The sequence below is a fragment of the Haliotis cracherodii genome, unplaced genomic scaffold, assembly GCF_022045235.1.
Source record: "Haliotis cracherodii isolate W230 unplaced genomic scaffold, xgHalCrac1.p SCAF_18, whole genome shotgun sequence".
In the NCBI taxonomy this organism is placed as follows: domain Eukaryota; kingdom Metazoa; phylum Mollusca; class Gastropoda; order Lepetellida; family Haliotidae; genus Haliotis; species Haliotis cracherodii.
In genome coordinates this window covers 4,353,097-4,415,274 of record NW_027266273.1, presented here as the reverse complement: position 1 = coordinate 4,415,274, position 62,178 = coordinate 4,353,097, and the positions used below count along the sequence as shown (strand labels likewise).

At 40.7% G+C, this 62,178-nt stretch overlaps 1 protein-coding gene across 1 annotated transcript; it reads left to right on the top strand.

Moving 5' to 3' along the window:
• The first annotated feature begins 12,188 nt into the window (after positions 1-12,188).
• On the top strand, positions 12,189-31,546 carry LOC139465622 (fibrinogen-like protein 1). Its single transcript, XM_071247324.1, has 5 exons — positions 12,189-12,500; positions 13,691-13,790; positions 22,944-23,032; positions 29,960-30,226; positions 31,223-31,546. Exons 1-5 carry the CDS (start codon positions 12,189-12,191, stop codon positions 31,544-31,546), a joined length of 1,092 nt encoding a protein of 363 aa, XP_071103425.1.
• The last annotated feature ends 30,632 nt before the right edge of the window (positions 31,547-62,178 follow it).

Sequence of the window (62,178 nt, the reverse complement as noted above, 5' to 3'; positions counted from 1 at the left end):
TCGCACAGCTATGTCTTTCACACAATAAAACAGTGGAAGTCGAGGTATCAGTTCACTTTTGAAAAATGGCAGACACGGAATTTAGCCTGACAAACATTTCGCCTGTTTTTGTCGTTGTTCCTATTTTCGAGCGACAGAAATATCATTCTCACACGGTGCAACCAGTGTCTTCCCTTTTAATGTAAAACTTAACGTCAAATTGGGGTTTTGTGGTCTTTTAGGTCCATTAAAGTATTCAACCAAAGACGGTAAATTTGTCAAAAAGTGTGCCTTGAATGAATGTCAACCAATTTGATCACAATACGTTTCCTAATTCTGACATTGTGGCGTAATCTCGAAAGCTACATGATGACACTTCAGCATATATTATTTAAGAGTATTATAAAAAATAATTTTAAAAAGAGTCCATTCAGAGGCGGGGATAAGTTGTACCAACTGGGGAACCTGGGTCTTCGGCATTACTACCCAACGCTTTAACCACAAGGCTACCCCCACCACTCTTAATTCTAACAGGAAATTAAAAGAACATATATAGACATGTTCATTGAATGTTCAGCGCTGTTGAATTTCATATGAATGTTTATCATTAAAATAACTAGTGGGGTTCGTCATGCTGCAATATGTATTTACCGAATAACCTACCTACCTCAGTAGCCTATGGGAATACGAATCTAATATGTAAAAACAAAGGCTGTCGTCGCCGGGATATCTTCCTGTAGGACTTCAGTCAATCAATCTTTTTTTCTTGATACTGAGGTCATAGGCCTATTGTACATGTACGCAAGGTAGGTCAGGGTACAATTTATACAATGGAATACACATCAATAAACCATGAAAACTGTTGTCATAGCATGACAAATGAACATATTTTCTTTTAACTGTGACCGTATTCTTAGTCTACATTAGTAAGTCAACTTTATACAAGTGGGGATGCTTGCAAAATTATTCACTTAGGAATTGTCTTTTTACATTGCAATGACATGGTGGAACAAGTAAGAGGTGATATTTATATCGATATGATTAAACTACACAGTTGACATATTCTGTCCTCTCTTTGGATTCCACAATTTCTACTAGATTCACTGAGACCTGCATCTAAATCAGGGTCGGAATTACATATATGTCAAACAAATAGTGCCCTCTATTTGTATTTGTGTAATAACCGAATAGAGAAGTATAGGTAATGGGGGTTCTGTCGCAACTCCACTGGAGCCAGATTTATATACCTATACTGCTACTACAGGGGGAATTTTTTATGCCAAAATGCTGATGCGATTTAACGATCGTCATAAGATTTAAATTAACCCCTATTGGAAGTACATGCCTTTTAAAGTCATTGCAAAATCAGTTATTTATTCTCCCTGGAATATCTGGATTTTGTTCAGTCCAAACATAACCGCACCCAGATTAATTAAGTTATTGTTACAACGCACGATGTTAGCTTTACCCTGACGATCGTTGAGTAATTTTGTTTGTTTGTTGTTTAACGCCGCAATAAGCAATATTCCAGGTATATGACGGCGGTCTGTGAGTAATGAGTCTGGACCAGAAAATCCAGTGATTGACATCATGAGCATCGATCCACGCAATTGGGATCGATGACATGCATCAACCAAGTCAGCGAGCCTGACCACCCGATCCCGTTTGTCGCCTCTTACGACAGGCATAGTCGCCACTTACGGCAAGCATGGGTTGTTGAAGACCAATTCTACCCCGGATCTTCACGGGACTCTTGAATTTATCACCCTTAGTAATTTTTGTGCGACTTTTTTTGAGACAATGTCAATCATACACAACGAAATGGATCAAGATAGTTCAGCCATGACACAAAATTAATCACGATTGGGTTTGAATTTTTAAGACTAATTACACTAGACATTTTAGTATATGTGGCCGTTCTGCATATTTCTGAGAACCCCATTACATGAGTAAAATATTATGTATAAAAAGGACACGGACATTTGAGAGGGTTTAGCACACGTGTGTCGTGCCTAGACCAATAAGAGATGCCATGCGACGCATTATAACGGGGATGCATGGAATGTAGCGGGCGAATGTTGTCGCTATGCGTCGAAAATTACTCACACCCATGACATAATCCCAGTTCGTGTTCGCGCGCAGAAGGATCCCCATCAACACCCATCACTCACCTGACAACGTTTTGTCCACCGAAAATGATATTTCTGTATTTCACACTGTGCATGCATTTCCATAAACGTGATTCATGTCACCATGGACGGTAATGAATGTGGCATAAAAAACAATATATTAACAGCAGGTTGAATAAAATTTAAAAAAAGTACATGTAACGACCAAGTTTCAAGGAGGACAAAATTTGTTAATACACCGTGTACTGATAAAATAAAACATAAAATATAGGTTTATTTCTGACACTCAAAATGCAGGTCACGCTTTCAACTACGATTAATATAAACAGTGATTCTTCAAACATTAAACAATATGCTTGGATTTCTGTTTTAAACACATTGTCACTGCTTTCCTTTCTCTAAAAGAAGACGCCGAACAACTGTTATTGGTGTTCTTTTAGATTTTTTTTTACTGTATTTCTGTTACAAATAATTTTTTTTGCAAAAAATCCCACCCAGCCTCAACTGAGAATATCAGATTGTCGGTCCGTTATTCAAAGAAACTGCAGCATTCTAGAAACCCGTTTAAGTCACGCAACTTTGACGTAACAAGCCAATGTCACATGATCCATGGGGCTTGGCCATCAAGTTAACGTACCCCAGGGTGTTAGTTTTAACTTGCGTCACGGGATTATTCAAGAGCTGCAAGATTATCACTCACTCAGACTCTTCTGAATATTTGCAGACCTCTGGAAACCGGTTTCTGCTTTGTGACCAAAATAATAAAAACACAAAAAAAACATTGAGAAAACGCTTCCGGGTAAACCCAGCTGGGAAAATGACAGACGAGAAAGCATATATTTCGAATGAGATCATGTTCATGTACTGAACAATTTATATCAGTGATAAAAGTGCAGACCATAAGTTAAGAATTGGCATCTAACGCAACCCACTCACTTACAATATAAAATGCCGGAGAAAAAAACGTATACCCTTGAAAACTGGCTCTGACCCAAAAATTACAAACGTTATGAAAACGTTTCTAGGATGAAACAGTCGACGAAACACGGCAAACTTAAGGTTCAAAACACCTATATGTTACCCTATCAAAGACCAAGTCTCTATTACTGTCGAATAACCTTTCAATTTTCAGAAAAAATATTTTCTCATCTATGAAAAAATGCCTCGTATAAATATGAGTAAACGATTTACGGGAAAACTATAATTTTAATTAAAAATTTTCAAAATGAAAAACAAGTTTTTCGCACAATACATTTACAGGTATCTTTTTTTGTAAAAATTAATAAAAAAAATTGGCGCAAATTTTCCAAATTTCAAACAAGGGAGGGGTCATGTTGCAAATACGTTTCCTCTGGCAGAAATTAGTGATGATTAAATAGACGTAATCTTATTGAACAAAAACTCTTTCAATTTTCAGTTACGTAAAACACAAACTCGGTATACTTTATTTTGCCCCAATGTTTATTAGTAGAAGAACGCTGCCATGAATTAATGATGAGTTTCTTCACATGAGCAAGCATCGTTATAGTTGATGAGCCTGACTGCACATGGCTCACATGTGCATAGGCATTAATATTGTAGGTGTTTACACAGAGATTAATCGGATTAAATGACCGATAAGCAGTAAATGCAATAATTTATATTGCCGTCTCCTCAAAGGTTCATAATCGAGGCGAATATAACATTCTTGCCAACGACAATCGAATCTTGTAAAGGCTCTGCGAATAGAACTGCTGAATGTGCGATCACCGAGTTTCATATGTTTATGTGAGTGAGTGAGTTGGATTTAACGCCGCTTTTAACAGTATTCCAGTTATATCACGGCGTGTCAGCTTGGAGGAAAGCTCGAAGTGATGCAGGTCTAAGACGTTTACCACTTCAGTAAAACCTTCCAGCACGGGTATGGTGCTGACGAACCTTGAAACATAATCGGGGCGAACCGGGATTCGAACCCACAATCATAGGTTTCTTTCATGCCCAAGGGACGAAACTCTGCACAGCGAATCGCGGCGCCTTAGACGACTGGGCCACCCGTGCCCCCTTATATGTTTGTGAGGGTACGACATGCACCCACAGCTTTGCTTCATCGCCTACATGTACACACAACCTTGATAAAATCCGGATTTTAATAAAAAAATATATGTAAGAAACAAAATTGGTTTGGTGTATATATTTTTGTTTGGCATTCCGTTATAGATTAGGTAAAAAATTCCGAGAGAGAATTGACTGACTTCAATCTAACACCTTACGCTTGCCCAGCGTAAATGATAAGTGGAGGAACGTCAGTACCGACTGAAAAATAAATTCTCAAAAAAACCCAGAAAAAACAACAACTATCTCTTTGAGCTAGTTTAATTAATTATGACAAGGCTGTTTTTAGTTATATTGTATTTCATCGTGTGTTTTTTTAAACTTTTTGCGGACGGGTTGAAAGGACTTTTTCGAACTCGTTAGACAAGGGTCAGTGGCATATTTTACGTACGCATCAGGTAAATGATTTTCTCAACACTGTAGTTGGTTAGTTCGTTGTTTAACGCCACACTCAGCAATATTCCAGCTACATTGTATATGACGGCGGTCTGTAAATAATCGAGTCTGGACCAGACAATCCAGTGATTATTATCATGAGCATCGATCCACGCAATTGGGATCGATGACATGCATCAACCAAGTCAGCGAGCCTCAACACTGTAAGGTATCACGTCTTCTCTACAACCAACTCCTGAAAAAAGAAAGAAGGGTTTACTTGGGCTAAAAACCGTTTGTACCGGTTATATCAAGGTAGTCCACGTTTATTTTGGTGGAATGCAAGAAATGGTTCAGATGTTATATATTTCTACAGCTCCCCTACACTACACGGACACATCAGCCTGCTGTGCATATACGCTTGTTTGAGTTCGGAGTCTCACATAGATGGAGTTGTGTAATAGTTTGATCTATTGTTATGGACATTACACGGTGTCACGGAGGTAGGGTAACACAGAACCTTGAGCAAATAATTTCTCACAGCTTTGAAAAAGCTGGATAAGTTTATACATTGATGAATGGACAGTAGAACTACAATGGCTTGGAATTAAAAATAAAAATTACATTCAGTGCATTTCCTATCGACTAAGTGTATATTGTTCCATCTTCTACATCCGGTAGATAATGACAAGATGTTCTAAACAACTTATTACGTTTCCTATACAATGTTATCCGTTATGACTTTATAGAATCTGCTTTGCTTGAAATTAACATATAAGGACTTGCTCTTTTTTAAGCATTGGTCACGCCGAAGTCCCGGGTTCGATTCCTGACATGGGTACAATGTGTGAAACCCATTTCTGGTGTCCCCCGCCGTGATATAGTGCTAAAAGCGGCGTTAAATCACATTCACTCACTTTAAGCTTTGGTAGCAAGACGTGATCTGATCAGATGTTTAAGCCAACTTGTAGACAGCCTAGATGTTCATATTACCAGTCATAGTTTCACAAACATTAACCACCTTTGGAGCACTTTATTCACAGTGAAATTATTATAAAACAATATAATAAACCGAAAGTGACATATAAAGGGGTACTTTTTACAGGACTTCTGTTGTAATACACGGTAAATGAAAATGTTCATTCATAGAAAGATTTCCGTAGCCCCATAACTCGCGACCATATATATATTAAAATAGGTAATACAATTGCGACAACCCGTGAAGATTCCGGGGTAGAAAAGGTCTTCAGCAACCCATGCTTTCCGTAAAAGGCGACTATGCTTGTCGTAAGAGGCGACTAACGGGATCGGGTGGTCAGGCTCACTGACTTGGTTGATCCTTGTCATCGATCCCAGTTGCGTGATCGATGCTCATGATGTCAATCTCTGGATTGTCTGGTCCAGACTCAATTATTTACAGACCGCCGTCATATAGCTGGAATATTGTTGAGTGCGGTTTTACAACAACAAAAACAAAACACGTGACTTTAAAAACAAATATATACTTCTAATAATGTCATATTTCGGAGATTTTGATGTTTTCCACACTATGAATTAATCTTTCTAGTGTATTTCATCTATCACCATTTGTCTTTAATAAATTTAAAAACAGTACGAGTATTGGCATACGTACATCAAATTTGTATTCTTCGTGAGTGGTAATTTCAACTTCGTGTTTTGCATTTTTGATCTAATGTCTAGTCCCCGATATTACAAACAACCTCCTGGGCCACTTAATGACAACAATAGCTGTTGACAAACAGCTAATATCCGTGTGTAATAAACATATAAAAACAAGAATAAGCCTTCAACACAAATAATAGCTTTTTGCATACAACGCAGTGTCCATGTGTAATACTCAATTTTCTGCACGCTTAAAACCCCTTAAAACCGTATTAAAACCACTGGCGGTGATACCAAAGAATACACAAAGAAGTAATCAGTAGAGATGGTTATTGACAGGAAGTCAATTCTCTCATTCGCTACGCAACACGCGTTAACCCCTTTATTACAATTGATAGCTAATGACAGAATTGATTGTGATTACTATTGGTTATTGGAAGCTGGTTCGGACGAATGAATTTCCAATGTACCCTTTATAACATATTGCTGCTTGCATACATAATTTTACCTTGGAATAAGAATGCAAAATACCACGTATGCAAGAATGCAAAATACCATGTATGCAAGAATGCAAAATACCACGTGTGCAAGAATGCAAAATATCATGTATGCAAGAATGCAAAAGATAACGTGTGCAAGAATGCAAATTACCATGTATGCAAAATTGCAAAATACCATGTATTGCAAAATACCATGTGTGCAAGAATGAAAAATCCCATGTATGCAAGAATGCAAAATACCACATGTGCAAGAATGCAAAATACCATGTATTCAAGATTGCAAAATACCATGTGTGCAATAATGCAAAATACCATGTGTGCAATAATGCAAAATACCATTTTTGCAAGAATGCAAAATACCACGCATACAAGAATGAAAAATACCATGTATGCCAAGAATGCAATCTCAATGTAAGATTTTGGAATGTGTTGCTTCCATGTTGTTCTGCCAGGGTTACTTTCCGTCTGACTGAGATACGCTCTGGAGTGAGTGAGTGGGTGAGTTATTAACGCCCACTGAACATAATGTCACTTATATGACTGTGTCAGATGGATGTGGGTGGAAAGTGTGAAGTGCTCCAGGTCGCTATTTGTGTAACCCATGTGCACGGCTATGGTGCTGACAGATCTAGAAACATTAATAGGGCTAACCGGGAATAGAACCCACGATCATAGGTTCTGGGCGCCAGTCTGGGCACCTCGTGGTCCCTGTAATATACTACTCAAAAGAAGATAAAGCACACACGAGTGTCCCTGTAGGTTTAGGCTCCGCAGTGCGCTGTGCAGGGTTGCGAACCCAAACCTCGGTCGTGGGTTTGACAAAAGGGATCAAAGTTGACGCGCCATGACATAACTGCCAAACGGTTGGAACCTAACTCACTCACTACTGAAGCTCAGTATCGTTATTGTCCAGTTTTCGTTCAACACAGATTTTAGTACGACCTCCGATGCTTCTTCAATCCATGTGTTGACAGGATCCGCTGCATCCGGGTTCCAGTTCCGGATTTCACGGATTGCCAGATTTGTGGTCCTTCAGAACCATAACAGTAATCAGGGGTTCAGTAAGACTGACATTTAGTCCCAGAAATAAAATTATCTTATCAAAAAAAAGATATATCTACAAAATGAAACAAATAAAATCCAAATGGTGCCCAGAACAATCCTTAATTTCAGAGATGAAGTAATCTAGACTTGCCAAATCATTCTAGACTTGAGTTGGACCCCTTGTTTAATCTATTCTCTAGGGTCTGGGAGACGACTAGGGCTCAGTGATAGACACCCACGGCCTGCTGTCTTGGATTTCATAATCAAGACATTCGTGTTTGTTACAGATTCGTAAGTCCTGTCAAAAGTCATTTTTTTTAATAAATACTAAACACTGGTCACTCCTTTCGCAAAATCAGTATGGTCCCAGCAATCATGTAAATATGTCCAAATATGAAACATATTTAATTACCTATACCGGAAATAACTACTTCTTAAAACTTTTCCAAAAAGTATTGATGTCAACATGTGACTTAGGTATAGGTATTGGAACATACATGCATACATCCACAATCCAAGATATTAGCACATAGTCCAACAAGTTTTAGTCACGGACCATTTTAAAACAAAATGAGACAAATCAAAAAGTTTATTCCTAAAATGGACAATTTTCGTCTTTTTTAATATTTACTGATAAGTTCCATTTTGCAAACCAAATGGCGGCGCAATCAAATTTACCGCCATGGTTGTTCATCTGGTGCAATTAATGCAATACCATAAGGGTATGACAACAAACTAAACATTTCCTCTTCAATCTGTATACCACATAAACCATTAATAACACTGGCTAAAACATTGGTAAAAAACGAAAAAGGAGAAGGCGATAACGCACAACCTTGTTTTACACCAGTATTAACATTAAAGCTGCTGGCTGACTTGTGATATACCAGGAAGCTGTCAATCTTAAAGTGTTGCTGTTTCTGTCAATCCTACAAAAATAACATGGCATACATTGCTGAGTGTGTGAAACCACATTGTGAATAATTAAAATAATAATTAATGTCTCTACCGAGCTTTTAAAAACTAACATCCCGTTTGGGTAACGGTAAATGGTGACTTCCTCCTTGTCCAGTAGCTAGCAAGGGACACACCCAGCGAGTTTGTTTAAGCAATATGCACCGCGCACCCAGCATTCGTTTACTTTAATATCTAAAAATAAACAATTGTCAAATAGAATGGACAGAATATGAAATATTGTCTTATTTGTCCAATTTCACATTTCACATATCCATTTACATAATTTGCAGTCCAGATGTGAAACAGCATTGTGATAATCGTTCACTGGTTTCTGGTTGGCAAACAGTTGTCTCTTCTCCCTCACAACGGCATAGTCTAGGTTTTGATACTTCTCTTTCTTGTGTGGCTTCAAACTACCTGGATTGTGATCGCAGTATTACCCTGCTCAACGAATTTGTACTACGTATTTATCCCTATTGTCTTACCCACTACGCAGGGGGCGAATTTGACAACAATAAGTTAATAACAATAGATATGAATAAGTATGAAGACCCCTAATAAACCACTTGCACGATTGTTGAAAGTGCGCGTCAAACACCGTTAACTCGTTTTAACACCACTACAGGGATTCCCCGCACTGGCGGAATATTTCGTTTGGGGAACGATTTTGCCTGTCGTTTCTTATCGTCCGTTTTCCCCTTTTCCCCTTTTCAAACTTAATTTTGGTCAACCATTTGTGATTAGGTCTCCCCTAAAGTATTAAAATATGCACTGGATATGTTGACTTTACTTGCCCTATAAAGATGATTCATCAGTTCTACAACCTCTGTGAGTTGATTGATTGATGCCTGCAATGACACATAATATTTTATTGAACGCGATGAAATTGCCCCCGAAGCGTCACTAATGAAGAAAAGGAATAGGTAGATTACACACATAACATAGCTGTATCCGTATTCCTTACTTAAGTGGAACCAATGGTGTGGAGCCATGAAACGTTTCAAGCACCAAGAGTTAATCAATCAATCACCGAACCAATAGCGACAAAACGGAGAGGATGCGTCACTGTAAACGGCAGAAGTCGGCTAACCATTGAACCTTAAAGGCGTTCAGGAGATTCAGCATCAGTATAAGTTAAGGGCAACTTCGTATTCACTTCACAATAGTTGTGTGTCGGTAATTCTGTTCTACAGGAAGAAACACCGGGAACTATTCGTTTCTACTATACGAAACAAGTGCAACATTTGTCTTCTACTAGACGAAACACGGGAAACTATTCTGTTCTACTAGACGAAACAAGTGCAATATTTGTGTTCTACTAGATGAAACACGGGCAATTATTCTTTTCTACAAGAAGAAACACGGGCATCATTTATGTTCTACTAGACGTTACCAAGCCAACATTTGTGTTCTACTAGACGAAACACGGGCAACTATTCTGTTCTACTAGACGAAACAAGGGCAGCTATTCTGTTCTACTAGACAAAACCAAGCCAACATTTGTGTTCTACTAGACGAAACACGGGCAACTATTCTGTTCTACTAGACGAAACAAGGGCAACTATTCTGTTCTACTCGACGAAACAAGGGCAACATTTGTGTTCTACTAGACGAAACAAAGACAACTATTCTGTTCTACTAGACGAAACCAAGCCAACATTTGTGTTCTACTAGACCAAACACGGGCAACTATTCTGTTCTACTCGACGAAACAAGGGCAACATTTGTGTTCTACTAGACGAAGCAAAGACAACTATTCTGTTCTACTAGACGAAACCAAGCCAACATTTGTGTTCTACTAGACGAAACACGGGCAACTATTTTGTTCTACTAGACGAAACACGGGCAACTATTCTGTTCTACTCGACGAAACAAGGGCAACATTTGTGTTCTACTAGACGAAACACGGGCAACTATTCTGTTCTACTAGACGAAACCAAGCCAACATTTGTGTTCTACTAGACGAAACACGGGCAACTATTCTGTTCTACTAGACGAAACAAGGGCAACTATTCTGTTCTACTCGACGAAACAAGGGCAACATTTGTGTTCTACTAGACGGAACAAAGACAACTATTCTGTTCTACTAGACGAAACCAAGCCAACATTTGTGTTCTACTAGACGAAACACGGGCAACTATTCTGTTCTACTCGACGAAACAAGGGCAACTATTCTGTTCTACTCGACGAAACAAGGGCAACATTTGTGTTCTACTAGACGAAACACGGGCAACTATTCTGTTCTACTAGACGAAACAAGGGCAACTATTCTGTTCTACTCGACGAAACAAGGGCAACATTTGTGTTCTACTAGACGAAACAAAGACAACTATTCTGTTCTACTAGACGAAACCAAGCCAACATTTGTGTTCTACTAGACGAAACACGGGCAACTATTCTGTTCTACTAGACGAAACCAAGCCAACATTTGTGTTCTACTAGACGAAACAAGGGCAACTATTCTGTTCTACTCGACGAAACAAGGGCAACTATTCTGTTCTACTCGACGAAACAAGGGCAACATTTGTGTTCTACTAGACGAAACACGGGCAACTATTCTTTTCTACTAGACGAAACCAAGCCAACATTTGTGTTCTACTAGACGAAACACGGGCAACTATTCTGTTCTACTCGACGAAACAAGGGCAACATTTGTGTTCTACTAGACGAGACAAAGACAACTATTCTGTTCTACTAGACGAAACCAAGCCAACATTTGTGTTCTACTAGACGAAACACGGGCAACTATTCTGTTCTACTAGACGAAACCAAGCCAACATTTGTGTTCTACTAGACGAAACACGGGCAACTATTCTGTTCTACTAGACGAAACAAGGGCAACTATTCTGTTCTACTCGACGAAACAAGGGCAACATTTGTGTTCTACTAGACGAAACACGGGCAACTATTCTGTTCTACTAGACGAAACCAAGCCAACATTTGTGTTCTACTAGACGAAACACGGGCAACTATTCTGTTCTACAAGACGAAACAAGGGCAACATTTGTGTTCTACTAGACGAAACAAAGACAACTATTCTGTTCTACTAGACGAAACCAAGCCAACATTTGTGTTCTACTAGACGAAACACGGGCAACTATTCTGTTCTACTAGACGAAACCAAGCCAACATTTGTGTTCTACTAGACGAAACACGGGCAACTATTCTGTTCTACTAGACGAAACCAAGCCAACATTTGTGTTCTACTAGACGAAACAAGTGAAACGATTCTGTTCTACTAGACGAAACAAAGGCACCTCTCTCTTCTACAAGAACAAACGAGGGCAACTATTCTGTTCTAATAGACGAAACCAAGGATACGTTTGTGTTATTCTAGACGAAACAGGGGTAACTTTTCTGTTCTGGGCGAAACAAGAGCAACATTTGTGTTATATTAGACGAAACAAGGGCAACTATTCTGTTCTACTAGACGAAATAAAAGCCAACTATTGCCTTGGACCACTTCTGTGTTCTAAACCTCACAACTACAATGGGATTAGAACCAATATTGACGGTCATCATCTTTCTGGCTGCGGAGTGGATAACCGGCATCTTTTCAGTATCGACAGGCTCCTTTGCAAAAGTTAATGCCTGTTTCGACCCAGTGGGAACTACTGCCATTGCCCTCAGTTTGCCGCATTTCCACAGGAGCATAAGACTATTCTGTGCATCCAAGTGTCTTCAAGACGAAGGGTGTAAGTCATTTAGTGTCCACCCGTCCACGCGGACATGCTACATAAATGATGTGGTTCTCCTTGACGCTGAGTGTATGGACTCTTACCTTCATTTCAATTCTGACCAGGTAAGATGCAGCGCTTACTTCTTCATCTATTTGAATGCGACTGTAGGCTTGTTTATATGTGTCAAAGTTGGTAAGTCTTGTTGGTATTGGGTAGGTTTGGGTTAAAATTAGGTGTAATATATAGAACGTTGGGGTGTTATAATCACAATTGTTGTTCGCTGGTGATATTTTATGAATGTGCTTCAAGAGTATTCATTATGTGTCCTGTATCGAAACAACGTCTGTATTCGGGAAGGAAGCTACATGACATTGTTGATGTCAGGCCAAGAGCTAAAGGTCAAATCAAATCCAAAATACAGAATGCGTATCGCCTAAAACAGATGCGGGGCGTCTCAAAAGTGATCGTTTAAAAAAATTTTTTTATTCGAACACTATTTACTCGATGTTCGACATATTGCTGGTGTACCTTTCTGGTCTCGTCAGAAACCTGTGATGGACTAATATAGATACCATGTTTGCCTTTTACTGCCGATAAATTCGATATATACCCATGGACATTTATAAAGCACCACTAACTTTTTCGGATATGTGCTACATTATGACATAACTAGTGTGATTCATAGTTGGAAACACGACAATAGAGTACAGGACTGACAAACAGAACACCTGTCTCTACTATCACACAGATAATGAAGCTGACACTATTAATAGGTGCCGGTTTATTGGCAACTGTTTGATTGGCATTTCCATGACGCCCTCCACATATTCTGGGCCATACCATGCATTGATGTCTGTGTCAAAACCACAAGCATGGCGAAGAAGGCAATTACAGCTATCATGTTGCTTAAGATACTGTGTTTGTGACAAAGCTGGGCATAATCTACATTTCATATTTACATTTTGATGCAAAATCATCATCATCATCATCATCATCATCATCATCATCATCATCATCATCGTCGTCGTTATTATTATTATTATTATTATTATTATTATTATACGCTCTTATACAGGTACTAGAATCTGCTTAAATGCGGTTTATATTTGGTCCCCGGCCAGTGGAGCCGTTTTTATTCCAGTATACAGTTGGAATATTGCAGAGTATGGCGTTAAACAACAAACAAACACAAAACAAACATAATTTGGTTAAAGATGTTTCCCTGTATTACAGGAGAAAAATGTAATATAAATTAATAATATGAATATCTGCGTTATAAGTTCTAACATTAATACTATTGTATAATCTCCAGGAACCGCCATGTCTCAATGGAGGAGTGTACAACCAGGTTTCCAACTCTTGTCGATGTTACAACAGCTACGTGGGTGTCAAGTGTGAACGCCTCATGCAAGGTAGGTATACTTCATATTGAACGCGACCGCCTCCGTGGTCGAGTGGTACAGCGTCCACCCGGAGAGTTCGATTCCCGGCCGCGTCAAACCAAAAGACGTTAAAAGATAGTACTTGTTGTTACCCTGCCTGGTGCTCGGCATTAAGGAGCGAAAACAAGGACTTGTCGGCTCGGAGTCAGTATACTGTGTCTGAGTGGGATATTCATGTTAAACTACTACTAAAAACATCTCCAACTGCTGTCACAAGTGTGTTTGCACATAGAGGTCGCACACCGTTTCATGTTTCCAATCGCGAACGTATGGGATGTTTCACACGCTTCGGCGAGTCCTTAATATTTCGGCTAGTTTCCGGATGTCTTTGATCTGCGGCTACATAATGATTTTAACAGATCTATTTGATTCTTTACGCGGCCTATCCCGTATATCTTCAGGTCATTTGGTCTCATAGGATCACTTTTCCATTAACGAGACATAAAATTAGACACCTAGCATATTTGAAAATATCATTTCTTACATCTTACATCAAAATGTACACAAGAAAGGTCTAAAATCTATGAACTGAAGAAGCTTAGAAGAAATCAATTTTTAAACACTTGCAAATAAGCTGATGCATAGCCCAAAATGAAATGCCCATCTTCAGCATACTTATACATCCTCAGCCTCAGAAGTGTTTAATTATGTTATAACAATACACACTGAAGATGCAAGGGATGGTACTTTAATCAGCAAATTGCAAATCATTACCACGTCATTGAACATAACCATGATGTATCTGTTGTCATACCACTTGATCTAATATTTATTCCCAAGGTACTCAAAATCAGTTAGAGCTTGTGGGAATGGGTTGTTTAGTTGGCTCAGTCTTTCATTCTCATCTGAGTGGACATCCGGTTCAAAATCAATTCAAAGAGCAAATTTACATGTTTGAAGACAATACCAAGCTTTATTGGATATTTTATTACACGATATATATACACCTCCTCATAAATATTGCACCACCCACTTTTTTTCACTTAGTAAAACTGGATCTTCAACCTCATAAAAATGGTGCTTAGAAAAGCACATTAAACTGTTTATATGGCCTCGTGTGAGCGTGCAGTCAGAAAATTGACAACACAAGACCGAATTTGAGCACTAATTGAGGGTTTAATTGTAGCAAACTAAAGTTCACTAAAATCACCGTGAAATAAGATGAAATAGGTATGGCTGCCGTAGTCGTTACAACAGACACACAACACAGTTCACATTTCATTAATGTCGAACATACTAGTAAGGTCCACAATGACTGGCTAACTCAGTATCTGGTGTAACCGCCTCGCACTTGGATAACATGTTCTACACGCGGTCTCATGCTGGTCACCAGACGTCTGAATCTCTGTCGGGGGATCTGCTGCCACTCATCGTGCAATGAAGGTTCTGAACTGGAGGATCCCTTGATCTCACCCTACGTCCCAAAATGTCCCACAAATGCTCAATAGGATTTATGTTTGCGAGAGCATGGTTATCGAAATGAGGCACAATAGCACCGTCCAGGATCAAGTTCTGGTACCTCTGTCCATTCAATGTTCCGGGAACTGTGATGAGGTCAAGTTTACAATCGTAGGAAGAACACCCCCACACCATGACGGATCCATCCCCAAATGGAACATCAGCTTAAATGTTCCTCTGATCATATGCTGTGCCTCTCTGCCTCCAAACTCGTGCCCTCCCGTCTGTATGCTGCAGCAAAAATCTGCTTTCATTGGACCAGTAGATCCTTCTCCATATCCTCAGGTTCCAGCGAGCACGTGCTTGGCACCAGGCTAAACGGGCATGGCGGTGCTGATTTGTGAAGACTGGACGTTTGATTGATCGTCTTGCTCTCAATCCTACAGAATTGAGGCTTCGTCTGATGGTGCTGACGGACACTCTGTTGTATGGATGCCATCTATGTCGTAACTGTGTACAAGTAGACTTTGGGCTTCGTCTGGCTTGGCGTACGGGAGCACGATCTTCCCTGTCATTGGTTTTTCTGGGACGTCCAGACCTCGGTGCATCCTTCACTACACCGGAAGCAGTATACTTACGTATTAGCCTGCTGATGACAGCGTGATTAATGTTCAGTTGTGCTCCAATAGCACGACATGACATACCCGTCTGGTGCATACCAATAATTTGAATCTTTGGTTCAGAGGCACTGGACGCTTGGGCATTTCACTGGTTGGTCAAAATAAAGCTTAATTTATGCCTAAAACCTGGTACAAGCATGCTCAACGCAAACATGCACGATATTTATGACGAGGTGTATACATGTACAGCAATAACTACATGTATATCAGTTCAAAGACATAAATATATAAACATAAACGATAAATATCAATGTGACCACTTCTATGACTAAGTTTATCCCCATATACTTGTACGTCAATAAACACAGACTGTGTTTAATGCTAACACAGATCATAGTCTCCTTGCCTCTCACTTTTAAAGGCTAATCTTCTTCCATTACACCCAACAATCAAGCAGTTTTGTCAGTTTAGTTTTGTAACACTATTCGGGGTTTGGACCCAACGTTTCCAACTTTCCTTTTGGAAACGTTTTTTTTTCAGTCAGTTGACATCAAAGGTTATGCTACTTATGTCCATCATCCACATCATCTCAGTAATTGAAAGGTACATTCCTCCAGTAGATGCGAGTACAAACATGCCAAGTTGACTGGGTTTTGCTACACATGGGATTGTAAAAAATGGTCTTTTATATATACTGAACCAAATTGAAAACGTAACAACCCTAAAAATTTAACATTTTGACCAGTTATCATTGTGGGCCCTTATTGTGTATTTAAACAGTAATGGTCACGTACTGTCTTCAGACAACAACCGTTTTTGTGCAGGTGAATCGATCAAAATCATGTGCACAGTACTATAGAGGCAAATGTTGTTTTTCACGTGCAACTGGTCACGTGGCCATAATAATACCGCACGTGTTGTCAGCCATACTTGTTAGCAGTCATTAACAAAAAAAGAAAAACACAAGAAAACAAAAGTCTTTACGGCCATTTGTCATGCCACGCCTTTCAAATGTGCAACGTGAACGTGCCATCGGCATGTTGCAGACGGGAACGTCCGTAGCTGAAGTCGCAAGGACGATGGGTTGTAGTCGACGGACTGTTTGTGATTTACAGACGCATCTACAGCAAACGGGTACAACCGCTGATCGCCCTCGGCCAGGTCGACCACGTGTGACGTCACATGCAGAGGATCGTCAGATTGTCTTACGTCACTCAATTACACAGACGTCAACAGCAATTGTGGGCACAGCGACACTTACGATGGACTCAGAGGAATTGGAATCAAGTCGTCTTCAGTGATGAATCCCGATTTAATCTTCGATTTGCTGATGGTAGGGCGAGGGTGTGGCGGCGCCGTCATGTTGTGTACAGGAAGTTGACAGATTACGAGGCGGAAGTGTCATGGTGTGGGGTGCTTTCTGTGTCAATGCACGTTCCAGGCTTCTTGTCATCCGTGGCAACCTCAACGCTGCTGGTTGGTGCCTCAACTGGCACCAGAACTTTTGCCTTGTATGGCAGCACATGGACCCAGTTTGATCTTCCAACACGACAATGCCAGACCCCACACAGCAATTTTGACAAGGAATTTCCTTCAGAATGCTGGAGTCAACGTCATGGACTGGCCGTCAAGGTCCCATCGACCTCAATCCCATCGAACACGCCTGGGAAGCACTTGGCAGAACCAACCACAGAATTTGCAAGATCTTGGCACCATTTTGCAGCAACAATGGCGTCGTCTTCCCAATCATGTGTTCACAAGCATCACAAGGTCCATGCGGAGGCGTTGTGTGGCAGTTGTCAACGCACATGGTGGCCATACACGCTACTAAACTTGTGTGCCATCAGATTCTCGTGCTTGGGACTTATGATTTAAACTGTTGATATTATAACCGAATACCGTAGGTGCTTGGAACAAATTAAGGTTACCACCGTTAATTAAAATCCTTCTTTGGACATAATGATTAAAAATTACCTTCTCTGATACATTTGTCCGTTGTATATCATACATGGGATTACTTTTTAAAATGTGAAGTTTTTAATTTGACTCGGTATATTTAAAAAATGCCATATTACACTGCTTTTTTCATTGTTTTGTTTCAAAATTCCCTACATCCAAAATTGTTACAGTCTTTCAAGAATGAATTTGAAATTTGCCGTAAAAACAAAATCTCAGCTTTGTTTTTAGAAAATTAAAATCTCAGCCCCTGATGGCTCGCTTCTGAGATCTCTTTGTGGAACAGGGTCCTGGATGCCGTTGTATAAAACAAGTTTAGCCTACGATGTATGTCTATGTTAAGGTATGGGAATTACGATCACCTTAGCGCTAAGATCGCTTAGTACAACGGCATCATGATCAATAAGTAATGCAAGGTCTTGCAAGTAATAAGCTGTGGCCGATTTCAATATAAAAACAAAACTGAAGTCACTGGGTACATCGGACGGACACTGTGGATGTATTTTGTTGGTATAACAATCAACTCCTCGAACCGTTCTTATATTATCTTATCTTGGGTTTTTCCTTTGTTATCGTTGTGCGTGTGTGTAAACAGTGCTCCCCAGTTTCACTGCATGAACCCCAGTTGCGTGTCCGAGGTTTTGTTTGACTTGTTTGTTGTTCAAAGACAAGTGTTTAATGCAGTTATCTCTGAACATCGTTGTTTTGTTATGATGGGGTAGTTGCTGAAATCAAGAGCTTGATTACAATTCAGATTGGTATTAATGTGCCACATAAGGAATGTCGGGCTATAGGTAAAGAAGATGGAAGCTTTCCTCTCACATTCCCTTCCACAATACTTGGTTTCAGAGAGTATGTTCAGATAGTGAAAAGATGAGTCTGGTTTAACGCCCCACTGAACACTGTTTCAGCTATATCGATATCACGGCGTGGGATTGAATTGAAGAAAAAACCTTTATCCATGAAATAAACTTCATTTCCTATAGGAAATGCTTTCCTTTGAGATCCCCTTTTGTTACCAGCTTTCTGGAATCGTGTTGTTCAATGCTCACCTTGTGAGTCTGTTATTACAGCGCATGTTTCGGAACGTCAAGTAACGATTGCGGTAGCTGGAGCATGTCCCCCTTTTTCAACCATATTGACGATATGACAAAACCCGATACATAATTCAACTAACACGTTCGTGTGTAAAACAATTATATCTTATTTCCTGTGTGTTTGTTACTCAATTCTATTTGTTTTTATTAAAAACACAAGTAGTAAAATTGTTTTAATGGACCTTTACAAGAAAATAATCCTCGGTAACAATTAATTTCCGCCAGGCGATTTCCCTTGTTAATTCAGAGACGGTCGTATCAAGACAGCGGTCGCGGATGCACGAACGTTTATCGACAATATCAACAAAATCTGCGTTGGTTGTTTTCTTGTTTTAAGACACGATGGGGGCAGACAGCTTGAGGCTACGTGGAGAAATGGGACGTGGGTGGCCCAGCGGCCTCAGACCAGACTCAACTGGTCCCGGGTTCAAATCTCAGAGTGGCTTCAGCGTCGTGTATAACTTTGGCTCCAACATTGAGCTTACATCAACATCATTTGCGTCATCAATATCTAATGTATGACCCCATCTAATAGACTATAAGTACATGGGCCACTTTGTGGCGTTGTCGCTATTTTTACCAACGAATCACGCGACGGACTGGCGCCAGCGAGTTCTGTGACCAGTGAACACTCTGTTTACATCGAACAAATGGCTGCGCTTCTCGCTCGACATACTGTGCACCATGAGCCATAGCATTGTTGTATCTGTTCTATACATTGCTTCAGTGTCAGACAATGCTTGCTTGTTAATTGTTTAATGCCGCAATCAGCAATATTCCAGCTTCATGACGGCGGTCTGTAAATAATCAAGTCTGGACGAGACAATCCAGTAATTGACGTCATGAGCATTGATGCACGCAAGTGGGGTAAGACGAAAACCCAACATCCACGTCAGCGACCCTGGGCATCCGATACATCCTCTTAAGCAGTGCTTCTGCTCGGACAAAGATCGTGCACGGATCAGGGTGGCTTTCACGTAGGCGACAATGTCCCTTCTGGTATTCCATAGTCATACATGGACTCATTTCATAAGCTTTGACACGCGTTACCACTACACCATATATCGAACAAATGTATTCAGACATATTGTGTATACATACCCTTGAAGAATTGACGATACCCCTTTTGTCATAATTTACATGTATTTAAGACCCGTGAAGATCCGGGGAAGAATAGGTCTTCAAGAACACATTTATGGTGTAAAAAGCAACTATGCTTGTCGTAAGAGGCTTGGTTGATGCATGTCATCGTATCCCAGTGCGTGGATCGATGCTCATGATGTCAATCACTGGATTGTCTGTTCAAGACTCGATTATTTACAGACCGCCGTCATATAGCTTGAATATTGCGGAGTGCGGCGTTAAACAACAAACAAAACGCGTTTTCAAGTTACTTTAACATATTACACTGACATTTAATAATCTCACAATATGTATCTGATTCAACAATACAACACATAACAATACCAAACAAGCACGGTTGGGTAGCCTAGAGGTCCAAGCGTTCACTCGTCGCGCCGAAGACCAAGGTTCAATGCCTAACATGGTATAATTGTGAACCTCATAGGGTGTCCCCTTGAATGAGCGTTGAAATATACTGAACCAAATTAAAAACTTCACAATCCTAAAATTTTAACATTTTGACCAGTTATCATTGTGGGCCCTTATTGTGTATTTAAACAGTAATGGCCTAGTATTGTCTTCAGATAACACCCGTTTTTGTGCAGGCGAATCGATCAAAATCATGTGCACAGCACTATAGTGGCAAAAGTATTTTTTCACGTGCAACTGGTCACGTGGCCATAATACCGCACGTGTTTTCAGCCATACTTGTTAGCAGTCATTAACAAAAAAAAAAGAAAAACACAAGAAAACAAAAGTCTTTACGGCCATTTGTCATGCCACGCCTTTCAAATGTGCAACGTGAACGTGCCATCGGCATGTTGCAGACGGGAACGTCCGTAGCTGAAGTCGCAAGGACGATGGGTTGTAGTCGACGGACTGTTTATGATTTACAGACGCGTCTACAGCAAACGGGTATCACCGCTGATCGCCCTCGGCCAGGTCGACCACGTGTGACTTCACATGTAGAGGATCGTCAGATTGTCTTACGTCACCTCCGTAACCTATTTTTGACGGCTACATCAACCAGAAATGAACTGTTTAGGTGTAGACTGAGTGCGCAAACTGTTTGAAACCGTCTGAGAACTACTCACCTTCAAGCACGACGAGCATACTGCGGGCCGATTCTGACTCAATTACACAGACGTCAACGTCAATTGTGGCCACAGCGACACTTACGATGGACTCAGAGGAATTGGAAGCAAGTCGTCTTCAGTGATGAATCCCGATTTAATCTTCGATTTGCTGATGGTAGGGCGAGGGTGTGGAGGCCCCGTCATGAACGTTACGCCCAGTGTTGTGTACAGGAAGTTGACAGATTTCGATGCGGAAGTGTCATGGTGTGGGGTGCTTTCTGTGGCAATGCACGTTCCAGGCTTCTTGTCATCCGTGGCAACCTCAACGCTGCTGCTTACCGCGACCAAGTACTGGCACCAGAACTTCTGCCTTTTATGGCAGCACATGGACCCGGTTTGATCTTCCAACACGACAATGCCAGACCCCACACAGCAATTTTGACAAGGAATTTCCTTCAGAATGTGGGAGTCAACGTCATGGACTGGCCGTCAAGGTCTCCCGACCTCAATCCCATCGAACAGGTCTGTGATACTCTTGGCAGAAGTCTGCGCACTCTCCAGAACCAACCACAGAATTTGCAAGATCTTGGCACCATTTTGCAGCAACAATGGTGTCGTCTTCCCAATCATGTGTTCACAGGCATCACAAGGTCCATGCGGAGGCGTTGTGTGGCAGTTGTCAACGCACATGGTGGCCAAACACGCTACTGAACTTGTGTGCCATCAGATTCTCGTGCTTGGGACTTATGATTTAAACTGTTGATGTTATTACCGAATAACGTAGGTGCTTGGAACAAATTATGGTTACCACCGTTAATTAAAATCCTTCTTTGGCCATTAATGATTAAAAATTACCTTCTCTGATACATTTGTCCGTTGTATGTCGTATATGGGATTACTTTTTAAAATGTGAAGTTTTTAATTTGACGCAGTATATTTCCAAATTAGGAGTAAATCCTCCGTCCACTCACTCCGTTCAATAGTCCAAATAATAAGAATATGCTACGGAAAGGTTGCGTTTCGTGATCCCGTCCTGAGATACATGACCATTTGTCCCACTCGCCCCTTTCCGTCACCACTTGCCCCTTTCCGTAACCTGCAAGAAGACTCGTCCCCCTATCGATGAATGTTATGTGCGAAAATAAGACAAACCAATCAGAATGCGCGTATGATTTCAAATTCTTCGTCAAAGAATCTCTCAGAAATAATTTTTGATTTTACATATGTCTTGCATCTAAAAATATACCCAAGACACAGTTAAATGTGCTGAATCATACTGTATAATTCCGCATGTCGCGATGTGCTTTAAATTGCATCTGAAATATATATAATATATGGGGAAATAAATGTGAACCATTACGCAACGAGTTGACAATTGTTTTAGGTATGCCCGTCTGCGCTAAGACGGAACCCGGTCGCAAAAATGTCCATGGGAGGGGCACGAGTCGCTATTCGGCTTCTCCCGGAATAACACGAGTTGGTCACGAATGATACATGACGTATCACTCCAAGGTCTATCATTACAGCGTCACGAGTGACCGTTTTCTCGTTGAGGTGCTGTCACGAGTTCTCGATCACTGCACGATGCGAACGTGCCGCACGCAATCCTTGCACGACGCCAAAACTTCTGCAGCACAAAAACTGGAACATAAATGCACTGTCCACGATAAAGTGACGATCTCTCATTTGCGGCTCTGATCCATCGTTCTAAATCTGTAGCAAGTGCAAGATATCGATACGCTTAAATGAGGAGTGTTGTGAGAATCTCTAACCGCCGATTAATACCCAGGTTTGATTGCCCACTCTTGTGTCAACCAGCTGCTGAAACTTTGTTTGTTTGATTGTTTGTTTCAGACTGCAGTGATGGTTTTGATTCTGGACATTACAACGGCATGAATGACGTATTTACCATCCACCCCAATGCATCGACGTACCCCTTTCAGGTGCGTATCCATTGAGTGAGTGAGTTGGTGGGTGCCCAAGTGAGTGTGTTGTCAAGAGAGCGAGTGAGCGAGTATCAGGTTTATATTACGCAATTGTTGGAACTCTTTTCACTCAATTGGGAGTCAGTAGTTTGCTATACTTGTTGGGAGAGGCAAGCGAGAATGGAGTGGTCACAACGTATGAGTCGGACCTGGCTGATTCTGTGTCATCGTACTCCGAGGTATCAGTAATACAGTTCCGAGATGAAGATCTTAAACCATTTCGTTATACCGCGAGAGGTTTGGTGGCTCGGTTCACTGTTTGTTTGTTTCTTGTTGACGCCGCACTCAGCAATATTACAGCTATATTATGACGATCTGTAAATAATCGCGTCTGGACCAGACAATCCAGTGATCGATAACATGTGCATCGATCCATGCAACTGGGATACGATGACATGCATCAACCAAGTCAGCGAGCCTGACCACCCGTTAGTCGCCTCTTACGACAAGCATAGTCACCTCTTAAGGCAAGCATGGGTTGCTGAAGACCTATTCTACCCCGATCTTCACGGGTCTCGGTTCATTGTCATCGTACCCAAATTGCGTGGATGGATGTCCACGATGTCAATCATTGTCTGATCCACACTTCAATAGTTATAGGTTCCCGTGATATTGCTGAGTGCGGCGTAAACAACAAACACAACTTTAAGTGAATTAAGAGTATTTTACCACGGCCAAACCCGGTCTAGTGGTTCTATTTTCCGAAGCCACTCACAAATACTCTCAAATAATATATTGAATGTATATGCTTACAATATAATTGTAAGAGTAAGCTGTCAAGTTAATACCCTGGTGATTGCTGCATTCGCTTTTAAGGCCAAATAAACTAAGCGGCAAAGTATAGGTTGGCAATTTGTAATTTTCCTAAAAACAGCGAGAACTAGTCGAAAGTGGGTATTGGGAATAGGTACCATAAAACACCTCACCCGAACGCGCCACCTTTGACGGCGCTCGTGCGGTGACAAAAAAATGGTGAAACAGGTCTCCCGCCTATGGCATAAACTGCACGTGCATGTTAGCTGTATAAATGTTCGTCTGCAGGGTATAACCACACGTGATGAAAGCACACAAAAGAAATGCCACGACTGTCACAGGAGCAGAGAGAGTGAGCCATCGGTATGGCCGAAATGGGGGCAACATAGGCCCAAATTGCCAGAGGGTTTGGTTGTACACCATTAGCAGTAGCCAGGCTGATTCAACGGCACAGGCAGACAGGGAGGACACAGGACAGGCCTAGAACCGGGCGACCTCGAGTAAAAACACCACTGGAAGACGGTCAGATACGGCTCATTCACCTGCGAAACAGATTCATAACGGCGACCGCGACGGCAGCAACAGCGTTGGGAAACGTACAGTACTACGAAGACTTCGGGCTGCTGAAATCCGAACGTATCGTCCTTTCCGAGGAATGGTACTGACTGCTCAACATCGACGCCTGAGACTGCGATGGGCGAGGCAGGTTTGACGCTGGCAAGTGAGAAATTGGCGTCGAGTGCTGTTTACTGATGAAAGTCGGTTTAACTTGTTTCGAAATGACGGCCGAGAACGGGTTTTTCGACGCAGAGGGGAACGTTTGGCTCCGATGTGTATTCGAGAGGTCCATCCATTCGGCGGGGGAGGTGTCATGGTGTGGGGCGGTATTTGTGGAGATCAGAAGACTGATTTGGTGATGGTACAGGGAAATCTGAACGCTGTGCAGTACAGAGACCAAGTGTTGCAGCCAGTTGTACTTCCGTTCTTACAAAACTAACAGCAGGGATCATTGTTTCAACACGACAATGCCAGGCCCCATACTGCAAGACTAACTTGGAAATTTCTAAACCAGCAGAACGTTGACGTTTTGCGCTGGCCTGCACACTCACCCGATATGAATCCTATAGAAGATCTGTGGGACCATCTTGACAGACAGATTAGAGCACGCCATCAGCCTCCCGTCAACGGACAAGAATTGCAGCAGGCCCTGAGAGACGAGTGGCAACGGATTCCAGTCCACGTCACCAGAAGACTGACGTCATCGATGAGGCGGCGTATCACCGCATGCATTGAGGCAGCTGGACGTCATACATGCTACCGAAGGCAACTGTGTCGTCAATGAACTTGTAGTGTGTCTGACAATTTTTGGGTGACATTTCAGACAACTTTTGAAAATGAAATTTCCTATCCCATCATTGTATACCTTGAGCTTACATTACCTATGATTTCACAATTTCATTCAAACTGTGGTTGATCATTCATTTGTTACCCTCCCTAGATTATATTATAATTCACAACAAAACCTCATCTTGTTATTTTTTTATCGATCATGGAACTCGACCTATATTTTCTTTTGCCGCCCAGTTTATATCTCCTGTTGTGATAGTGCTGGGATATTGAAAAAAGGCGACGCAATAAACTAATACGTAAATAGTCGCTGAAAATCACACATGTGAAAATTAGGTGTTATTTCAACATTTTGTGTGAATAATGTTTATTCAGTAAAACCCGTGCGTATTGACAAGCTGTGTAATACCCGACAAGTAGCCTATGATAACAGACCAAACACTATCACTCTGCACTGGTAGCCCCTGCCGACAACCACCAACATTGCAAGACAAAACAATACTTATTATTAGTGGCCTTGGTCGTATTTTATCTCTACACATTTCTGCCATACATGATAGAAAAGAAATTCAATTATGCCGGCAAAAACATGTATAAATACTACTCAAAAGAAGTTAAAGAACACCCAAATAAGTTATCAAAATCACTCAAAAAATAAATCGTGAACACAGGAACAACACTGATTGGGAAAGATAAGTATTTAATCATGACATTTCATTAACGAAAGAAACGCTGGCATACAGCTGACCAGAGCAAAACAATATGAACTGCATGTACCCTATAAATCAAAAGTCACACACTACAGTTCAGGATAATCCTGTTCCTTCAATATCGGGTATGCCCACCCCTGGAAGCAATACAGTCCTGACATCTTCTGAGCATAGATCGGACAAGCTTCTGCAGTGTTGCCTGTGGAATTGCTTGCCATTGCTGATGAAGAAATCCTAAAAGTTGCTGGAGATTAACAGGAGGTGGATGGTTAGCTTGAACAACTCTTCTCAAGGCATCCCAAAGATGTTATGGGCGCCAGATCTGGCGAATAAGCAGGCCATTGCACAACGGTTATCTGCCTTTGTCAGTGATGATCCGAGCGCGATGGGGTCTTGCATTGTCGTCCTGAAGGATAGCACCTTGACCAATCTTACGAAGTGTGGGCAATACCAGGAATTCATGAATCTCATCACAGTACCTGGCAACATTCAGATTCCTGACAATATGGTACAGAGGAGTCCTGTGATTCCCATTGAATCCTCCCCATACCATCACTGATCCCCCACCAAAAGCGACACGTTCACGTACTGTGGCATCAGTGAATCTCTCTCCAGTACTCTCCACACCCGTATTCTGCCTTCATTGAGCTGCAAACAGAATCGCGACTCGTCTGTAAACAATACACGAGACAATTGCTGTCTGTCCCAACGCACATGTTGTCGGCGCCAAGCCAGACGTGCTGTTCTGTGAACTGGACGTAAAGGTGGTCTCACTGCTTGTCGTCGACTTCTCAAGTGTGCAGCTCGTAAACGGTTTCGCACCGTCTGATCACAAACGACAGTGTTATTGACAGCCCTTAACTGTAACCTGAGGTTGTTTGCTGTTGATGTACGGTGCCTGTGTGCTTGGAGAACCAGGTATCGGTCATCACGTTGTGAGGTACACCTTGACCGTCCAGAACGAGGTCGCTCTTGCACTCTGCCAGTGGCAGCAAAATGATGCCAAAGGGTGTGAATGACAGAGGGTGACACCTGCAATCTTCTGCCCACCTCACGTAAAGAAATGCTATCCTGGAGCCAACCAATAGCTCGTCCTCTATCAACATCAGTCAGATGTCGTCTCTGTGGCATGGTTTTGGAAAGTGTGATTACACGATCATCGTCATCGCCTTCTTAAGGGAAAGCATGCACGTGCACCATGAACATCACCACTTTCATATGCTGAGCATGAAAATTGTGTTGGTTGTTGCTAAGGGCAGGTGCAGCGTTGTGTTTGGGCGACAATATTCCTATGTTTTGCTCATGTTTTCAATTCATTTGCATGACTACCAGAAGTGTTTCCAGAAAGTGTCTGGAGGACCAGCAATACCCCAGACGTGGTACAACATGTTGCCAAACATTAGATGATGGTAATGTTATAACACATAATGCCATGACCAATTTGCTAAATCGTGTATTATATATCTTGTGTTCTTTAACTTCTCTTGAGTAGTATATATAGGTATCGATCGCCGACCAAACAAATAGTCGACATCAACGTTACAAGCCGCTTCGCCCCTGATTGAAACACCAATCTTTACTCTCTGCCAAGTGCATATGGAAGTGTTTGGTAGAAGTGACCCAGGTTGCTTGACATACAAGTGTAGACTTTTTATATGAGGTCAATACCTATTCTTTTGCACTCGAAAAATACACTATGGATCCAGGTCGATATTGGTTTGTTTTCGGGTCAATGAAAAACAGGTATTGACCTCACATAATGTCTATAATTGTTTCATTATATACTAAAGAGACAAGCAGATTAAACTTATCAAACGTTGTTTGCTACAATGACGTTAGGAGGTTCCAACCTCATTGGCTTAGGTTTGGGGAATACCTCTTCCGGGTAATTCCCATTATATTTTGAGTAACTCAAGTGACTCCCGTAAATTATCTGACCTAACATGTGTCAATATGCATTCTGTGGAATGACTTGTGACCGCTTCTCGGCCAGTGGGTATGGCGCAAATCTTGCATTGCATATTAAACATATATCAAACGGTTTTCCTTTGTTCGCACTGTTCCAACCAAACTCACCCACTCTTTCTGACCGTTTGCATTCTCGAGCCATCTTATGCATCATACGCAAAAGTAAGCTGTGTACCTTAATTCTTCTGTTAGACGCAGGCCCTTCAATACGCGACAGGTTATATGCTCTGTCAAACAAATAAAAAGCGGGCCTCCATTAGACGTCGGGTCTCTAATACAGTGATATGTTGTTGATTAATAATGACCGTTTCCTGCAAATGTACCCTTCGTATGACAAGAATCTGGGATTTGGTAAGGTAGTTAGTTGTCACTGTGCCAGCCTTAAACAGAATTCACACCGGCCTCTAAAAGACGCCATCTCCCCGAGGCAAGGGAAATAACTGACTTTAAAAGTCCAGTTTCCACCCTTGCCGAACAAGGCTGGAATTCCAGGGCTCGATCGTAGCGCCACCAGTGGCTGTTACGAGTTATGTTCCTCCTTAGCCTCTCCTATAGACCAATCCTATTCCACCTCTCGTATCACTTGCATTTGTTTCAAGACGATCTGATCGATAATCAAGATTTATATTCTGATAAAACGGGTCTTACATCGCGAAGTGCATCAAATCACGTGTAAAAACATGAAAACACTTGGAAAATGTATGCTGACAACGAGTTGGTGGTGCACATGCTTTACATATCCTGCAATCGACCGAAATCTGCACGACAGTTTACTAACCTGATTTCGATTTCGGTGCGCGATTTTGAGTGGACTATGCATAGACTCGTTAGTCCAGCCAAAATATAACTCCATAATACCAGCCTAGTTCGGCAAGGGTGGAAACTGGACTTTTATAGTCTTGCCTCAGGGAAGATGCAAGACGCCGGGTCAACGGCTTGTGCGAAATTAATACTCGGTCGTTTTTGGAGCAAATACGGTATGACAGTTGTGTTGCAGTGTTCTCAATATATGCCTGTCCCATATCCAGTACCCAGAAATAATACTGTAACCAGACAATAGTAATCTTTAAATCCCATTTCCTGACAATGTAGTAATATATATTCCAAGTTGTAAACCCTGTTCAGCATACGGTATATATTCATTTTAAAAGGAAAGGTGGTAGGTATCTTCATCAATGTTATCTGGCGCTATTTGATACGAGGTTGTACATTTTCATCACTGTTGTGCCTAACCAGTTGCTGATTTCAGCTATTTTATTACGATTGGCATATATTACAGAATCACAATTAGACGTCGACCGTGCTGTGAATATTGCCTTGGCAGCAGGAAAATGGCTTGGCAATTTTCGTCTTTGTCGTATTTTGCTACTATTAACATTCTAAGTGAACATTCACGTGAAAATACGACCAGTCATTTGATCGGCCTATTTCAGTGTTTTCCTTTACTCTGATATAGTACTGAATGTGGCGTTCAACAACAAGCAAAACAAATTTACTATTTCCAATATAATTAATAATATCATATAATTCCAATTTCATTAAAATCAGATCTTAGTTCTCGCTGCTGCTAAACACAGATTTAAGGACATCCCGTGACGGGTCACGTAAGAACGACCTTTCATCTGACCAAACAGAGCGTCGCTTACCAGATCGGGAAAGTCACACGCAGAATGTGTTTTCTAATCATGCAAATTCGAAATGGTTAACACAAGGTATTCTGAAGGACAGTTACAGCCTTTACGGCGGATTACGTCCAAACCCTCGTCCATCTCTCGCTTAAATGGATTAAAATTTGAAACGGAAAAGCCTGTGGGAAGTATTGCCATACAATCTTTTCTTTTCTTGTGTTCAGTTGTTATTTTGAATTGATATTTTTCAAAGCGTAGTTTGCAATGGATGTCGTCAGTTTGAAACTGGTGTCACAGAGCTCGAACAAGCTGATTTCTGTTTGGCTAATGTCGACTTCTTGCTTGTCATTTGATTGGTCGGCCAAACTTCGCAAAAGGTCGTTCTGTAATGGGATATCCATATATCTTTGTGTTGTGGTAGCGAGCAATAAGCTCTGGTTTTAATGAGATTCATATAATTCGAGCAATAAATGTTTTAGGTTTTTTGTGAAATGGAGTGGGGAGGAGAGTTGTTCATTCTTCGACGAGCATACGACGCCCCCTACGTCAACTTCAGTCGAGGCTGGAACGACTACAGGGACGGGTTCGGTGACATCTCTAAGGGACGCAACTTCTGGCTCGGGAATGAAAAGATTCATCTGATCACCACAAGTAGAGATCATCTACTTGGCATCGAGGGCCTTATGGTCGAACCTCCAGAAATACCCAAGTGGAACTACAGGCAACATTTTTATCACATGTTTGAGGTGAATCGGGATATACACAACTAGTCCGTTAGTCAGTGACTCGCGAAATCTAGACGAGCTAGTTTTCTACAAAATTCGAAATATTTTACATAACCCCTTTTCCCTTGTTCCAGACAATACTTAAATTGGTCCGTATTTTTAATTCGGATCATACTGGGGTAATAAAACCTGATCGACTTAAACTATATACATGTATCGCGACTACGTAGCTACACTGTACGGCACATAAACTTGATGTTTCTGTTGTAGATTTACGGATTTAAAACTGACGGAAAGTGGCAGATTTCTGTACTGCCTAGTGTCCACTTTCAAATAACAGTAATTTAGACATTGCCGCATATAAACGTTCAGCTAGAAGTCTAGTCTGTATCACAGTTCCAGAACCATATCATTTCCCTGTAGGGTAGGCTAATGGTTAAAGCGTTCGCTCGTCACGCCGAAGACCCGGGTTCGATTCCCGACATGGGTAAAAGTGGCGTATAGATGCCATTATAGATGTGATATTTTGTTACGATATAAGTAATTCCTATAGCACCCATTGCTACTGTATGTATATATGTACTATAGGCCTATGGCCTTTTCAGTACTTGAAATAAAGATTGAAGTGGCGTAAAATCAAACTCACTCCCCCACCCTTCCGTCCAGCCATTAGTGTAATGCTATAGCTCCAAATGAAGCAAGTATACATTTTCTACTGGTTCTTAATCTCCCATCTTCTGGGACTCTTTTTCAAATCAAATTGAGTTGTTTGTTTCAATCAAAATCATATATTTTTAGAAGCTAAGCGTTTGTCTACCAGTACCAGCAGTAAACAAGTGTTTTACAAAAAAAGTTGCTTTTACTATGGAGATAGAATATTATTCGCTTCGCCCTTTAATCGCCATACCTTTGAGGGCAATCTTATCGTATATTTAATCAGAGGCTATATACCTGCATACAACTTCATTCATATTTTCAAAACCATGATCACGTTATCCTGGAATACTCTGTTTGTAGGTATCTTCCGAAAGTGAGGGATATCGCTTTTCGGTGACCAACCATTACTCGAAGTCAGGCGACCACGCTCTCGACGACTGCATGTCAAACCTCGAGGGAATTCCATTTTCCACCATAGACAACGACAGTTCCGCCGGAAGTTGCGCAGGCGCACACATGTCAGGATGGTGGTTTAAGGACTGTTCGTTGTGTAACCCGACAGGGATAATACAACCCGTTTCCGAGACAGTCATGTCTTCAGATCCGACATCCATGACCTGGCCAGTCCCAACAAACATGTCTGCTCGGTTCCTGAGTATGTTTTTGAAATATAAAGTTGGATAACAACTTTCCGCGCATACATGTCAGGGTGGTGGTTTAAGGACTGTTCGTTGTGTAACCCGACAGGGATAATACAACCCGTTTCCGAGACAGTCATGTCTTCAGATCCGACATCCATGACCTGGCCAGTCCCAACAAACATGTCTGCTCGGTTCCTGAGTATGTTTTTGAAATATAAAGTTGGATAACAACTTTCCCGTGCTTCATTTCGATTTGGGTTTCTTTGAAAAGTGCGTCAGGGAAGTTATTATATCACGGACGTTGCTAGTGAAAATATTTACCTATCGTTTTGCTAACTTGACTTATGATATATGATCGATAGAAGCTCCGAATTGTTTCTTTTTCAGATAATTATTATTTCGATACTGAAGACATCTGACAGCAAGAAAGCTTGAAAGATTACATTTTATTTGGATATACTTCATGAAAGAAGATGACTTTTCTTCTTTGTTATATAAAAATCACTTTGATTTTGTTTGTTGTCTTTGATCTTCAAGGGTCCAATCGCTTGGAAGTTAATTATCGCTCCAAGGTTTAAAGAATCATAGACATCCATTGTGGAATACAATAAATTTATCAATATTTGCTAGAGCGTGTTTTGAATGATTTTAGACATTGAAACACGCTTCACGAACAAACCTTATGATGTGCTGGACTGGAAATTTTTGATTAACATTTGTTATCATGTCCTCGTTAAAGTTGATGTTTGTATCGACATGAATGTGAATGAATTAGTTATTTTAGTCACGCTTTCCGCCTTTGAAGATTTCTCTATGTTAATAATTAACGACTAAATGAGATTATATAGCGCATAGTGTAGCCGTGGTTTGCAGTGCTGACAATTCTGAATGGAGTTCATGTCTGTGTTAAACATTGGAGACAGGTTTACACTTTAGACAGACAGTAAATCTTAAGAACAATTTATGTTCCCCAGCATTTTCGGAACAGATTAGTATTTTCAAATATAGCAACGATAGACCCCCTCTCTTTTCAGATTTATTATCCCCCGCCACGAAGTGGAAGGGGGATATAGGAATCGGTGCCGTCCGTCCGTCCTTCCGTCCGGCCGTCACATTTCGTTCCCGGAGCAGATCTTGAAAACCGTACAATATTTCTTCGACAAACTTGGCACATAGATAGATCTAGTGGTGAACTAATTGCCTTTTGATAGTTTGGGATTTTAAAAATAGTTTGTTTTGAGTATCCATGGCAACGACTTTGATTTAGACTCACAGGAGCTAATGCATTGAACACACCCGATATAACATATTGGCGGGGGATGTGAGTAGTTCATGCTTGTTGTAAATGGACTTTGAATGCAAGTGTTGATACCTATCTGCCAAGTGTTATTAGCCTTAGGATATGACATTGATAATTAGATAATGATATCACACACACACACACACACACACACACACACACACACACACACACACACACACACAGCCATTTGCAGTTGATAATTAGATAAAATATATAAAATCATTGTCTAATTATCAACAGCAAAAGGACAGGTCTAAAAACAGTATGTTATATCCATCAGTTCGTTATAAGCGTGTTCGTTATAACGGTGTTATATATATAATTATCAAAGTCACATTCTACACGTTTATAACACTTGGCAGATAGGTACAGCTCTTGCAATCCAGATGTTGGACTGACAGGGTAGTGATGGGTAGGCGGAGTGGTGTTGGGTGGGGTTGCCAACTGGTTAAAACGTTCGCTCGGTACATCGACCGGGGTTCTAGTGCTCACCTTTGCTCAATAGATACACGTCGCTATATAAGTGCAATAATCTTGGACGCGACGTTAAACCCCATTTCACCTCACCTCTACACGTTTATAACACTTGGCAGATAGGTACAGCTCTTGCAATCCAGGTGTTGGACTGACGGGGTAGTGATGGGTAGGCGGAGTGGTGTTGGGTGGGGTTGCCAACTGGTTAAAACGTTCGCTCGGCACATCGACCGGGGTTCTAAAAAGTACTCCCGGAAATGACAAAAAACTGTTTTTTCGATTTCAAATTTTAAATAAATGCAGTTAATATACAAAATATATGAATATTCAAACAACTCAATTAGTACTAATTGGGCCTTGGCACAAATACAGCGCATCAAATGTTTTTACGTAAAAGTGTGTAAAAATATGAACAAAACAGACTATTGTGAAACTGAGCATAACCAGGTGTTAGTAGATCAAGGTGAATGTCTATGACCTATGACACCTTGACGACAGGTGAAAACAGGTGCTTGAAACCCACGTGCATGTAATTTGTCAGTGGTTCGTGATTTGTGAGTGGCATTGTGGGATAGTGAATCATCGTCAAAATATCAGAACGTAAAAGTAACATATTCCCTTCACAAACAACAACTTAATGTCATTATTATTATTATGTACATAAACATTGCTGTTATTTGTATTGTTGTTTTGATAACTTTTTTTCCGGGATTATTTGCATAATGCCCATAGCCTGTTTCTGCCAAGTCAATTCGGACTTAGTTTTATTTTTGAATGTTGTAAGTGCCTACAAATTACCTCCTGTAAAGTACATTTTGTATTGAGCACTGAGATAAAACTAGCAAATCCAGACTAGCACTTTTTCCGTTGTTTTGTTATTTCGTATTTACATCTACGTAATGCTTTGTGTCAATTATTAAATCCAGCAAAACAGTTATTTTTATTTCCATGAGTACTTTTAGTGCTCACCTTTGCTCAATAGATACATCCCATTATCGCGTCCCGGCATTGATGTGGCTGGTGTATTGATTACATAAGTTAGAGAAATGAAATTTTAAGCACTGATGTAACTGGTAATGATCTCAAATAAGTGTCCTTAATTCATTTTTGAGTTATTGCCTTTGATCCATGTCAACTTATTTCAACAAATGACAAGTTTTCTCAGGAACTGCTGAAGTTACATGAATGAAACTTTCCAATATTATGTAAGAGATATTTATATTTGTAAGATTTTGAAAAGTGTGCCATATATTATTTTGTTACAGAGAAGGCGCATTTGTGTGTATTAATTTCACATTTAATCAGATTTTCTCATGACATGAAGCCTCCCCAGTACCTATCTCCTCTTAAGGCGTTATAGTTATAGGTCTTTTTATAGTTTACATTAACTTCCATATTATTTACTACTATGTGAACAAACATAATTCTAATGTACCCCATGGCGGGTGATAGTGATAACGCTGTATTCGTGTTTGCAAATGTATTGTGAAAATTGGATATTTGCAAGTGTTTGATTTACTATACGTAATAAAGCGTGCGTTAACAGACATTTTGTTATTGTTTTAACAAGTTGAATGAATGAAAATTTATGAAGTTAGTCGGCCCAGTTCATCAGTAAACAGCAGCTATATTTGTGCATTGGTGTACATTAAAAACATATGTACAACATTTCAACAAAATCTTAAGAGCAAAATGTGGCCAAGTCTCTATAGGGGGCACGGCTGGCCCAGTCGTCTAAGGCACCGCGATTCGCTGTGCAGAGTTGCGTCCCTTGGGCACGCCAGATCCCTATGATTGGGGGTTCGAATACCGGTTCGCCCCAATTATGTTTCTAGGTTTGTCAGCACCATACCTGTGCTCGTGGGTTTCACTGAAGTGGTAAACGTCTGAAACCTGCATCACTTCGGGCTTTCCTCCCACATTAAGCTGACACGCCGTGACATAACTGGAATACTGTTAAAAGCGGCGTTAAACCCAACTCACTCACTCACTCACTCACTCTCTATGTGTAAGCCACAACATACACCTTCAACCCTGTAAGATACAATAGGAGGTCTGGGAAACTTTGCTGATTTTGACGGGAGTAAATTATTTCAATCAAACCAGGTGTGCTGAAAATTATGTTAATATGTCTATGACGTGTACTCTTTTATACAGTGAAACCTATTCAAACAGCCACAAGTTAACTTACATAATGCGTTTACATAGACCTTTTACTGACGTTTCTATCAGTTACTCTCGCTGATAAAACTTTGATTGGTGCTTGAGGCATCCACTCAAGTACTCTTTAAACATTAAGTACGTATTTAATGAGAGTAGAAAATGTATGTATTTTACTATACAGCTACATCTTAATGTATAATGGGTTTTGATATACTTGATATGTTTTAAACATGTTTTAAGAAGTGTCTCTTAAGCTTTTACCAGGCTTGATATTGCTGAGATAACATGTTATATTTTTATTATGTACAATATGTGACACTATAATAAAATATACCTTAACTGATATTATCTATCATGTGTACAGCTCCTGCCCAGCGCGTGACACCTTCGTTACACTCTCGGTAACATCTCTGCCACCAGTGTGGGCGCGGCCTTTACAAGAATTTTGAAATTTGCCCTCTAACCCGAAATGTGGCAACGCTTATTCTTTTGTTTATGTCTTTGGGAATGCCATCATAGTTCATTTTGAAAAGGTTTACGATTGACCATGAATTTACCTTTTTGTTTGTTTGATCAGATAGGTTCGAGATTGCAGACGAACAGAAAATCACCCAACTTACCCCTTACATTCTTATTATACCAACTACATGATAGTTGGAATGAAACAGAAATTCAGTATGACACACAAAGAATTTTTTTAGCAGGAGTAAGAGTATTCGGCGTCACGACCGTCATCACTTGTAAACTCGTCACGCCGAAGACCCGGGGTCGATTCCCAACATGGGTTCAATGTCTGAAGCCAATTTCCGGTGTCCCTCGTCGTGATATTGCTAAAAAAAACACAATCAATCAGTCAATCAACCAATCAATCAATCTACGTATCCTCTTTATCCCATCTAAAGATCATCTTTACCCCAAAGCAATGCTAACTTCAACAACTGAATGATCTGTTATTTTACAACTGAATATGTTTGTTTATTCGTGATTCCTTTTGTCAGTTCATATGCTTCATGTGCACGTGTTTTTTTCTTCTTTCTTCCCGTCTTTTGGTTGACTGATCGACTCAGAGATTAATACAATTATACTGTTGTTTGGCCAAATATGGTAGTCGTTGGTTCGAATCCCGATTTCGCACTGATTATGATCCTTGGACTGTCAACACATTTCACGTTCTCGTAGAGGTTTAATTTCCCGCTGGTAAGAGTCTCTTTCGTGAGTCCGAAGCCGCCACGACATCTGGAATACTGTTTTTAAAGCTGCATTTGTCTCAACTCGCTCGTTAATCACTTATTATGTTTTGCTTACTAATCAATCATTATGTTTTGCTTACAGACGCAAAATGAATACACAGGCTAAAGTTCTCGTCTTGGTCCTGATTGTGACTTTAGTAAGTCAAGGTAAGGTCCTCAGAAACAACAATATTATTTCCACCGTGACCTTAAGATTGACGTGTCTTTGAAATATAGTTATGAGAAATATTTCCTAAGCGTTGTTTCTATTTATCGTAATATATTTATGAATTGAATGACACTCGGATAAACGTTATAGGCTTATCAAGATATGTGTATAGTCGATGGGAGACTTTGAGTGTGATGTACGCACGTGATGGCGGTGGGTGTGGAAATGGTGTGATGTTTGGAGTTTGGATTGGTAAAGCTGAGTTGGTTTAGGAGTGGGTGTGGTTTTGTTGTTGCGTGGTTTTGGATGTGGATGTGGATGTGGATGTTAGTGTGTGTGAGTGAAGTGTGGGGGATGGAGGGGTGTGTGGTGTGAGGTTGATGAATGTATTTGTGTGGTTTGGATGTGTGTTTATGTCAGTGAGTGAGTATGGTTTTACGCCGCCTTTATCAATATTCCAGCAATATCACGGCGGGGGACACCAGAAATTGTACCCATGTTGGGAATCGAGCACGTGTCTTCGCCGTGACGAGTAATCGCTTTAACCACAAGGCTACCCGACCACCCAATCAAACTCTGAATAACCCGGAAATTAAGACCCCGTTGGCAATGCCGAGCTACAACTGATCCCCAGCAACCAATGTTGGTCGTAAGAGGTGACTGAATGGATTGGTAGGTCATGCACGGTATATTGCTATAGTGGTATATTGCCTGCCATCTAGCCTTGTTCCAAGTCTGTACTGAATGATATGTCAATGGACGTATAGTAATCATCTCTTTATTAAGACTAGATAAGCAGACAGTCAAAGGACGCCAGTCTTTAATGGGGGCAACTTGTTCTTATGATTTATATTATCTAGGATTTACACAAATAATAATTGCCAAAGAGACTTGTGCAAGTCCACCTGCCATTTTACGGGCTAGTTTTGTGCACGACTATGGTATTTGACATTCAAATGCCCCATGTATCAAGATTAACTACATTTACTGTGATATATACATGCGACTTGTAAGCATAATGATTTCTTGATTTGTAGACCTGGGATGTAGAAATGCTGAGTTTACGTTTTGAATGTGATCCCAGCATATGTTTCCGTAAAATGTGCTTGAAGAATTACAATATGATTTTAGGAATTGGAGTGACATTTCTTTAGAAACAGGGTATGTTCTGGTCACTCCTTCAAAACACGCACTTTGTTTTCTCTGAATTCTCACAATACATTTTAGGTTACCCAGCATGTCCAACGAGTGATATGTTTTTTTTGTTGAACATAGGGACAAATTAAATTTCAGCGTTTTTTCTCATAAAGGTTATTTTTCAAAACGTCAAAAGCTCCCCTGCCCTGAATATCACTGGTCGGTCTCTTGCCAGTTCCCTCACATTAACGTTATATTTAGGTCACATTTACGTCATAGACAGGCTTGTTTCTCACAAAGAGCATACAACGCTGGGCAATCTAGTATATCGGGAATTTTGAACTTCAAAAGTGAATATCTTATATTGATACCCTTTCCAATATATCCATGTTGGGAGATTATGTTTTTCCATACATCTCGATCCACAGGAACACGTCTATCTGTATCCTATTATACGCTGTGTACGCGTTACAGGAACGAGAGAGAGAAACGGAACAGGTGTACTCTTTGAGATAACCTGTGTCATAACACGCCTCTCAACGATTTGTCCATGGGTGTGTACCAACACTGCATTGTTTAAGACTACTCTTCTTATTAATATAATTCAGTATATCATAGATCTTTGGGAAGAGATTAAAATTACATCATTTTGATAACTTTATGATGCAGAACTAAGTATGTCAACAAATATTATTAATCGATATTATTTTGCAATTGAACTTAATGGCCACATCGAGAAGCGTCAGTAAAATACCTAAGACGCATTGTGTTTATTCCGACAAAGTATTTTTATCATATTTTCAGAAACATTATGCATTCAGCCACAGATGACTTTTCTTACGTTAGTATTTGTTTGCAGTGGCCAGGAACTATGATACATGTTAAAAGGTACAGTAGAACACGGATATAACGAACTACAAGGAACCGGAGATATCAGTTCGTTATACACGTTGTTCGTTACATACATTTTCTCTCGGTCCGCCATCTTGGCTAAAGCAAAACACAATACACATACACGCGTTTTGTCGCGTTTCCTCCGGCATCTATCGGTGATTCCCTTATAAAGTACACAATGATACATGGATGTACTATCCAAAAGTTAACATATCTTTTTTTTTATCCTTCCATGCAATCAAAAATCAGTGTTCCATTTTCCTGGCTGGTCGATTCCGTGAACCGACCAAAAAGCTTTGCTCAATAGATATAAAATATTTTATGTATTATCTTCATTACGTTTCAATGACGTTTGCGAATGAATCCGTTAAAGGCAAGGTAGGTCGGAGATCTTGACCTCGAGCACGGGTATGGCGCAGGAATACCAAGAGTCAACATTTTGGGGTAAAAAGCAAAATAGGGATACAAATTATATAAATGGATTACTGAAAATCAGTGATGACACCTGGTGAAAAGGTGAACATTCGCCTCGTATATAGTACACGTACGTATCGTAATATTCCTCCTTCGTTCGGCAGGTTCATAAGGTCCTGCAAGTTACCGAGTCTGGGCGAGATAATCCAGTGAATGATATGGGCAACGGTCCACGGTGGGGTACGATGACACGGACTTTTGCAAAGTCAACGAGGATCTGTGTATAACTTAACCTCTTACGACCAGCATAGGTTGCTGAGGACCTATCCTAAACCGGACCCCCCCCCCCCCCCCCCCCCCTATTTTTTATAGAAAACTAAAAAAGTTAACTACGGCCTTGGATTTGTAAGGTATCAGTGAATATTGCCATTACAAATCATCCGTGCTCACAATGAATACCCATGTGTTATTTTGTTAGAAACAATGCTTTCAAATAGAAAAACAAATGATTATCAAATGATATTACGTTTATCGAACCTATCGGTTGTGTCGGCTTGTATCTATATTAGGACACGATTGATAGTTTCCTTGTGTATTGCCATCAGCCCATGCAATTCATAGACTGTTCGATCATTCGTTACATACTTTTAGCTATCGCCTTTTTTTATCTTGTTAATGTGTTTCTGGATGTGCAACATCGACTGTACCGGAAGCGCTCGTAAAATCCCATATCATCTTCAAATATCCATTTATGATTCTTTAGTGAGTATGGTTTTACACCGCTTTAAGCAATATTTCAGCAATATCACAGCTGGGGACACTAGAAATGGGCTTCACACATTGTACCCATGTTGGGATTCGAACCCGGGTCTTCGGCGTGACGAGCGAACGCTTGAACCACTAGGCTACCCGACCGCCCCTAGGATACGTTGATGAAAGGAGGTAGCCATAGATAGGCACACTTTTAGTGTAGAACTGAAGAGAAATATGAAACGAGTGAGTGAGTGAGTGGGTAGGATTTTAGGCCGCTTTTAGCAATACTCCAGCAATAACACGGCGGGGGCAACATGTACCATGTATGGAAGCGAACCAGGGTCTCATGGGTTACGAGAGAACGCTTTAACAACTAGGCTAGACCCTTAGAAATAAGCATTTGTACCCTGTTTATCATTCATGTTACGGTGGTATTTCCAACAGTGTCTGTTAATTCGATACACCTTTTTATAGCTTCGTGCTGCATTTGTATGCCATCTTTGTTCCTGTCATCGTCGACCGCCTCCGGTCTAGTGGTAGAGCGTCCGCAAGGAGAGCGGAAGGTCCGGGGTTCTGGCGCTCGGTATTAAGGGGCTAAAACAAGGACTGGTCGGCTCGGAGTCAGTATACTGTGTCTGAGTGAGGTATTCATGTTACACTGCGGCATGGTATCTCAGTAGGCTAGCTCTATAAATCGGCATCAGTCCGGACCAGTACAAGCAGCCACAAACACGCACGTCTCTTTATAAGTGCAATAATCTTGGACGCGACTTTAAACCCCATTTCACCTCATCTCCTGACATCGTCAATAATAACATATATGATAGCTATTTGCTGATTACGAAAATACTGATATGTGTTTTGACGCATGGATGATCACATCAATGTAGCCTCACACTTGCATCAGCAGTGACTAATATTCCCGAGTAAATGTTTTTACAGATATAATCGCAAATGTCAGTTGACAGTATTTTATAACGATTCAGCGTATCAGCTGGACCGTGTCAATTTCTTATTTGTCGATAGTAGGTGTCACGATGTGTGTAACAAAGACTTGTCGATAGTGGTGAACATGAACATCAATATCATGCGGGATGCAGTCTGTGTTGAATGTCCTGGGGATGCCTGGTAAGAATAAAGACCCCCGGCAACCAGTGATGGGTCAGCTGGTCAGACTAGATGACTTGGTTAATGCATGTCATCTTATCCAAATTTCGGTTGGATACTCATGATGTCAATTACTGGATTGTCTGGTCCAGATTCGATTAACTACAAACCGCCTCCACATAGCTGCAATATTTCTGAGTTCGGCGTTAAACAACAAACAAACATAAGAGAAAACGACGTCTACTATGTTGTTCAAAATCCCGAATCTCGGCAGCACAACAACAACGACAACTACTACTACTACTAGCCTAGTGGTTTAAGCGTTCGCTCGTCACGCCGAAGACCCGGGTTCGATTACCGACATTGAAACAATGTGTGAAGCCCATTTCTGGTGTCCCCAGCCAAGATATTGCTGGAATATTGCTAAAAGCGGCGTAAAATCAAACTCACTCACTCACTCCTGCTACTGCTACTGCTACTGCTACTGCTACTGCTACTACTACTACTTCTGCAATTGGTACATCGTTACGTGTCTACACTCTAAGTACTACACTTACTGCGGCTACTACCACTGCTGCAAATGATGCTGATACGATACAGCCAGTTCAGTAGAACTTACATTCCATTATCACAAAAACGTTGGAAGATATCAGCTTGTTCATGTGTTCCAAAGCTACAGATCTAATCCAGACACAATATATCTCGTGATAATCTAGCTCTGTTTGAAGCTGATCCAAAAAGGTTCATGCAACGATCTGTGACTATGGAGGACACCTGGATTGACTGAGTCCAAACAACAATCAAAACAGTGGAAGCATTTGAAATCAGCACCACCAAAAAGCGATGGACTGTCCCTCCAGCCGGAAAAGTTATGTCTCCGTGTTCTGGGATGCCGAGGGTGCCATCACGGTTGAGTATCTTCCAAAAAGCCAGACAAGATGTGATGAGCTAATAAATTTGTGCTGGACAATGCGCCAGTACACAAATCAGTCATTGCCATGGCTACAATGTGGCTTTGGACTCCTCCAGCACCACCATATTCTCCTGATCGGGTTCCCTCAAACCTTCAACCCCTGCTGCTGTGAGCGATCGTAGATCCTAAGGGGTGCTCAACTGTCAGGTTGTAATTGTTTGTTTGTTGATATATCATAAAGTGAAGGGGGCACGGGTGGCTCAGTCGTCTAAGGCGCTGCGATTTGCTGTGCAGAGTTGCGTCCCCTGGACACGCCAGAAATCTATGATTGTGGGTTCGAATCCCGGTTCACCCCGATTATGTTTCTAGGTTTGTCAGCACCATACCCGTGCTCGTGGGTTTCACCGAAGTGGTAAACGTCTGAGACCTGCATCACTTCGGGCTTTCCTCCCAAATCAAGCTGACACGCCGCGATATAACTGGACTACTGTTAAAAGCGGCGTTAAAGCAAACTAACTCACTCACTAGAGTGGTGGTAACCTCACCGACACCTCCTTTGTCTGGTGATCGTGGTTTATGTATCAGATTTCTAAATTAGCATCCTTGTAAAAAAAACATTCAAAATGTATGTCTAAATAATGACAATAATGATAATAAGAATGTTTTACCATCTTTCCATATACCTGTCTTAAACTCGTTAAAAACAAAAATGACGACGATGATGACTTTTTCAGATTTCTTGATCAATTTCATATCCAAAGCTCCTAGATCATTTCGGGTGTGCCACACTGTCTCTTAATGTGTGGTGTACCACGTTCATCATGTTATGTATTACAGATAACGCCAGCTGTTGTATATACAGCCAATTGTTTATGCGAGTAGTGCATGTTAATGGAAAAACAAGGTTCGAGAAACCCATATTAGTGACCGCGTGAGAGGAGTGAGTGAGTGAGTTGGGTTTAACGCCGCTTTTAACAGTATTCCAGTTATATCGCGGCGTGTCAGCCTAATGTGTGAGGAAAGCCCGAAGTGATGCAGGTCTCAGACGTTTACCACTTCGGTGAAACCCACGAGCACGGGTATGGTGCCGTCAAACCTAAAAACATTTAAATGGGCGAACCGAAATTTGAACCCACAATCATAGGTTTCTGGCGTGCCCAAGGGACGCAACCTTGCACAGCAAATCTCGGCGCCTTAGACGACTACCCCCCTTGAACTTGCGACATCACCTACAGGCTCAGTGTGTAGGTCACTGGATGTTGCAGGGTGTATTTGTAGTTCCTCATCTTCCCGAGGCAGGGGAGTTAACTGACTACAAAAGTCCAGTTTCCACCCTTGCCGAACTTGGCTGGTATTATGGAGTTACCGTTTGGCTGGACTAACGAGTCTCTGCATAGTCCAATCAAAATCGCGCAACGAAATCGAAATCCTGTTTGTGAACTGTCATGCAGATTTCCGTCGATTGCAGGATTTGCAAAACATGTGCACCGCCAACTCGTTGTCAACAGATATTTTCCTAATCTTATTATGTTTTTTAAAAAAGGTGCTCACCAGATTTGATGCACTTCGCGATGTAAGACGCGTTTTATCACAATAAAGATCTTGATAATTGATCAGATCGTCTTGACTGGGCGCCGTCATTTTGTTTGAAGCAAATGCAAGTGATACAGAGGTGAAATCTGACGGGTCCATAGGAGAGGCATAGAAGGGACATAACTTGTAAGAGCCACTGGTGGCGCTACGATCGAGCCCAGGAATTCCAGCCTAGTTCGGCAAGGTGGAAACTGGAGTTTTAAAGTCAGTTTACTCTCTTGCCTCGGGAAGATGGTAGTTCCTATGTTCACGACGACACAACATACGTCTACCCCTACAACATCCCTTTACCAGTAGCACCATCACTGCACATACTATAACTACTTCTACTATTGTTACTACTACTGATACTGCCTAACTGATGTTACTGCTGTTTTCTGTTTCTACTTGAAACTATTGCTACCTTAACGGATTTCCTCTAACCCTGCTTTAAACTGATACTACAAATGTCATCACTGCTACTACTATTACTACTGTTTCTGCTGCTACTACTACTGCTGCTGCTTGAACTACTGCTCCAACGATACTACGACTACGCTGCCGCTTCTGCTAGAACTTTAGGTTCCTGCTGGCGCTGACCGCCTCCGAGGTCTACTGGTAGAGCGTCTGCCCAGAGAGCGGAAGGTCGGTGGTTCAATACCCGGTCGCGTCATACCAAAAAACGTTAACATATGGTACTTGTTGTTACCCTGTCTGGCACTCGACACTAAAGGGCTAAAACAAGGACTTCTCGGCCCGGAGTCAGTATACTGTGTCTGAGTGGTATTGGGTTAGCTATATAAAACCTGCATTAGTTCTGACTATTGAAAGCAGCCAAACTCGAGCACACACACACATCGCTTTGAGTGCAATAACGCGGCGTTAAACCCATTTCGCCTCGCCTTCTGCTGACGCCCCAAGTTAGAATTAGCTGTTAGCGTAACACCCCATCTATGACCACTAATATCACTACTACTACGTCTACAGCAACCCGTGAAGATTCCGTTAGAGAATGGGTCTTCAGCAACCCATGCTTGCAGTAAGAGGCGGCTAACGGGATCGGGCGGTCAGGATCGCTGACTTGGTTGATGCATGTCATCGTATCCCCATTGCGCAGATCTATACCCATGATGTCAATCACGAAATTGTCTGGTCCAGACTCGATTATCTACAGACCGCCGTCATAGTGCTGGAATATTGTTGAGTGGGACGTTAAACAACAAACAAACAAGCTTCTACAGCAACTGCTTTCAACCGTCACTGCAAATGGCGTCAACTGCATGTGCACACAAGCCGCTACTCCGACTGCAACACGCAGTTTATGAAGCCTCTATAGACTACATGATCATAACCAAACCAAGCTGATATCATCTAATCATAAATTAATGCATGTCTCATGTGACAGTTCGACTAGCACCAGGTGGCGCTGCCATGATACAACATATTGAAACTGTCAAGCGCTACGACCCCAGTTGTTGTTGAACCACGTGCGAAGCATGGTCTCTACCCACAGTAAACGGGCTTGCAAAAAGACGTTCACACAGAAAAAAACAGAGGCGGGGTCTTGCCTTAGAAACTATGCGAGAAGGGTGGGGCTATTTTTCTCTCTCCTCAAAAAGGTCATATTTGAGAAGCTGCCCATATCGTCTGCGCTGATTCTGTTCAAGGCGAACACTATGGATTTGGATGTGGAGCATGCTCAGAAGTCAAAGAAGGAGCATGTTCAGAAGTTAAGGAAGAAGCGATGAATGTTCAAGTCACCTGTCCACGGTTTTCCCTATTTAACTTGAATCAGTGTTGTTCTACGGCTGACGCGTGGATATTCATGGATAGTCCAGATTTCATAGGCGACCATACGAAACACAGAATGGCGAAAACACAAGTTCCAATAGTTTTAAGTTTGGTCGATTCCATGTAAATTTGCCAGGCATGTGGCTTCAGGATAGAATGTGATTGTGAATCTGTTTCGTTGGACAATCGAGACTGGTTATCTTCTGTCCTTGACATTTCATATTTATTTTATTTTCGTGTCAATGTTCAAGGCAAACAATGGCATGACATGAACGAAATTCATGTGAACTGGTGACTCAGTGGTCTGATTCTAGGAGCCCTAATCTGTAAACCCTAATCTGTAAACAGGAAAGGAAAACCGGCGATACATTCACTGTCAATGTCGGAATTCGCTTGTGGATATTACGAAAAACAGCTGACTGAATTATTGATTCAAATGAATTCACGCTTCCGCGTGAACATATCTAATACCGATACAATGTATGTTATTTAATGTGGTCAGATAGAATAAGCGTTGATTGATGTAAATGTCAATCATTTTCAAGAAGTTAAATTGTTCTGTGATGACTTCTAATTTAATAACATTCAAGAATTATGTGTTAAATTGGATCAGAATAAAACAGTAGCCTCCTTCTCGGAAAATATCACATAAGATCAAGATCAAGGAACGCTGTTGTTGCCAAGGTAACAAATGTTAAATAATCATGATTACCTATTTTTCGATGATTTTATATAATAAGGATGTTTTGGATTATGGTTACAAACAATAAATATTGTTGTGATGAGAGTATGATTTAAATGTGTATAATATCGAAAGGGATGTTGAGGCAGACACTACTTGTAGCTATTTTCATCACAAAATTCAGTATGAATGGTAGAAGATACGCTTCAGGTGCCTATGCAGTAGTCCAGTTGTAAATTGTTTGCTAGCGAAGCCGAAAACTTGGGTTCGATTCCTATGATGGGAACAATGCGTGGAAGCATAGTTTGGATGCCATTCTGGGTGTCTCCGTCATTGTGTGGCTGAAATACTGCTTAAACTGGCGCAAAATACCACCTGCTCTCTAATTTTATCCATGTACATCATAAACTATCGGACACTCGAAATCATCATACTTCTTTGTCACAATGTTGAGATCTGATTGGTTCACGTGATCTTGATAAAATACTGTGTATCCCGCCTGGGAGGAAAATACATTTCTGAGCAGGCGTATAAATCCCTTATACCCGCCACGAAGAAAACAGACTGCACGTGGATTTCTGAGCGGAAGAATAAATCCCAAATACCCCGATTCGAGGCAAAAGGCCGTACGCTTTTTCCCCCGAGTCAATGAAAGACACGTGACATAGCACAAGTTAACCTCATCTCAATCGAACAGCTGTTTTCTGTCAATTTTCAGTTTGTTTTAATTTTTTGATAATGGCAGATTTAACATGTCGATAACATAAATTCGTTGTTGCAGTATCACTCAGGGTACATGGGGTTTTATGCGACCCTCGTTAGGTTTTATACCACTCGACTCAAAACCTAACGCGGAACGCATAAACCCCCATGTACCCCGTCTTATACTGCTACAACTTATAGCTTATAGTATACAGCCATGTTTCATGGTGACAAAAAAAAAAATGGTTATTCGATGGTAATGTATTTAATACCGGTATCATAGTTTTCGACGACTGTTTTGATCCTTTGATAACGTTTGTAATTTTATTGTCAATTCAAATTTCTTTTGCCAGCCAGTTCATCATGTAAGCAATGCTGCATTTAGACAGTGCCCAGTCTTGTGTTTGTTTGTTTGTTTGTTGTTTAACGCAGCACTCAGCAATGTTCCAGCTATATGACGGCGGTCTGTAAATAATCGAGTCTGGACCAGACAATCCAGTGACTGACATTATGAGCATCGATCAACGCAATTGGGATCGATGATCATGACATGCATCAACCAAGTCAGTGAGCCTGACCACCAGATCCCATTAGTCGCATTTTACGACAAGCATAGTCGCCTTTTACGGCAAGCATGGGTTGCTGTAGACCTATTCTACCCCGGATCTTCACGGGTCGCCCAGTCTTGTGATAGGAACTGGATGATGCATACCTTATACACGATATCTAATAGATAAGTATTACTGACTGCAGGCCTTGCTAAATAATACATACTGTATGTAAATGGATGAGACGGGTTGTCGTATACATGTATATATTCCACTGATATAAATTCTCTAATGAAGTATGCATAGCGACAGAAATACTATATTTTCGACTAGACGCGTTATGATGAATGTTGAATGAAACGTGTTCATATGTAAAAATAAATGTATATATACTTGTGCATAAATGTTTTATTCATTATTAGAGCGTTCGAGTTCTCCTACCCTTCCACTGATGACATTAATTACGTTCACGGGTTAAACCTGAAGAAGAATATAGGGCCCCAGTGCTACATGTTTGTAAGAACCCATGTGTGAGTGAGTGAATGTTGTCTAACGCCGCAGTTGGTAAAATTGTAGTTATATAAACTAGCGGGCAAAAGAATGTATACACTTGAAATTTGGATTTGACCTTAAAATTACAAACGTTATCAAAACGTTACTAGGATAGAAATAGTCGCCGAAATACTGCAAACGTAATAAGATACTCGTATCAAATACATCACCATCCCATAACTATTTCTTGTTTGTTATATTTTAAGCCACTATGAAATGTGGGTGTATACTTTCTTTTGTCCGACAGTTTAATATGACAGTCGGTACATAATCGAGTATGGAACAGACAACCAAGAGCGAATCTACGTTATATGAGTGTCTGGTGGGTTCAGTGTGTTGCCCGTCTATCTTGTTGGTTGGTTGATTGGTTGGTTGATTTGTTGTTTAACGCCGCGCTCAGCAATATTCCAGCTATATGACGGCGGTCTGTAAACAATCGAGTCTGGACCAGACAATCCAGTGATTGACATCATGAGCATCGATCTACGCAACGGGAATACAATGACATTCATCAACCAAGTCAGCGTGCCTGACCGTCGGATACTGTTAGCTGCCTCTTAAGCCTTTTAAGGTAAGCCTAGGTTGCTTAAGACCTATTATATCCCGGATCTCCATGGGTAAACTAATGCTTGGTTTGGTTGGTTTCTTGTTTTACGCCGCACTCAGCAATCATGAGCATCGAACCACGCAATTGGGATTGATAACATTCTTCAACGAAGTCTAAACTAATGATTCACTTTAAAATATGACTTGTTTGAATCCCAAATAGTGTTTTTACCTTCTGTCATGATTGCAATCTAAAAACATATGCATGAAATATTATTCACTCACAAATACAGATACTGTTGAAATTTCAACCATCTGCGTTATTTAATGTTACAAATTTCTGCTCCTAAAAATGCATACTCGCATCCAGCTCGGCCCACAATTGAAATATAAACCGCTCATGTTTGTCTCCTTGAATCGCAAATGTTGCAGAGGGTGGTGGTATTTCCCTTACATTTGCATATGAAGAGCGGGGTACAAGCATAGTCGCCTCTCACAGCAAGCATTGGTTGCTGAAGACCTATTCTCTACACGCATCTTCACGTGTCCGTCTGTGTGTAATCGCATCGTAACAGAGTGTGTTGTTGCTCATGCTTTCAGCCACTGGTTTCCCTGGTCATGTGCACATGTAATGGGATGTGTGGAAGTAGTCTGTAGAGCCTTGTGTTTGTCGGTTGAATGGATAGAAATCGGCATCCGTCAAAACGTTCATATCGAGCAAAGGTCAAAGGTGTCGCATATGTGCAGAGTTGGGTTTTTAAAAAAAAAAGTTAAATTGTTTTTTTTAATTCCATTTTCATCATATTTTACATTTCAATATCATACATAGAGTGTGCATGGATTTATTGTGACATTATTGGCATGTTTGTAGCATGGACAGACTACTTCTATGGACATAGGTGCAGAGTTGCGTCCCTTTGCTATTCCCGGATCCGCCGAATACCAGCTTCACTCTATTATAGTGATAGTTCTGACGTTCAGCCAAACCCACTCACAAACACACTCACTCATATCGGACTTGGTTGGATTGATGTAACGTCGGAGGCGGAGGGCGATGTTTGACATCCACGTTAATTGTCTGCTGGTGTTGTATGACTAAAACTATACTGCCCCGCGAGTGATATACTGACAACAGTGCCACTCTACGCTATACAGCTGTTGCATGATCGCTACAGCAGTTCTGTTGGACATTTTAAATATGTGCGATTCTTCCACCGGCATTCTGGTATAAATGTCAATAAAATCTGTCCTTTGGTAATCCATCACAATGAAGTTGTGTATTTATTGTTATAAATAGTTGTTGGGTGGGTCATACACCTGGCTATCATAGAGCTAAAATATCTTTATCGTTCCGCCATTTTAACATAAATCGTATTTTTATGCACCTTGTCCACATTCAGCTTCTTTATGGGTGGTAGAATAACCAAAGTAGAGGGAACTGTGGAATCTCCATAACAACGTACCATCTGGCATTGAAGGGGGGGGATGTTAAATTATTTGCGAGATTACGTGCCGTCGGGGTACGATGACACACAAGATCAACCAGTCAAGGTAACCAATTACGATACACAAATAAGGATTGGGATATGTTGCTAATGGTTATGGTGAATTGCCATACTACTACTACTACTACTACTACTACTACTACTACCACTACCACTACCACTACTACTACTACTACTACTACTACTATTACTACTAGTAGTAGTACATCTTCGTCAAGGAAAATGACAATCAACCTCAGACGTATCTAAGCCAACAAACCTGATTTTGTTCCTTTTGATAAATCAAATGAAATTGATGTCATCGAATTCTTCATCTCTTTTGACACTGATGTGAATGACAAGATCCACGCCTACGAAATATCACGCTTGCATCCCAATTACAAAGTCGTTAGACTCCCCATTGTTCTCGGTGCCGTAGGTTGACTGACTTTGGGAGAATACCCGGGTTTGATGCCGGGTTCTGACATACTACAGTTAAGGCGGGAGTGTTGGGGTGTTGTTGAAGTTTGGGGAGTCTTCATATTCTCCGGAGGGTTCTTGGTGGGTTTGACTAGACAGCGCTGGAAGTCCCATTCGTAGTCTGGGCTGCGTGTCGGGGGCAAAGGCCCTGGGGTGATGATGAGTCTAACACGCCTGACAGTGCCAGGGTCACCCGACCCCTTTTATTTTTATTTGTACAACATAATAACTATTTTCCATTTATAACGCGCTAATCTCCATGCGCTATGACAGGCTCGAGGCGCAAGCTCGAATGTTCCTTGGGGTATAGGCTAAGCGGAAGAGATGAAACCTGGGAGTGATTTGAACATATAATAGACATGACGTGTTTGGAGTAGATACATGATTGAACCGCTGGTGAAGAATACCAAGTCCCGTCGTGGCCGGATTTGAACAGCAGTCAACATCAGCGAGGAGAGCTTTCCAGAAATGTTTTGTTCTGGAATTAGTTATCTCCCCTTGTGGTGTACATGAACATGACAGGCTTCATCATTCTGGAAGTTTCTTGATAAGACAGCTTCTCAAAGGCTAGCTGTACCTATAAGAGCGACAGGGGGGAAAGGGTGGCCCAGTCGCCTAAGGCGCCGCGATTCTCTGTGCAGAGTTGTGTCCCTTGGGCACGCCAGAAATCTATGATCGTAGGTTCGAATCCCTGTTCGCCCCGAAAATGTTTCTAAGTTTGTCAGCACCATACCCGTGATCGTGGGTTTCACCGAAGTGGTAAACGTCTGAGACCTGCATCACTTCTGGCTTAACTCCCACATTAAGCTGACACGCCGTGATATAACAGATACTGGAATCCTGGTAAAAGCGGCGTTAAACCAAACTCACTCACACCATAAGAGCGACAAGGTGGGGATTCGTTGCCTTTCCGACCTGAATTGTTTCTGATCCACTTGCCAAGTGCAGTTTTGATATATACCAATTTGGAAACAACGAATTCCCTCCAACTTCCAACACTTTTTTGGATTCAAGATCTGAGACAGGTTTCTTTCAATACATTAAACAATGGCGATATTCTGAAGATTCGTGAGAGCCTGACATTCATTGCAGGGATTCTTCCTGCCACCACATACTTGACCCATTGTATTGCCGTTTTGATGTCAACAACGATAAGTTGTTGAACACGTTGTCAGTCTTTTCATTAAGAAAACGTTTTATAAAAATTATAATTAGATAGATAACATTGTCTTGCATAACCCTCTTGGATTATACGGGATACAAAGTTGCTCTGCTTGTCCGAAGAACGGACTGGCGCGGGTCGGTTGGTTACAATGTGTAGTGACCGCCTCCGTAGAACGTCCGCAAGGAGAGCGGAAGGTCCGGGGTTCGATCCTCGACCGCGTCATACCAAAAGACGTTAAAAGATGGTACGTGTTGTTACCCTGTCTGGCGCTCGGCATTAAGGGGCTAAAACAAGGACTGGTCGGCTCGGAGTCAGTATACTGTGTCTGAGTGGGGTATTCATGTTAAACTGCGGCATGGTATCTCAGTGAGCTAGCACTATAAATAGGCATCAGTCCGGACTAGTACAAGCAGCCACACACACACGTACATGCACGTCGCTATATAAGTGCAATAATCTTGGACGCGACGTTAAACCCCATTTCACCTCACCTTACAATGTGTAATATATGACTGTATGTGTGTCACCACATAGATAGGTACAGATTGTGACTTGGCTATCAATCACTGGTTTGATTGGGCGAGTTATAATTATTTACAGATGTCTGTCATATATTGCTGGATATTTCACACTGTGATCTTAAACAACAGTCACGTCGTCTGTATGCTTAATTCAACGATCGCGTAACGATGAGTGTGGTGATATCGTTTTTGTCAGCAGTAACTTTTTCAGTTTACAGTGTTCCCCCAAAAGACTGTTCTCTCGCGGTAACGTTATATTAAAGCCTTTAAATTAAAAAAAGTATGTCCGTATATGTCATTAAAGGTAACTGTATTTTCACGAACGCACGTTTTGCACGCTTTTCTTGACATTATACAGGAAGCTGAACTTGTGAGAAACAGCCTTTTACACCTATAACACAATGGACCATTCCGTGTTCGAGTTCCACGTGCAACTCGTGTGCACGTGAACGTGACTGCAGGTGGTTGTGACGTCTGTTCTTCCAGTTGACATGAGGTGTGTGTTCTTTGTTTAGGAGTCGAATACGCTTTGAGAAAATCCGTGAGATGGAAACACAAAACGAGGTATAAATATTTGTTTCTTTTATATACTAGTATATAATAGGAAAAAAAATGTTCGAAAATCGTTGTTTGTCCTTCCCGATCTCTGTATCGTTTATGTATGTAAAATGGATTGAGTGGTCTGGCTCACTGCCTTGGTTTGATGAATGTCAACGTATCAATATCATGCAGACCGATGCTCATGGTGTCAGCCACTTTAATGTCTGGCAAAGACAGTCTTATTTACAGGGCACTGTCATATAGCTGGAGCAATATTCCAGCTATATGACGGCGGTCTGTAAATAATCGAGTCTGAGCATCGATCCACGCAACTGGGATCGATTACATGCATCAAACAAGTCAGCGAGCCTTAGATCAAGCATTGGTTGCTGAAGATATATATTGCATCATTACTGCAGTATGTAAGTTACATCCGATGGGTCTTTTGGCCAAGATCTGCATAACTAAAGAAAAACAGAAAGCTTTCCCCTTTTGGGTTATAGTGTTTAAGTGATTAATAGAAATTAGAATCGAAAACATACAGCCAACGAAATACACGTTGTTCTCTTTTGGTATATTCATGATTTTGCGTTCCTGCACAGGGCACATACCCGGTTTCATTTAACCACGCCAAAAGCGGTTGCCTCCCTTCGACTCAAGTAGAATGCTAATTGCGTGACAACGGTAAAGACAATGTCAACAACGACAGAGGTGACGACTTAGTGCTTATCGTTGTGACAATCACGGGTATTGAACCACCCCGACGCCACTACACCGTGGGACGGTTACCCGTAGCCCCGCGCCCTAGTTGAAGGGGTCAGTCGTTCAGCGTTCGAGGGGGAGGATACCATGCCCACCCTCCACCACCGCCTCCCCATCCGGACCAGACATCGCAGGTAGGTCCGTTGGTGGGATATTTTACCAGTTGGGGGTATTCGTGGATACTTGAATTGTCTCGGACCATAGGTCGATTGTAGTTTTCCGTTCATGCGAAACGAAAACATGTTCGATTGTGTACATACGTTCCACTTAACCCTAAGCTAGCCATTTTATCCAGTACGCTCTTTGGGGATGCAGTTGGTGTTTTTGTGCAGCTTTCAATAAACATTAAGAGTGCAGTTGAAGTTACTCTATAAATGTAGATTGATATATGTTTCTATTTTGACAGGTTGTCAAATTGCGAACTTAAAGCTCCTCAGATTGTTCTAGTCCTGAAATAATGGCCACTTTTTAAATCTCTCATATACCGGGGTAAGGCACAACTTAGCGGTTGATTGTATGGTATTTTTTCATCAAACTGTTCTCTTTACTCTTTTTAAAGAGTTGGGTGTGTGTTGGTGGGCTGTTGCTGATTTTGCAATCTAGGACTAGAAATTGTAATTCATTCCATAAGTGAAACGTGAGATTTATTTAGTCTCCATTTATTTTGTCCTCGGTTATCAGTGTACTTGTCTTTACAATTATATCTACATCCAATTAGGATAAATACTCTGGACCCATGGCTTTGTTTTGGAAGTAAGATCTCAATCTCAAACTCTCTCATCTCAACTTTGCTCAGAATTTCTTAGCATAGTGTCTTTGGAATCAGGATCTAAACAAAGTTATTACTCTATAAGATCTAGATTGCATATGATTGTGACTAACACAATACGTTGGTCTTGCTCACGAACTTGGTTGATGCATGTCATCTTATCCCTATTACATAGATTTATGTCCTTGATGTCAGTCACTGGATTGTCTGGTCCTAACTCGATTATTTACAGACCGCCATCATATAGCTGGAATATTGCTGAGTACGGTGTTAAACAACAAACAATTAGCATAGGGTTAGGGTTATCATTAACTGCTTCACTGAAATTGGAGTTAACAAGTTGGACATAAATGTGATAGAACTGTCAGTTAAACTTTAAATTGAATACTCTTAATGTTATAATTTTAATAAAGATATATACTACTCAAAAGAATTGAAAAAAACCACCCGATTCTTTTATATGACTATAGTTAAAGAACACCTGATTCTTTCAAATTACTCTCGTTAATCTGTCATGGCATTGAACTTGCTTTGTGTACTATATATTTACATGGTTCTCATATTTCATAATTAGTTCTTGTAATATGTGTCAGTTCATGTAGTTTATAGCCCCTCTTCCCCTCCTTATAGTGAACAGCTTGTCATGCACTGTCAGCCAATCAGTGAGGCCCGACACTAGGTATGATACCACAATAGGGTGATGACAAGGTCTGTTAAGCTGGGGGGTGAGGTAGGGGGAGATATGACTGATTATACCCTCGGCGATATAATCATTTGCCATAATGGATAGAGGTCATAGTCGAGATAGGTGCACCCTACCTTGGTTGGCTTATTGCCTTGATAATAAGCCATTCTTGATAGTTGCTTTGTATCAAAAGGAAATATCTACCGACTTGCTGTTCTCATCTTTTTAGTTCAAATATAGCTTTTTGTGGCATTGAAGTAATTTTGTCAATCATTGAAAGAAATAACACCAAATTAGAGTTGAGTAGTCAACAAAACATTGACTTGAATTTACAAACACTGCAGCCAGTCAAAGTGTATCTTAATAAGACATTTGCAAAAGAGTTGGGCAAGAGATTTTAGTTCATCGTGATTATTCAGTCTGTATTAGAATTTAAAAAAAACAGCAAAAGTGACACCTAACAAGTCAATTGAGGGGAGATAACTCTTGAGAGACATGATACAGTACTTTCAATCCAGTTTGCTTTTGAGCAAAACTGTGGAAATTTATTAAAATATATTCTTGAGGCTTATGTGAAAATAACAACCAGTATCATATATATATATATATGTATGTATATGTATATATATATTTAATAGATGGATAAGATGACATAATTTTGAAAGGTTTGAACCTTTTACTGGATTAAAAGCATGCAAATAAAAAAATAGTCATGTGGTAGAAATCTTTTAACCCCGTGGCAAAACTTTTAAGTTCTATATCAATTTTCAACTGTAAAATCAAACCAATATTATGTGCAAAGGTTACATTTTGAAAACTTAAAAGCAGATCAGAGGCTATATACTTATTTGACCTCATTATATTAATCACAGAAGACGGCTAGTATGCCTGAGAAATGTCAGTGTCAGATTAGACTCAGGCTGGTATAAGACGGCAATAATCCATAAATATATCCCCAACAGCATGTGTTGGGAACCCTTCGGTTATCTATATGACATGTCAAGTGGGGGTTTCAGATTAGAATATTTATGTGGTATATACAAGACACTTCATGGAGAATTTGGAAACACATATAGGCACAGTTGCTGGTGATTGTTCAAGTGAAGCGTGATGTTTGTGGTCATTTTGAAATGAATTGATACGATCTGTACAGGTATATACTGTCAAAAGTGAAAAAAGAGAAGTTTTGTACATGTATTAGGAATCATATATACCACTTTGAAGAAGTTTAACACCGATTCATGGCATGACAGATTAACTATAGCAGTATTAAAGTGTCAGGTGACCTTTAACATTTTTAGTAGTATAATTTCAGGCCTCGGTTTTGTTATATATGTTTAAAAGTAATATTTTATTATATAATTCTAAAACGGATCCTAATTCATTGATCTGTACCGGTATGTGTGTGGTCATTGTCTTGTCACTGCTGCATCTTGTTCTCTACCAAGAACATAACAAATATGTACCAATCAGCATGCCAGCCCTGCTAATATAGACTGGTTTCTGGCTGTCATTGTACGATTAAGGGTGGAATGTGAAGTGAATCTTATTTTAACTGATAGCCCTTCTGATGTTTCTGCCTTATTTAATGCATCTACTTACAGCAGAGGGGGGTAACACATGTTAAATTTTGGGTGCATTTATCTTTAAGCCCAAATCAATTAATTATCATATTTCACCAAAATAATTATTTAGTAAATGGAAGGCAAAATAAATTATTTTTTTTATGTATTGTTTCTTTTTTCCAACAAAATGTTCGAGGCAATTGTATTACAAATATGTGCATGTACTACATGTGCATGTAGTACTGTATTTCATTGGGAAAAGAATTGAGACCACCCATAGCTATTTGTTTTCATCTGTAGGTATTGTTTTTACTCGTGGGTACTGTTTTCATCTATGGACCATGTTTTTATCTGTTGGTACCATGTTTTCGTGTGTGAACTGTGTTTTCATCTGTGGGTACTGTTTTCATCTGTGGGTACCATGTTTTTATCTTTGGGTGGCATGTTTTCATCTGTAGGTACTGTGTTTTCATCTGTGGGTACAATGTTTTTATCTGTTGGTACTAAGTTTTCATCTGTGGATCCTGTTTTTTCATCTGTGGGTACAATGTTTTCATCTCTAGGTACAATGTTTTCATCTTTGGGTTCTATGCTTTCGTCTCAGGTACCTTGTTTTTATCTATTGGTGCCATGTTTTTATCTGTGGGTACTATGTTTTCATATGTTGGTGGGACGGTGGTAGGGTAGCCAAGTGGTTAAGGCATACGCTCGTCACACTGAAGACCCAGGTTCGTTTCCCCACATGCGTACAATGTGCGAAGCCCATTTCTGGTGTCCCCTGCTGTAACATTGATGGAATATCACTAAAAGTAGTGTAAAACCATACTCACTCATATGTGGTTGCCATGATTTCATCTGTGGGTACTATGGGACATTGAAATGATGAGGTGGGTTGTATGATGGTTTTATGGGGGGCATGGATGACTGTCTAGTAATTAATTTATCATGGCCTTATTGACAAGAACTAGTTAAGGTGTTTACAACATGCATCAAACAATGGTTTGTCTGGTCCAAGCTTGAGTATATAAAAGGCCACTGTGATATAGCCGTAATATTTCTGACTGGCATAACCAGAATTTACTCCTCACTTGTGCATCTGCGGTTTTCTATATCTGATGCCCTACTTCAACATTGCGTGTACTGGTGCAATCAATTAGGAGGGTGTCAATCAATGTGGGACAATTAGACTGGTCAATAGAGTGTATTGATCCTTCCCTTTTACACTTGGATACAATGTTGCACACACGTTGACATTGTCAATATAAAATCAGTTGTCAAGATTCATTGATAAGGCCATCTCAAACCTACTGTACATGATGGATATGCTGGTATGTTTTTGTTGTATTTACTCAATATTGTTATGACGTCATACTTTGTACAATATGTTTTGAAAATAAGGACTGCATTTGGACACTTTATGGAATATTGTCACCACTATTTCTTTATTTTTCTTTATACAAAGACAAAAAAGATGTTTTGTTGTGTAACTGTTTTCAGTAATCTTAACCAGGTAAGTGTCTTGTCTGAATGTATATTGTTATCATTGATGAATATGAAATATTAATTACATAAAAGTTGTCATATAATATGAATCTTTTAAGGATTTTTTGTTTTGTTTTGCATAGTTTAGTATTTCTATTATTCAGTATATGAACTAAACATTGTCATCTAAAATTTAGTTGGGAGCTTTTTACAAATAATATTTTCACCATTTTTAAGTATGAAAGTGGGCCTGATGGCCTACAACTACATTTGAGCCCAGAGATTAGAAAAGAAATTTAATTTACAGTTTTACAAACATGTAAACGTGGTTAACTGTCAGTTGAAATATCATTAACTGTTGCCTGATCAGAGCAATTTTGGGGAAGGTCAACTCAACGTAGGTCAGAAGGGTTTGTTTGTCTTGGTAAGTAGTTATGACTGTGTTGATCTAGTCTCACATTTCAGGGTTACGTACTTGTCAAGGGTTTTCCCCACTCACTCACGGCGATATATACACTATGTGGGGGCATGGGTGGCCCAGTGGTATAAGGCACTGCACTTAGCTGTGCAGAGTTCCCCCCCTTAGACATGCCAGATACCTATGGTCGTGAGTTTGAATCCCTTATTCGTCCTGATTATATTTCCAGGCAATCTCATTAAAAAAATCACATCTAAGTTCTCGCTGCCACTAGACAAAACAACTAACAAGAAGTTGACATCAGCCAATTAGAAAGCAGCTTTTTTCGAGCTTTACGGCACTCCATTCAGCCTGGTGACTTCCATTTCAGTCTACGCTTGAAAAATATGTTGACACTGTTCTTGATTAAAATTTTGAAAACTGAACGAACGAACACTCCAGACTGTCTAATATATGGTTGCGATTGTTTGTTAGTGCTTCCCATGTACTGTGCAATGCCTCCTCCGTTCAAATGTTTATCCCACGGAAGTGAGAGATAGACGATAAATTTGACGGAATCAGTCGTACGGACCGTAATTGTCGTTCGGAATACCCCGTGTTAACGTTTTCGAGGTTGCATGATCAGAAAATACATTCCGACTGTCACTTTCATGATCTGGTAAGCGACGCTTTGATTGGTCGGATGAAAGTCGTTCTGACGTGACCCATAATGGGATGTCCTCAGATCTTTGTTTAGCAATAGCGAGAACTAAGGTCTGATTTTAATGAGATTGGTTTCCAGGTTTGTCAGCACCATACCCATCCTTGTTGGTTTTCCAAAGTGGTAAACATCTAAGACCTGCATCACTTTGGGCATTCGTCCCACATCAAGCTGATATACCTGGTATACTGTTCAAACTCAATCACTCATAAAGAAAAAGAAATAGTAAATAAGTTATTAAAATAATAACTTGATTCCACAGTAGTGAATTTGTATTGGCAGCAGATGATTGGATGCAATATATTCACTGAGCAGATACATATGGCAGATGTTTCGTTACCTGGCATGATGATCATGACAACGTTGGAGAATCTACTACTGTGAAGTGATGCTGTCATTTGTCATTAGATTCATGTTTCCCATGGGGATACCCGGGTAGAATAGTTCCACAGCAAGCTACTCTGGTTGTTAGAGGCAACCAAAGGATCGGGTGGTCATAATATCTATCACTGCATTTTGTATTGCATGTTATTTTCATGTACTTGATTTCCTCATTTTATCATTTAGTAACACTAAAAAGTATGTCATGTTATCAGAATCATCAAGAAGAGGAATATTACATTAGTGTTAACTGTTTCAACCTCAGTGCAACCTTAGTGCAACCTCTGCCTCTGTTGTCTAGTGGATAAAGTCTGATCGGGAAGGTAGAAGGTTGGTGGTTCGATACCCTGGCCATGCCATACCAAAAGATGTTAAAAGATGGTAGTTGTTGTTACCCTGCCTTGTTACCTTTCCTTGTTACCCTTCATAAAGGGGATAAAACAAGGAGTGGGCCCTATTCCACAAAGCGATTGTAGTGCTACGATTGTCGTAAGTCTATGTTAAAGTGTGTGAGTTACAATGGTCTTAGTGGTACGATTGCTTTGTGGAATGGGGGGCCCTGGTCAGTATTCCATGTTAAACTCTGGCACGGTATAGCAGTGGGCTGGCACTATAAAACCAGCATTAGTCCTAACTGGTAGGCACACATACACACATGTTGCTATATAAGTGCAGAAGAACCCAATTCACTTTGTCTAATATACCCTGAAAAATACACTTACCTATTACATTGCATAACACTCTTAAGAAGCGACTAGCCAATCAAATGAACCCACTGCCAATGAGTTAATCCATAACCATTCATTGACTTAAGATTAAGCTTATCTTGATATGATTCCTGCAAATCCTTTTTGCTTTTCCTTGTAAATCAGCGTCAACATTGTTTGAAGGTTTTCCTTTAGTGATCGTTCTGTTCACATGTCCTGCCTTAAATGTTGAAAGTGTGGAAAAGCTTTGCTTTAGTAAATCGATGACTATTCATTGTTAATTGGGGGGCACGGGTGGCCGAGTCGTCTAAGGCGCCGTGATTCGCTGTGCAGAGTTGCATCCCTTGGGCATGCCAGAAACCTATGATTGTGGGTTCAAATCCCGGTTCGCCCGATTATGTTTCTAGGTTTGTCAGCACCATACCTGTGCTCGTGGGTTTCACGGAAGTGGTAAATGTCGGAGACCTGCATCACTTCGGGCTTTTCTCCCACATTAACCTGACATGCCACAATATAACTGAAATACTGTTAAAAGCGGTGTTAAACCCAACTCACTCACTCACCCATTGTTAATTGACATCTCATTGGAACCGTGAAGATTGCTTGCCGTAAAAGGTGACTATGCTTGTCGTAAGAGGCGACTAATGGGATCGGGTTGTCAGGCTCTCTGACTTGGTTGATGCATTTTAATCGATCCCAATTGCGTTGATCGATTCTCATGATATTAATCTCTGGATTGTCTGGTTCAGACTTGATGATTTATAGACTGCCGTCATATAGCTGGAATATTGCTAAACAAGGACATCTCATTATCTTATCCTTAGAGAGGAAGTCTGACAATGGCAAATGTAGATGACTGTAATTGTTTTCATGTCAGGCAGTTGGGTATAAATGTGTTAAAAGGAATAAAATATAAGTTCAGGAATTCAAGCAGTTGTATGAATATTCATCCATGCTAATCCTTTACTGGTTTCTTTATATACATATCGCATAATGAGTGAGTGAGTGAGTGAGTATGCTTTTACGCCACTTTTAGCAATATTCCAGCAATGTCACGGCGGGAGACACCAGAAATGGGCTTCACACATTGTACCCATGTCTGGAATCAACCTCGGGTCCTCGGCGTGACTAGCGAACGCTTTAACCACTAGGATACCCGACTGCCCCTATCGCATAATCTTACATATTGACTTACATTTATTCATGAAATAAGCGTTCATACTCCAGTGAACCAACACAACATGGAATTCATTTCTTAAATGTGTGTAATATTTTTATTTTTCAAAGGTATTACAATATTTAAGACATTTCCATGAATGACATTTATCAAAATATTGTTACAAGTACATCAAAATGTTTAAATATGTATCTAGACATATATCAAGGAAATTTGAATTTTCAAGAATTCCTTAAACTTTGTATTTATCATGTGCACTCATATCATGTGTGTATTTTTCATGGGCGTGATATAACTAGAATAACATTCACAGCAGTTTTAAACCCAACTCACTCACTTTTTCATGTCTGGTCGGTCGGGTAGCCTAGTGGTTAAAGCGGTCGAGACCCGGGTTCGATTCCCGACATGGGTAAAATGTGTGAAGCCCATTTCTGGTGTCCCCCGCCATGATATTGCTTGAATATTGCTAAAAGCGGCGTAAAACCATACTCAGTCAGTCAGTCATGTCTTGTCCATGGCTAGTATGGCAGTCTGAGATAAAATACCGCTGGGATCTCGCAGATCTGGGGGTCTGTTTTAATCATATTATACCTACAATAACTCCTTGCCTGTGCCATAGGAAACAATACCCTGTATTAGGTGGCTTACAGATCACCCTACCTGTGTCTAGCCACGATAGGGTAACGCTGGCAAGCCAACCATGCCATGTTTAGGTGTGTTGTGTTCAGACGCATTGTCCCCTACAGCTGAGGATAGGCCTTGCCAGCATATATTCAGTACAGGACTTTTAAATCAACAAACTTCGGACAAGAGAGTCTTTGACAAGATTAACTTACACTGCCATTAGGAGGCATGTTGAAATATGAAGCTGATTTACTTGTGGAACGTGA

Excerpts from the sequence above, each read along its gene's own strand:
- LOC139465622 (XM_071247324.1), top strand. The coding sequence starts at position 12,189 with ATGGGATTAGAACCAATATTGACGGTCATCATCTTTCTGGCTGCGGAG. Across the intron at positions 12,501-13,690 it reads TTCATTTCAATTCTGACCAG|GAACCGCCATGTCTCAATGG; the intron begins GTAAGATGCAGC and ends TATAATCTCCAG. Across the intron at positions 30,227-31,222 it reads ATTTTTATCACATGTTTGAG|GTATCTTCCGAAAGTGAGGG; the intron begins GTGAATCGGGAT and ends CTCTGTTTGTAG.